We start from the raw sequence: 65107 nt of genomic DNA, 5'->3' as shown, positions 1-65107 counted from the left end.
AGCTAAAGTGCTCTATGAAAATTGAATCTGTTTTTCTGGGTATTTGTGGCAGTTGTTATTTTGATCTTGAGGGGGTCAAACAGAGGCGAAAATAGAATAAAAGAATGATAAGAATGAAAATGGCTTTGCCCCACTGAGAGCTAAACGAGGCCCTGCATAGAGATCCATGAAGGACAGAACACAGCGGGCAGCAAGTAGGCATGATCAGAAGATCCTCCGGATGAACAACTCGTTCATTATCTGCAATAATAATGCACTGAAATAAAGAGTCTAAGTATATAATGCATTGTTACAGTTAATAGACTCTCAAGCTTCTTGTTTCATCAGAAAGACATTCTTTGGTCACAGATGCTGGTTGCCATTTTTGTGCCAGATTGCTGCCCACCTAGCCTGCCACAGAGGTGGAAGTCAAGATGAGATGTTGCACTATCAGACAGTGAGAAGCAGGAGCTGATCACTTGGTCATGACAGGCAGGGCGAGGCAATTGAACAGCAATTGTCATCAGCTAGGAAGGAGCTGCAGGGTGGTAGCTGCAAACACATCTGTTTTGCACCCCTTCCTGCTGTAGTTGTCCGTATCCACTCCACTACTGAGTCTCCTTCCGCTTTGTACTGATGATAATACACACAGTGTCTTCACCGTCTTGTTCTTGCATAGGGCAACATGACCTCCCAGCTGTGCACAAGGATGACGTCACGCTCCCAATTAAATCCAACCAACAACAATAATATGTAAAATAAAAGAAATGTGCTGCATTCCATGGTAACATACATGTCCAGAAACACAAACAAGCACACACACACACGTGCACACTGTACACGCTGAGTGGTGGTATGTCAGACTGCAGTGGCTTGCGGCTCTGTCAGCTTTGCTGATGGATGCTCTCTTACTGCTTCCCCTGGATTATCGGAGGAGTTCACCAGGAGGGGAAGGTAATATATCAGAGGAAAAGAAGAGAGGGAGGGAAAGACTGGGAGGGAGGGAGGGAGGGAGAGAGAGAGGGGGCGAAAGGAGGAGAGGCAGGCTGTGAGAGATGAATAGGTAAGAGGCAAAGAACAGAGAGAGTTAGAGAATAAGGAGTGGGTAAACGCAAAGAGAAAAAAAGACCGGGATGGGGTGAAACTAAGGAAAGCGATAGGAGGAGATATTGAAAAAAAATGACAAAAGCATAAAAGTGAGGTAGAGGGATTCGGAAGGAAGTTAGTAGTGAACAAGACAGATAAAGAGCGAACAGAGATATGGAAGTCTAAATAAAGATGGATAACAAAAAAAAAATCTTTCAGCTTTGCACTCCAACCCTCCAGATGAAATAAAGAGTTTGTGGTGTAGGAGCCTAGCCGAGTGACAGTGTAATCCCAGAACAGAGCAGAATCTTCATCAGATATAACATGGCCCACATCCTGTACTCACTGTACCAGGCACCCAGGGGTCTGCCTTCATTTGGCCTGTTCTGGCATTATCCCATCAGTCCACACAGATGCTCTTACGCACATTTCTGCATTAAAATACTCTTATCTATAAAGACTTTGTACAGGATATGATAACGTAGCAGCAGGAAGAAGTTCTGCTTATCCATATCTTGACTTCAGGAGAAATAAACAGTGAGACCATCATCCCATTACTTTGATAAAACACAGTTCATATAAATTTTTGCATGTTGAGTAGACAGTTGTGCTCAGACAATTAGACATTCCTCTAATAAAATACTCATACATATTCAATTCATTGATGTCATTGTGCTGTTGGTACAAACGTTTTTTTGGCACAAAAGTGGATAGTAAAACGATCCTGATTCAAGCAAGAACTAAGTAGTCTCTCATAGCTCATCTCATTAGACTCATCAGGTAGCAATAAGTGGGACATTTGAAAAAGGTAAGAGTATTGATTCTGTATTTTTATGGATTATTTGTTTGTACATGTCTGAGGTTAGGGATCAGTGCATATTTAGGAGGAGGAAGTTAGATGATGATGACCCTCCAGCTAGCATGCAGCCTCAAACCATCCAAAGTTCAAAGTCTGTGTCTCTTTTTCTAAGCAAAGTAGGGGTTAACTCTGCAGGGCTTTACAGTTACATACTTGCATATAAGAATATAAAGAGGAGCAGAATAAAGATGAAATGTAAGTATATCTATTAAACGAAACACTTGACATGGTTCTAATACATGTAGACATCCATTTTCTATCTATATCAGAATCAAAATCAGAATCAGAATTTGGTTTATTCGCCATGTAGGTTTACACAAACACAGAATTTACTGTGGCAGGAAGGTGCAAACAATAAACATATACAAATCTTAAATTAAAAGTAAAAAGAACAATAGTCTAACTAATTCTAAGAACTAAACAATCTAAAAAGTATATTTATGCCTGTGGTTGTTGTGGTGTACAATGCATCTGTTCAATGATTTTGATTGCAGAGCATCATGCAGTCATGGTTGGACTACTTTGGTGACTGCAACAGACAGCCTCATAGTGAATCATTTGACATAGCCATTACATTCTAGAACTATAAAGTGTCTTGTGATGGGTGGATTCTGAATTTCTATAAAAAAAAATATTCTGCTTGTTCTCAATGTGTCTTGACCCAGAATTTCATGTACGTTTCCATAGGTGAGTTGATTTGTGTCAAAGAGATGGTCGGATTAACCTTCTGGACGTTACAGGGCTCGGTTACATTCACATCCTAACCGTTCATTTTGTGCTTCTTCAGTTAAACTGGAAATGGCTATTTTTCTTGGGGCAGAGAGCTGGTCTGAATACACAGTAGTGTAACTTGTGTAGGCACTGCAAAGACTTTCACACTTAATTAATCTAGTTATGTCAGTTAATAATTTATGAATGCCTTTTGATTTTGTCATCCAATCTAAAACATCCCTCTCTATAAAACAAGACAGCTGATACAGGGCCATGGCTGTTTAGGATTTGGAAATAAAAATAAAAAGTGCTGCTTTACATGCATTAGTGCATGGTCATTAGCACAACCCTCCTTCATCCCTAAATGTCTGCAAGGAGAAGACTGTGAACTAGTACGTAGACCTCAGTAGAGTGTCGACTTTGTTTGCTTGACCACTAGAGGGTACTCCAGTAATTTACTGACATTTGTCCGCCATGTCTTATTAAATAGACACCCCTAGCATATTTATCGGTGCATTTTTTTATTTTTGCAAATATACATGCACACACACACTTTCACACTTGTGAAATACATAGGCTACTCTCTCTCTGTCTCTCTCTCTCTCAATCTCTCTCTAGAATTACAGTTTTGAATAGTACAATTATTAAAATGAATGAAGTGTCTGTTTACAATCGTATTTTTCTTTGTTTATTCTACAACAACAATTTGATTGATAGATGAAAGAAAAATAGCAGATACAGAACTTCATTCTTAGTCTCAATCCCAATTTTTTTTTTCTGGATGATAATTGGATTCTGTTCAGTCCCCATTTCCATGTGGGCACACCCTCCTATTCCTCTCTTTCCCTCTCCCTCCCCTGTTTCCTGTGCGGACTACTCATCACTCTCTGTCATCCATACGCTCCCAGACGTCAACCTTCGACCCAAGACAGGTTCAGCGGCAGGTCAAGCTTTGGGGGAAGCATGTTTGTGTGAATATGTATTAGAGGATTGTAGGCACTCTCCCTTTTGCGGACACAACTGCTTCTCCCATGGCAACCACACCACACTGACTAAATGGGAAGCTGGAGCCCCGGTCTCAAATGTAACACTCATACTCTCTGCAAATCACTCCTTTAACGCATTCTCTTCTGAAGTTGAGGTTTGAGGCATATATGTAGCCCTGTACTGAATCAAACAAACATACACACATTGGAACACTCAATAGCATATTAGAAAAAATCTATTGTAAAACATAAACAGAAAATTTATATACACTACTAGGTCAATTACATCCGTAGATTATTTAGATACAATTATTTACAATAATAACATTTATTAGAAGTTTCCACAGATATTTTTCTTAATTTGTCTATTACGGACAAATTATTCTTTCCATGCAAAAATGTATGCTCAAAGTAGGAAAGCTGTTTTAAAACAAAGAAAATCTTTAAAAATTGCACAAATCACATACATATTGCTTATCAAACGACAATGGGGTAAATATATTTAACCTTTGACTTGCTCAACAACTCAAAGGACAGGAGACAACTCTGATTTATGATAACCAATTACCCATTAAGCACATCAAAGGTTAGTGATGGTGTTAGTCTGTCATTATGAACAGGGTAAAAGCTTCGCTACTGCTAGTTCTGTAGCTTCGAGGTCATACAAAGGACAAGAAGAGTGAAACAGAGACTGAGAAAGGTTGAATGTGGTTCTGCTAGCAAACAGGTCACCAAGATGTTTTTGTGTCTCCTGAGCTTCGTGCCGACTTCAGAGATAGATGGCGCTCTCTACATAAAACAGCCAATGCAGATGTAGACGTCTACAATTCCTACTCCCAGAATGCCTTTCGCTGGCGTATTTGTTGCCGGAAGACGCCCACAAGAATGAACAAGAATGAAATTTCAAGGTAAGTGATTAAACATTAGCTTTTTGTTGAATACACTTGACGAGCTTTGAAATCTGACACGTATTTATCAGTACTATGGTGGAATATAGCTCGGATAAATAACGCTAGTTGGATATGTCACCCAGCACACAATTTGAAAAGCTACAGTAGGTTGCTTTTGGAATACTCAGTAAAGAAAATTAGTTTGCACAACTAGTTAGCCAGCGTTTGTCCAAACCCACCACCGAATGAATCGCTTTGTTATTCTCTTAAGGGTTGGTGAGATGGATGCAGAGGGACAGGGCGTGCATAAAGAGGAAGGCGATGTTCGCTTGCTGTTGCCTCCCACTGTGTCGGACAGTAACATTGCAATAGCCGCATCACGGTTTCTGCAAGTGGAGTTGGAACTAAACGCCCACCTTCGAAGGTTGTCATTCAGTGATCCAGTGCGCTACATCTACAACCCGCTAGAGTATGCCTGGGACACGCATCGCTGTTACGTGGAAAAGTACTGTGGTGGGGGGCAGAGCGTTCTTTTTTTGGGGATGAACCCCGGACCTTTCGGAATGGCTCAAACAGGGGTGAGAATTTGGTTATTGGCCCTCCTTAAAATATAATTTACTTGTGCATTCCAATATGAATGTAAATAATCAGCTATACAGCTAGATGAGCAAAAGCTACACATACATTACTGTCCTCTACTTCGTTTCTGTTCTCAGGTCCCTTTTGGAGAGGTGAACTCTGTGCGTGATTGGCTGAAGATCACAGGAAAGGTGGGGCATCCCCCCGATGAGCATCCAAAGCGACAAATCACAGGCCTGTCCTGTACTCAGAGAGAAGTAAGCGGTGCCCGTTTCTGGGGCTTCTTCAGAAAACTGTGCGGGGAGCCAGCGGTGTTCTTCCGCCACTGCTTTGTACATAACTTGTGCCCTCTGATCTTCATGAGTGCCTCTGGCAAGAACCTGACTCCTCCTGAGCTGTCTGCTGGAGAACGTGACACTCTGCTGGCACTGTGTGACACTGCCCTGTCCCAAGCAGTGGAGGTGCTAGGCATCTCCATGGTGATTGGGGTAGGCCGAGTAGCAGAGCAGAGGGCCCGCAGAGCCCTCGCTGCAGCAGGCATGCAGGTGCGCGTGGAGGGTGTCATGCACCCTTCCCCCAGGAACCCGCTGGCCAATAAAGGCTGGGAGGCAGTAGCCCAGGCTAAGCTGGCTGAACTAGGTGTCCTATCACTGCTGAGTAACACATAACCTCTGGTCAATCAGCCTCCTTGAGAAATGACCCATGTCATTTATCTGCAATGGATGGTGTACTCATCTTACAGCTTGAGACTTGGATGTACTCTATTTGTCTTTTATCTTCAATGACTTTCAATTCTGTTACCATTGCTGGTCAGACAATATGACACCATCACTTCTAAATGGACAGTATTGTTGGCAGACAATGCCAAGCCATTTACTACATCATAATTGAAAGGCTCTTGGGAAATGAAAGCATACTTTACACCGCTTTGTGTGTGTATCCCATTAGGAACTGTAATGTGTAGAGATACTGTATACATTCTTTACACTGGGCAAGCAAATTTAAATTAATTTAACTGTGCTGCTGTGTATGATACCTGAGATTACACTTATTTTGTTGGCATTATTGCAACAGCTCATTGTTTACCAGGCCTCTACCTACTTAATGTATTAATGAGAGAACCTGAAATCATATGGTATAGCTCCAATGTAGTAGTGGATAGTACCTGACCTTGGCATGTAAGTATTTCATGCTTAAGGATGTGTTGTCCCTGACCCATCTGCTGAGGTGTCTTTGTTTCCTCTTTGCAAGACCCACAAATTCTGCTTGGCACCCAACCACTACCACTCAGCAGATTATTTTTGCTACCATAGCACCCTCTTTTAAGCAAGGATACCCGCTGACCACGTCCCCTATGCTTTTCTGTCATTAACCTGAATCCATCTTTCATCTCCGTTTGTGTTTCACTAAGTGGGAAGTATTAACAATATATTTGTTTTTTGTTTATTTCATTTTCCAGTATCATATCACTAATTGTATTGATTGTATTATACAGTACATGTTGTTTCTTTCCGATCAGTACTGAATAAATGTGCATTGGTCTCATTCTAACATTCATAATTATACTGTATGTGTGTCCAAAGTGCACTGAGGTAACAACAGAACAAGGAAACAGATAGTAGTTGTATTTTATTTAGTCACTTTCTAATGACGAACATTGAGTGTTTTTAATTGAGATTTGAACATCTATGCACCCATTCTATGGAAGCAGATCCAGGCATTGAGCAGCGCAGCACTGGCTGTTTGTCTTGTTCCTGGATAGTGAATAAATCCTATACCCGTCTCCCATGGTAGGGTGCAGGTGTGAGAGGAGGCAGAAGATCTTACCTGTGTTTTTTGTTGGAGGAAGACTTGATTGGCAAGGTGCAGAATGACCTTTATTACAAAAACACACATGCACATCAAAAACTGTCATCAAAAACTCGCTCTCTTCCTCACATACATACACATGCACACTCTAATATGCACCACTACAGAGCTGAGAGAATAGCTGCAGCTCCCTAATGATTCCCATCCCTCTCTGTTCGTTGTCGCATTATTAATTAGCACAATAAGCCTTGCCACTGAGACACTGTGGATTAGAGTCCTGAAGTATAATGCATACACACAAACACAAGTCCAAACACAGCAGTCCCTGTGCTGTAGTATCAGCCCTGACAGACGGCCTGGGTGAAGTTTAGCTGCTGGCCTGTCTCTGCCACAAAGCCAAGCTATGCTGCTAAACAATGAGATAAAAACTTGAGGGTTTTGTTCTAGAGATGCAGTGGCACATTATTTCCTGTAGATGTTTTGAATGAGAATATACATAGTATGCATAATCATATGATATTATCTATTCCCTTAAAATGCATAATTTTAAGATGATATTTATTTATGGATTAGGTAATCAGCTTCTGCTCTCAATGTCAGACCTGTCTTTTTTCAACATTCTATTTGTGGCTTGCTTGTTGTTTATCAAATAGGAGGAATTGATTCATTCTGTGAGCATGCCTATATATCCTTCTTTGTGTAAATAATATTCTTAGCTAAAGACAACGGTCTAGGGTCGCTCTTACTTGACAGTGTGACCTCCTGGTGACCCCACAGCCATGTGCAAAAGGACCGAGAGGGAGCTGCCGCGCCACAGCTAGCCTGTCAGAGCCATCGATACTGTGATGAATGGAGGTAGTGGTTATTAAACCAGAATTAGAGCAAGAGAGGGAAGAAGGGGGTGATAAATGAAGGGGTGAGGGGCTCTGTAAGAGAGTATGATAGGGGGTTGCAGTGGTAGAGATGGGAGAGCGTTTCTATGGGTGTATGTTGGGGTGGGGTGGGGGGTATGGCTCAACATCAGCATCATCAGTCTTTATTATTCTCCAGAGCTGCCCATCATACAAGGAGAGCGAGGGCATGAGAGGGCACACCTAACTGATAACCTCTACACAGTCCTCTCAACATGAGAAGGGGTTGCAGAGGGGGAGAAAGGGAGAGGCTGTGAGAGGGCTGAAACCAGATATATGAAAAGCTAATGCCCCTAGTAAAGCTCAAGTTCTGAATCTGTCTAATGGGTCAATATCTACCCAATTTTTCCTTATACCTGTAATGTAATGGTATTTCCACCATGTTCTGAAGACTGGATTAATTTCTTTTTTTCATGCTTTAATCTTTGTGTACATGAAATCATATACCAAATATTATGCGCAAAACTGAATTGGATACTTTCTTGTCAGATTAATGTTCTCATTAGTAATTAATTTAATTAAAATTGTATTGTATAAATGTAATTCTCTGAAGTGTTTTGCTTATCATAAAACATTTTATAAGTCTAGTGTGACTTCTATTTTTCTTCAGTAGTTCTTTTTTCATTGTGGCCACAAAGCTCTATCAATCTTGAAGAGCTCTTCAACCGCAGGACGGTGCACACGCCATCCACAGATCATTCATAGAGACCATGGATATTAGGTGCATCAGCAGAGGAAAGGAACAGAGAAGGTTCACTGTGTGGTTACCACACATGTTCATGCACACAGTTGTATAAGATTTATTTCTTATGCCATTGCTGTTTGTAGTGTGTATCAAATAAATACAAAGCGAGACAGATGAATTGTCACTTCTCTCCACTGCACCGTCCTAATCACTACCCATATCTGCTACCCTCTTCGTGACACTCACTTTTATTAGTGGTTTATTTATTGATGTTGTAGTTAATGTCTTTGCTAATTTATTCCAGAGTTTGTCTTAATTATGCCTCTGTGGTCATTAGATGCAGTGAAAGAGCACTGTGCTGTTTCAAACAGAGACCTCATTCTGCTTCTCACTCACTATCTATGGCCATTTTAGGACTATCAACCCAAACACAAACAATACAGCTTTAGTGAGTGTGGATGTTGTACTTAATGTCACATTGTGAATGTTTGTTCGTGTTCGTACAAGTCTCTGTGTATATATGTGTGTTCAGCCTGTAAAGGTGTAAAAATTCCTTTCAGATAAGTATTTATTTACTCAACTTTAAGCATCATCAGAAAGGAAAGAGACTTGTTTATGGTAATGGATATACTCGAGGCAGCATTGCTGTCTTGACTTCAGACACAATGGTTTCAGTTTTTCATTGGTGTGTACTGCTCTTTGTACCTCAGAGACTGAGTGAAGCCACACTAACAAATGATCTCTCTGAGTTTACTGATGGTATTTCTGAAGTAGTGTTTTCTTTTATTCATTTGCTCTGAGTGATGAGCTGTCTCCCTGATAGAACCCCTATAAATGGCTGCCCTACTATGTTATACTTTTGATTAGATTGACAGATGAGAAATGGTTGAGGTAAGGAGGAGACAGTGAACCAATTTCTTAAATGGCTATTGTTAAATTGTGTTTTATTATAGAACACAGGCAAAAGGTCTGTGGCAATCAGATGTATTTTTTGGCTTTTTCAAATGTCCATTAAAAATAAATGTATGGTGATAAGAAGGGGGAGGATATGGCATTTAAATTGGGTGGATGAATGACAAGATACTTATCCTGATTCTTAAGCAAAAATTCTATAACATGTGCACTACGTTATATCTTATCGTTTGTTCTGCTTGCTGAAGTTGTGCCTATTGCCTGCGTCAAGTGAAGGATGAATTGCCGCAATCAGTTGCGTGGAAAATAGGCTGAAACAAAACCAGAAGCTTTGTTTCGGCAAAATAAATATTGCAATATTGTGAGACAAAAGGCCCAAATTAAGGCCAAGAAAAATCCGCCAGTCATACTCTTTCATTAGTTCATATGAAGACAATATAGCATATGTTGTGATACGCAGAAAAATCCACAGTCCATAAGCCTCTGTGCAAACACATAGGTTAGGTCTACTAGACCTATAAATCATAGGCTTTTAAATGAGGGAAAGTATAGGCTTAAATGTGAAGTACTGTTGCTTCGGGGCACATAAGTCTTAGAAAAAATATAGGGGCTATACAAATTTAGAATTTTGAATGTCAAAGAATGTCAAAATATCACAAAAATACTATGGCTTTAGAAGTGCCCTCCTTATTTTTGAACGATAGGCATACTTTGCAGGAAAAATAGGGTTAGGTTTGCGAAAAAGGGACCCTTATATCATCTGACATCAACAACCGAGCCTTTTGGTCCGTTATTCACGTTTCTGAATTTACCACAATTTCTTCGACGAGAAAAAACAACAGGCAATTTTGGGGGCTATGACATGAGGCTTAATATTTTCATAAGCTCACAATATAAACAAATGACCATGCATGCACGCATACACACATGCACAATGACTTTAACGAAATAGCGGACCAACAGAGGAGATTCAAAGTCTCTTCTCGCAGTTCCGATGCACGGCTTCATTCATTTTCATTTGGCCTGAAAATGAAATATCAAGTCAGTCAACATTGAGGATAAACTGCTCCGGAGCTCTGTTACTGTGGCTTTATTTCAGCAGCCTTATGAAGGTCATAATATTAAAATGACTGATGTAGTTCCATAAGTTGATGTTATAAAGTGCTCCCCTTAAACTATTAATAAAAGGTTTATATTTTGGATCAATGAACTAATGTAACAAGACGGTCATTACTCCTCTACCTCGGCAACATTGATTAGTCTGAACCAAAGCCAGTGTCTCAAATCGTAGGCCTATACTACCTGTTACTAGCCGTTATAGCCTATAAAGCCTATACTAAACATCCAAATTCAAGTCAATCCATAAACTCTGATGTGCCTGCTTTACCTTGAGAATAACCTCGAACAATTTGAGAGACTAGGGATGTAAGCAATATTGTTGCTAAAAGTAGGATATCAAAAACAATAATCATAACATTGTCATTATGATAACCGCAGGAACAATAGGTAGGCTATTGTGATTAGGCTACTGTTAGGCACTATTAGTCTTTTTCTTACACTTTTGTGTTGTGCATGTGTGCATGGGCTTTGTGTGCATGTGTAGGCTAGCTGTTCACACATTTCAGTTCATTTCAGAGTTCAAATGAAGGGCAGGCTGCAATTCACATGTCATGGGATGGCATTCTCATAAGTCATTTAATTTACCGCATTACATAGGTAGGCCTAGACACCAATTAAAGAGAGTTAACAAGTGAATTTGGATAATTTTTATAATTAGTGTTAGCCTACATCTTGATGACCAGGTCAACATTGTCCCATGGGAAGCCGAGGTCAAGAGGTCGAAGTTGAACCAGGGAGCAAGTATGCCTACCATCAGGCTCTTAGGACACACTTAGCCCAGAAGCTGGACGAAAAATGAAACTAAACAATATTTCTGTGGTTGCTATAGGTTCCAAAGACACATTTTTTGAGATGTCAAGACATTCGAAACTTATATGTTTTTTGTAACGTAATTAATTCAACTATGATTTCTGTAAGTCCATCTCTTTTGTGAATCAATTTCTGTTTAGCGAACTAAATGTCCGGTAAAACAAGGGTTTTGTCAGGAAAGACTTCTTTCAAAACAACATGCATCTCTCTCTCATCATCATGAGCCATATGGCCCATGTCACACCGCTTGAAGGTGCAATAACCTAGCCCTAACCCTATCCTTTAACTAATCCGTACAATTAGGCATTTTTGTTTGTTGGAAAGGTCTATAAAAGTAGGTCTATAGACCTACTTTTACAAACATTTTTAGAACACGGTCATTCAAAGCTGAGTAGATTCTCTACACACACAATTAACGTTTAGTAAAATTCTACCATGCTATGGATTTCAAAGTTTTTAAAACGAGCGATATCCTACCTACAAATCAACTGTAAATTGTTGCTTCCAATGATGCTCCCAACGTCTTTGTAGGCCTACCTGAATAATTCCGCTCTGTTTCCTTAGTCCGTCATCCGTGTGTTACAATATTAAGCCGTCTGTAATTTGATCCTTAGTCTTGCACTGACGTCGCTCTTGGAATGGCATTGCAATGGAAAACACTCACCGCAGTTTTAGAGGATAGACGAAGTCAAACGTGTCGTAGAGGTGCATCAGTATCAGCAAGGGAGTCAGGCTATTCTAGTCTTTATTCTTGCAACACCTATTGTCTTAATTTAGTTTAATGTGATGTGTGGAGCATTGATCCAAATTGGACGTTAAGCGAGTGTTGCATGATACCAAAACATTTCGAACGGTAAGAAAAAACCTTGTTAACTTGTTGCACAATGACAATTATTGTTCCATATGTCCTAATAACAGTATTTCCGAGTTTTGAGGGTCATTTTCATTAAAACATGGTTTTGTCTTAAAATCGAACCAATCAGGCTAAATCCTTTTTGGTGGCATAGGCCCATTCTAAGACATGGTCCTCTTCAAATTGGTTTAGTCTAGTTACTATAGCCTGGAAAAAGAAATAACACATTTGATAAAAGTTATAAATGCTACATTTAGTATAGTTCTCAAACAAATTAGAGAAACAGCAATTATAACTCATACAGTTAGTTGCTTGCATTTCATATGGAAATCACACATTTAACACTTTTCCCATTATAGGTTTTTGGCTGATTCAAATGTTTCTTTTTCAGTAATGATTGACCGCTACCTCTGTTATGGGGAACATCTAAGCATAGAGGAGTTGATGAGGCAGTATTTGAAAATAATTCCTATAAAAGTTTTTAATTCAGTACATCTATGGAAATCCGTGTACACAGTTAGAATGACACGCTTTGAATGTTCCCTTGGTTGGATATTTGCCTGCAACAGAATATGTCATTTAGATAATTTCATACTTCAGTAATTCATACCACTGGCTAACACTTGGCATTTTGCCATTTACTATAGTGTTAATGCAGATACCATGCATCTTTCCCAGCTCAGGGATGGCATGTTTTAACTATATACACATAGTATCAGGCCGTAAACAGAGGTGGCATTCTAGTGGCACTTGAGTGTATAGCTCTTTTGTCCTCCCTCTACCCCTTTGTAGATACTGATAGGCTATGCAACACTACAAGTGTTAAAAGATCACAAAATATATATATATTATCACATATTCGTATTCACTTTCAATTCGCTCACATTTCATGTTGTAAGAAACCAATCAGCAATGTGACAGTTGTTCATACCCTGCCTGGAGACCACGGCCTCCAGGCAGTGAAATACATGTATTTGTCTTTGTGTGGGATTATCCTCTTCATGTCTTGAGCAAACAATTCAGAGCCCTCACAAATTGTACATTGTGTACTTGGCTCCAGATTTGTAGGACATTTTTGGACATTGTGAAGTTTCAAAAATGTGTAAGTAATGGATCTATTCAACAGAAATATTTAAATGTGGTTGTGTTTATTTTCTGTATACTTGGTTTCAAATAGCTCATTTGCCTCTTTGTATTGCCAATATGAAAACTGATAATCAATAAATAAGATAAAAATTGACTAATGTGTTTGGATTATTATTGTAGAATATAATTTACCATTACCATTAGTTTCACCATGATCATCCTTATCATGAGACCCATTCCTCTCAATTTTGCCATCATCTGATAAGGTCTGTTTGCATTGCGTTTCAGGAGGCCATTTCAGGGAGATTTGATATACATTTGCAAATGATCAGCAATATGCACTGCATGGGTACAACACTGAGGCACATCTTTGGTCCCAGCTGGGCGGGCTAATGGAATCCTAGAGGCTGCGATCAATAGCTCACTCCTTACATTTGCATGATAAGCAGATCTGTCTCAGTGACAGCTCTTGGGTTCGTTCAGGGTTCACCTGCCTCCCTGCTCCTGTTTCTCCCGCCTGGAGCTCAATAAATAAATCTCGGTAGCTTTTTCAGTTTACCATCTGAATTTTAATTCACTCACAGTCGATCGCGGCACTGCCTCACAGAGGAAATAGTGTTTGTTTGTAATCGTCTGCATCTGGAGCAGCAGGGGGAAAATGTGTCCTTCCTTCCTTGTCCTTTCCATTTGTGTTTAATTAACTGAGTACTGCATCACTTGAAAGCAGAATGGTATCTCACAAAGCCGCACATACGCACACATGACTGCATGCACACACACATACCCATATACAGCTACACCTTCTAAGGTTAGATACATTATATTCTTCAAATATTAGTCAAACCCATTCAGTTCATTTAAATTAATGATACAATGGATTACTATTCAATATGAAATGGGATCATAAATCATTCCAACTGACTGTACAATTGAAAATCGACTGGTGTGTATGCCTGTGTGTATGTGTATTTCCATCTTGTCCCTCAAATGCTGTCTGTAAAAGATGTTCTAAAATCGAATCAGTTTAGAGGTTATCCTTGCCAATGTGGAGTGACATCAGGACAAGCAAGTATTCGACATGCTGAAAAACCTTCAAACTGACCACAAACTATCAGATCCAGTCCTCTGTAAGTTCTTTCAGAGGTTTGAGTTACCATTTGTTTACATAACATTTAAACCTCCAAGACGTTGTCCTATGTTCTGACAAACCTTGACGCATATAGCATTGCAGATCAAATGTTTTCCCTCAGAAACCTACAACCTTCATTTGTTGCGTAACTGCTGAGTTAATGACAAACTAAATAACAATCACCTTGGTGTTTCAAAATGGGATAAGATCATACAAGGAGGTCATGGTCATCATGTCATGAGCATCTCTTGAGGATGCTTCTCTGTGTAGTCCGTTAGCTCCTTATCACCCTGACAAGGCCCCTTGAAGATTATGCAGGACCTCACAGTCTCCTGTTTGACCCCAGAGCAGCACCAGGCGTCATTATTTGTCCATCTCTCGACCCTGGGAACTCTAGGGAGGACGAACAGATGACAGATGACTATTACCACTGGTAGAACGTACACCACTAAAGTTGAGCAAGTGCTTGTTCCGCTTGTGAAGATGATGATTGGTTTAAATCTGAGCCTTCATTACACCGATACATACCCCTTAGTATTCCTTTCAATATGTGCAAGTTTGAGGAGTGGGTTCTTATTTGATTGCCAAGAAGTAGGGAGGTCAAGAGGAAAAAGAGTGGCATTATAATGCCAGTGTTTTAACATGGTGCCAGGCATGGTGCATAGTAAAAAGGGACATAAAAGTTAGGATTCACTTGACACAAAGTGACCCTGAATGCCTCCATCACAAAGGATTTGTAAAAAAACTGAGGAACACAGAGGTTGACCTCTTAGAACAATTAGCAATATAACATCAAATGAATACAGGTGATAAAGATATTATTCGTTTTTATACTGTATATGCACATATTTGACTTTGAATGTCATCATCATGTTTGTTTTCTAAAAATAATTGTTTTTTAAATGTTATTTTTCCAATTATGTTTACTATTGCAGTTATTCTTCTCTTTATTTTTACAAATGTAAACGTATCATTATTTATATATGTTCAATATCATATGGCTTTGACAACAACGCTCACTCATTCATGATAATAACGCATCATTCAATTGAATTGAATTGAGAAACAGAGAAATATCTTTCAAAGCTAATAGGTTGTTGTGATCCCACATTGGAAAATGAGTACAGAAGTGATCTATCCTTATACCTCCACTACTTTAGTTACTGATATTATAATAATACTTGTTTAGATAACTGTCCCTTCAGTGACATCTAGTTGTCCCTTTAGACATGATGTGGCCCATATTTGACGGTTCCTATGCCTGGGGTGCTATTACCTCAACAGTAATTGGCAGAAATCCCCTGCCTAACAGGAGTGCTATTAAATCATTGATTGTGATAACGTGCTCCTTTGATATGACAGTAACAGTTGTAAGCAATACAGGAAGTCTATTTTCCTGGATTTATGGGCCCTATGAGCTGAGTTATTATGACCCATCTACCCCACTAAATCCTCAGTTCACACACCATTGTTATGAAGCAGACAAATAAATAGATGTCATAAAAGTGACAAAGAGACAAAGATATTCAACATTCCCCAGTGAACAGGTATACACTTATGGAGACGGATCAGGGCTACTTAGGGTAAACAGAAAAAAAGTTTGTTTCTGCATGGATAACAGTGAGAGTCAGTTGGGATCCTGGGGCTTGTTGATGAGGACAGCTGCCTGCGCGAAGAAACTATTCTTGTGCCTTGAGGTTTTGGTCCTGATGGACTACAGCCTGCTGCCAGAGGGGAGGGACCAGAGAGGTTATGTCCAGGGAGGGATGGGTTGATCACAATCTTTCCTGCCCGCCTCAGGGCCCTGGAAGGGATAGCAGGTTGCAGCCGATCACCCTCTCCACAGAGCAAATTATATGCTGCAGTTTGCACTTGTCCTTGGCAGTGGCAGCAAAGTCGACTGGGGAGTCACATACGGTGATTGAGGTGGGTGGGGCTGGATAATTGTTGAAGTCCATCAACTCTACTGTCTTGACAGCATTGAGCTCCAAGTTAATTTGAATGCAACAGGACTCCAGATTGTCAATCTCCCACCTGCAGGCAAACTCATCCACACCAGAGATGATCCCAATGGATGGTGGAGGATGGTGTTGTCTACAAACTTCACTGAGCTTGACTGACTGACTGGAAGTTCAGCTGTTTGTACACAGGGAGAAGAGTACGGGGGTGAGGACATCCCTGAAGGGAACCGGTGCAGAGAGATGATTCACCAGCTTCATGTTCTGCTTCCTGTCAAACAGGAAATTGGGTTTCCACCTGCAGGTGGAGCTTGTCCTGCTGCAGAGCTGAGATGATTGTGTTGAAGGCAAAGCTGAAATCCACAAACAGTATCCTGGTGTAGGTTCTTGCAGTCCAGGTGCTAGAGGACACCAGAACACCCATGGATTTCATATGTAAATATATATATACAGAAATCTGCTTGTGGTTGAATAGCATTCAAAACAAACAGCTCTTGCTTGAAAACAGTATTCATGTAATATTCGCAATCCTCTTTAAGGGCTTGATTCATATGTGAGTTTGGGTACTGTAGCAAATAATGATAGCTCTTACTCAAAGAGTCATGCTGTTACCTAACCACACATATCATAATTCCTATAATGATGTAGAATGATATTGTGTTTCTGAAATTACTGTACTGTTAATACAGACATTGTTGTTAATGTAAATTAAGTCCCTTGCGCAATACAATGAAGCTCGACCTGCGATTCGAGTGGAAGCTTTGTCAGACTAACAAGAACAAACAGTCATAAATCAACAAACAGAGGAAACACTTGTTTGTCAAGTGTCATTGGGAGTTTCCTGTAGCATTCCCCTATACATTTTACACTGATTAATAGTATTGGGGGTAAGAACCTTGTGTTACAGAAATGTTCTCCCACTTGTTCCCGCTCCCACATTTACATAACTACAATCTGAATTGGATTAGATTAAATGATAGTTATTTATCTAGGACTTTGTTTGATATTTTGACCTAGCTAAATAATACAGCATTAAACAATTAATTTGTGTCTCCCTGGTTTAACCTTTTAAACATTTAAAAGGTAATATGTTTGATCTCTAATAATATTCATCATCATTTCATTTGAGGTTGTGTAGAGTTTCAAAGCTGTAAATGGCATTCTTACAAAGGCAATACCAGCAACATCAATGTATTGCTACATTCTACTCAGAGTTGAAGATTTTTAATTATCAACAAAGTATATTCTGAAACAATTATAGTTTTTTTTATTTGCAATTCTAACTCATTAAATGTGTGGAAAGGGTTTTTCCTTGTATTTTGTTGTACTTTGTAGATTGAGCATCATTAATTGTCTTTATGTATTTCTTCCTCCACATCGTATTCTCCCATGACTAAGATTAATAGTTAAATGACAGTAATAACAGAATTAGAATGGTAGAGCGTGATGTGCAGAGTGCACAGTTGGCATTTGCTACTGTCACAAACAGGGGCCATCGGCAGGCCAACTCCACCATTAAGCCTGAAGCTCTGACTGTTTAGGTGATGGATGATAATGCAGTGGGGTATGTACAATAACAGCATCCGCATAGAGCCTACCAAGAGAGAGAGAAACCGTGAGAGACAGAGAGAGAGAGAGACACTGAGAGAGAGAGAGAAAGAAAAAAATAATGTGTACAATTTGTTTAAAGAGCACAGTAAAAATACATAATTTGAGAATTACAATGTGTACATAATTGAGGACTGATCATAGATATTCATTTTTAACTCTCATGATTGTTTAAAAGGAAGAAAGGATGGCACACAGAGAGGCTATTAATTATGACATTTATTTAGCCTAACATTTTTACACATGTAAACATCCATTTCTGATATCTTCTTTTGCATTCAAATGCCACATTACATGGTTATAATAAAGTAACAAAGTGAATGTGTTTGTTGGTTGGAGTTGGGTTTGATTTGAGTGTTTTGGTCGATGTCAACAATATTAACAATTAATCAAACTGGACAATTTAAAGATTTTTACCTCTGTAATTCTATGAATTATGTTTTAAACATATGCATAGTGATTACACATGAACTAGCTATGAAATCTGAATGATGTGTTTGTGAATACACTAATTGTAGCCAATCATCTGTCATTTAAAATGTGATTCCCAAAGCCCAAATTGTCAAGAGACAACATGACAATTATGGCTGCATGGCCAGCCTCTAAATTGAGTTTCTTATCAGGTCTGACTGGTTCTCTGCCAAATTTCTCAAGAAGGTCTGGTCAAGAGGAGCCCTCAAGTAAAATTCCTCATACGTTCCCAGTGCACAAGTGATATGGTGGCCGTTCAAAGGGGATGGGAATGGCTTGATCATAGAGGTGCCTCTCAGATAAGCTTTTCTTCACTGATCATTGCAGAGTGTGTGCCTGGAAAAAGAGAAGGAGAAAAAAACAAAGAGAACGGACATTACTTTTCATTGATCTGGAAACAGAAATTTGATGTAGAACGGATGAAGAACCCTGCGTTTCAGTGCTCTCACTCTTTCCATATTGCTTACTTCCCACGAGGAATCGGATCAAACCATTTGAAAGCTTAAATGCCCAAATATTTGATACATAGGCTACAGTGATGAGCAATGTTTTGACTGAAACAGACAACATTTTAGTAGTAATGAAACTAAATGTCAAAAGCCTAGGGCTTAGTATTAGATATGTCACAGGTAGGCCTATATTATTTTCTATATTTGCTGAAGCCCTGTTACGGTTAGCCATATCTGGACCACTTTGTATGGATTTATGGTAGGTTGGGACTACTTAACTAATTTGCCATTTAGCCTACTTGGAAATTTAACCACAAATGAAGTCACTGTTCTAATAATCATGCTTATTTATGCACAAAACAAACGTATTTATTGCATCGATCTTGCATATTATTTTTGCCTTAAAGAGCCAGCAAGCTCTAGTTCTACTTTCCTTCCCTCCCCGTGCACAAGCATACTTTCCTGGTGAACTTTGTGTGAACCACGACGGCGACAATCAATCATCTTTACTGCAGTCTCCCAGCGCCTCGAGTTCCCTCAGCCTGTACCATGTCTCCATACCGTTTCGCGAATATTGTCTTTAAACATAACTAGGCTCTATATGTAGGCTATACTATTTATTTTAGGCTATTTATATAGACCTCAAGTCACATGATCACATTGCCCATTGGAATCAGGCACTCTAGGTAGTGGAGAGGATTTTAAGACGAACAAATGGACAAGTAAGACTGTGGATATAACCATGCATACAAATGGTGCTGTTTCGGAGCAGACGGAGTAAGATTAATGAGTCCATCGCGGTCTATTGCAGTAAACAATGCAGCACAGAAGGAGGAAAAAAGCGTGGAAACAGTCGATTAACAAGCAACAGAAAATACTATCAGATTTTTATAATAGAATCTTTAATCATAAAATAAGTTCAAATAGGCTGTAGAAGGTCAAATACAATAAGTATGTTTCCTTTAAGTGAAATATAGGCACATTCAGGCATGCTATGCTATTAGGCTACCTGATTGACAATTAGGCCTATGATAATGCCCCATATTGAATCCTTTTAATGTAGGCACCACTCCAGGTGATTGTTGAGGTATGAACAATTGATGCAGTTACAAAAAAACAATAGGCCTATAGGCTAAGTCTGTCGCCTATCGTCTATGTTATTAGAAATAACATATGATGAGAAGGTAGCTTGTGTGTTGCTACCATCTTGTCTCAATTGGTACATGTTGGGAACAAGAAAAGTCCATAACAAGCCTATATGGAGAATTCCCAATCAAAATGACAATTTCCATGCAATGTTGAGTTATTGGAATTTTACTGAATTGCTTGATTGCTTCAATTAAATTGGTGTGTCTGTGTCATTTATAGGTCTAAACAATCCTACAATTAAGATAAACAATTCCTAATCCCAATTTCTTTTTCCATTTGTAGGCTAAGCAGCGTCTAGTTTGGGAGTCAGATGGCTGAGCGGTGAGGGAATCGGGCTAGTAATCCGAAGGTTGCCAGTTCGATTCCTGGTCATGCCAACTGACGTTGTGTCCTTGGGCAAGGCACTTCACCCTACTTGTCTCGGGGGAATGTCCCTGTACTTACTGTAAGTCGCTCTGGATAAGAGCGTCTGCTAAATGACTAAATGTAAATGTAGTTTAAAGCAGTTACTGTTACAGCATCTTAGGCCTATTTCATCAACCTGTTCCCATAGACTAAACGTAACAAATGGTAGGCTACGGGCTATTGTGGATCATAAGGCCTACTCTTTTATGCCCCAATAAATTGGCTAAGCCTGAAATGACAGATTTCTACGCCCTTTTCCCACCATAGGCTTAAGCCATCTCATTAACCTATAGGCTCACCCTTTTATTAGCATAATTAGGTTATATCTATCTTAAATCTAGTCTACTAGTTGCATTGAATCAGCACCGGGCCGCTTCCATAGGCATTGAGTGCCATTTGATTTTTAAATTACACTCAAAGTTACAATCATGGCTTTTTATTTTATGCTATATCCTTTACAATATCGATTTTGTCAGTCCTTCGCATTTAAATAGCCTAGAGTATATTAAAGGTATTTACCACAAAACAGTGCTGTTCATGTAGGCTAGTATAATTATTGACATATTAGTCTAAATTGCAAAAACTTCATGAGTGAATTTAGCCTACACAATATTAATTTAGACTATAAATCAGGTTTTCTATAAATTAAATTAAAATGCATTAATCAAATGAATGGTTAAGCCTTCTTGATGCCATTCAATATTTTTTCTTAACTTCCTAAAATGGTGCATTAGGACACCGGGCCCAGATCATTTGATTGAGGCGTGCGCTTTCATCTTGCCAAAGGTGACATTTGGTACATGATAAGATTTTCTATTTTATCGTCGTACATTTTTAAATGACCACACACAGGCTACTCAGACATCCGGGTGAACGACCTTTTATTGGAAAAGGAAACTGTTGCATTGCGGAGTTTGAATAATAACAAGAGATAAGTCAGATTTATAACATCAGAATTGAGAGTCGCTTTTATGACCTCTATTTCAACTCTATATGCTGTCGTCATAATGCAGACGCAATAGCTAGGGTTAGTCTTCACATTGCAAATGTGGGCAGTTAAAAAAAGTAGTTTAAAAAAATCTTCCCATTTGCAAAAGAAATAGCCCAACATCAGACAGCACAATAAACGAGACTCAACAAATCAAGAGGAATATGAGAAGTCTGTACAGTTCCAAAACATTCAATTGTTTTGAAACACTTGTGATAGGCCTATGAGATTCTCTGAATGATAAAACCATTAACAAGTTTCTGAAAAACAAATTTTAGACCACTAGTTTAAAAAAATCCTGTAACCTAGCCTACTTTCTTCTCTTCACTGTCCTGTTAAGTGTAATTGAGTTTCGTAAGTAGGGTCATGACCCCTTTGGTTGCCAGGCACAAATTTACAAGTAAACATGTCATTGGGTCTTTAAATATTTATCCTTACTCGTACACCAAGGCAATTCCAAAACGTCTCCTCATATAGTACCATCCTAGGTTATTTTGCCGGTGTTACACATACGCCATCAAACCAAGGCGAAAACAAACAAAAATAAAGAGGCTGAATGACTCCAGTTTACAGATTTGACCAAACTAAGAAGATACGCACTGAAACAGTGACTGATAAAATATTGGGACATGTTTAACTGACAGTCGTGTGGTCCAATATGGCAAAATCCGAAATAATTTAAAGCAAATATCTGAAAAGTATAAGCTACAGTAACCTTAACCTTAAAGCATCAAGTTGTGAACGCCTGTGCCCCCTTATAGAAGGAATTAATGACATCTATTGAGTCACCCCCCCCCCCCCCCCCCCGACTCCCTCCTCCACACACACACACAAGCTCACACACACGTTCCTAGGATACAAAAGTCACTGTCAGACGTCCCGGTCTGAAACGAAGGTCTTGGCAAACAAACGTGACCCCTTCCTGAACCCGTGCCTTTTAATAACCGCTCTGAAGAATATATCCTACCCTTTTAGTCGCAAGGGAGACTTGGCTTTGTGGAAAGGAGATCCTTGCGAGACTGCGTTTATGCACAAAAGACGCCATACGCATTCATTTCTCAACAGATCATGGATGACAGTTGTGCATAACGGTGGACATCTGGAGAGTTCCCTACATACAAAAGTAATGACCACTCCGGCTTTCACTTAATTTCTCACGTGTACATTGGGATTAACATAAAATGTTTGACATTAGTTTTCTTGGTAATCAGATCATGTTTGGGTTCAAATTCATAATTGTAATCTATCGTTTTGTTTTAGGTCTATACAGTATTGTGCTACACCATTCTTGATAATGTCAGAAAAACTGTCTCACCCGAAATAGTGAGAAATACCAGACCTATCTCGCAGTCTCCTCTGAAAAATCTCTGCCATCTTAAAGCAGGCTGAATTGTGCTATAAGGGAAGTTTTCCATTAATATTTCTGGTGACATTGGCAAAGGTGCTGCTCGACCACTTATCGTTTGTAAAGGGAATATTTATGAATTACTTTTTTTAAACTGTGTACCATAAATACTACTAATATAGAAAAATTGCGACTCGAACGTGTTCTACTATTTTGACACTCACTTTGTATTGAACACTAAAATGATCACAAACACACTTTTGCTGCATTTTACAATGGATACTTTAATAAATAGTAAATAAACCACAAATCTGAAGTCACGAAACACTAACAACATTGGCCTTGGTTTTGGGATGAAAATTACAACTATTTTCATTGAATAAATAAAATGATTGTGCACGGAAGAACATTACATCAACGTATTCTGCCACAGGCGAATACTTTGATTTAGCCTATAAGTAATCATAGCCTAGTCAAACCACTAAACCAAAAAAATCAACACCACAATAAATTAAAACCCTGATAACCGTATAAATATATTTCACAGTAGCCTACCATAGGATATTCCATGCTCACATGCATGTGTAGCCTAACCGTGGACTTAGAACAATAGTTTAGCTTAATGACAGCACGAGGAACAATAAAGAAAAGAAAAGAATGATATACTCTTTAAATAATTAATTGTGTTCCCTCATTTATAGGCTATTATTGTGTGTCTATAACGGTGTAATATCCTGCTCTCGTTCGACAACAGGCACTCGAGTGAGTTCCTCGGAGGATGGCAGGGTATTACCAACACCACGCGGGAGAGTGCTGGCTGATGAAGCTGTGTTGGTACCAGAGGTTGCGCTTGTGTTCGAAGAGGATCTCACTTTAGTGTTGGGAAGCCTATGATCTTTTTTCCACTTCATCCTGCGGTTCTGAAACCAAATTTTTATTTGTCGCTCCGAAAGAACCAGAGTGTGAGCAATCTCAATTCGTCTTCGCCGAGTTAGGTAGCGGTTATAGTGGAACTCCTTCTCCAATTCTAAGACTTGCTGGCGTGTATATGCGGTCCTGGACCGCTTGGCATCAGATCCATTGTAATTGGGATTCGCTGAGAGATTTAAAAAAAATCAAAGGAAAAAGAGAAAAACGAAAGGGAAATTACAGAATAAAGGTGTGAACACGCGTGAATTCTTCAAGAAACTGCAAGGAAGATGTGTGGAGCATTTAATAGTGTACCTGACCTTCTCGGACTCGGTTGCAGGTGCAGGTTAACAGCAGAGACCAATGTTGTAATTAATTCGAACATTAGCCTACTAACATACTAAAATTCCTTAACCCTCCTTCTGTTCTCTGCTTCTTGTTTCACTCTGACACATGCATAACAGAAAAAACCACATGGCAAAACGACTGTCCAGACAGTGCCTCCGCTGTAAAATTTATGGCGGGTGTAATTGCCAATGCTGACTCGTAAATCCGCCTCATATGTGCCGTTTCAAAGTGGCCCCTCTCATAACGTACGAAGCAGGAGTCGACTATGGGCTGACGTTCTAAAATAAGAGTAGGGGTACAAGTGAAATAGAGAGAGGGTAGATCCAGAGAAGAAAATAATAACACAGCTTGCCTACCGGTATTGACGTGGATTTTCTTCATCCATGGGTAAACTACGGGCTGTTTAGTAGAAGCTGTGCTGGTGGGATGCTCCGGGGTATCTTGAATACATGTAGGCGGCGCAGTCGGTGGGGTTGTAGGGGATGTGGGTATCGGTGGCGGGGGTTCGTGGGGAGCTGCTTGCCCTTTCCCTGCAAGTAGATTCCTTGTATGTGTGAGGCCATGCCCGGTCTGGGGCTCAGGCTCGGGTATGCTTACACAGTTATACGGGCGCTCCTGGTAGGTCACTCGCGAAGGGTACAACTCTTGGTGGTGATGCTGGTAGCCAGTACCTCTTGTGCGGCTGTAGTATTCAGGGCTGTTTTCAGGAATGTAGCTATTTTGAGAATATTCCTCACAAGGAGGAAATTTCGGATCGATGTAGTTAGAGTCCATCAAATACGAGCTCATGGTCATTAATTTCTGGAGTGGAAAATAAATTTTCTACCTTTGTCGTTTTTCTGATACATAAAGCCCTCCTACTACAACGCGACCCTGTAAAGTTAGTTCAACCACGTGACACTGAAACCCAATGGCAGCCTGTGATGTAGTTCCCGGATAAGGAACCACATATTTATACCAATCTTTTTGTATCCTTTGTGTGAGAGATGGTGCACACTTTTAAGATCATATTGAAGGGACTAAATAAAGTAGGAGTGTGGTGTTAGGGATTATTGTCGAAATCAGGCAGGCGAAAATCTACTACAAGGCTAACCATAACGCCTATTATATACCTGACTCGAAAAATATCCTACCAAAGAAGGCTAGCAGCCTAATAATATAACCTAAGCATCAATTGAATGATGTGACCGAACAGCTACCAAGATAGGCTATTATCACAAATGGGAAAATAAAGACACAAACGTAGGCTAATTGTTTTGGTAATGTGCAGGACAATTCCACAATGTTAGCCAAAAAAGTATTACAAATTCAATTTAAATGCAATAGGCCTATATATGTTTTTTTAGGGATTGGCACATATCATTACGCCGTCATCCACACTTGTGCGGATTAAACCCTGGCAAAACCTGGTCAATTCACCATGCACATCACAGGCTAGGCCTTCTGCTTAGATCAGACAAAAAAACTTTACACCAGCAGTTTAGGCTACCTGATACTAATCAGTGGTTAAAACGTTATTGACAGACTAGGCTATTTAATGTAAATATGTAGCCTAATGATTATCCATACACGCACGCTGTCTTAGCCTATGTCATGGCCTGTTAATGGTCTGTAGCCTAATCGTGACATTGTGTTATTTCTTCAAAGTGCCACTTCTGAATCCAAAGGTTGTGGTTATAGACTAAATGTAAATGACATGGGGCCTGGCTTGTTACACTGTCCAGTCAGATCAGAAAGACTGATCGTGTGCATGAGCTGCACCATAGGTTAACTGTAATAGGCGTCATTGCTGTCTCGATTCTTATCCGTTGAAAATAAAAACGACACATAAAAGTTAGCTTTTCCAAGCATCCGCGTGACCGCCTATAGGGTTTTGAGGGACTCTTGTTGAACATTAAGTTTTATTACGCCGTTACAACCAGCAAATCATTCGCCCACATGATCACTAGGTTTCTAACTTACGATGGACATAATTTTTCGGCCTGTAGTTTCCCTCTTTATCTTGTTCATGCAGTCCTAACTCAGTTTATCATGCAACATCTTAACTTTTAATGGTTCTGGAAGAGTTTTAGAGAAGCCAAGTTGGAATGGAATTGCCTATATGTAGGTATTCCAATCGAAGCTAATTTGGGTTTGCCAAACACAAAGGTGGTTTTCCAGGGTGCATATAGACGACTACATTCAACAATAACCAGCTGTAAGAAATGTAAGAGATTGTGCACGTTGACACCTCATTGCGTTTTTTTTTTTACGTTAGTTGGCTTGGTCTGCAAACACATGGATCTGGACCGAGATCGCAGAGTCCACTCCCACTAGGCCTATAACATCCATAAACTACAGCTTTTAAAAATAGGCCAACTTAATAGTACAACAAATGTCACATGTTGGCCAGAATTAATTAATAACACGTTGTCTGGAACTTACGCATCTTTATTTTTTCTTGATTCTTTCGAATATGTTTGAATTTAGAAGTCCCATTCGAGCCCTATTAATATACGTTATATACTTATGCATAAATCATGATGAGGGTCAGAAGTGTATACTATCTGATCATTGCCCTGAATTGAACCTTGCGGGTACCCCCCCCCCCCCCACACACACACACACACTAAATATTCAGTCTCGAGAAACAAGAAACAAAGCAGCCACGTGACAGTGCAGATGAAAAATAACGTTCTATTATATCCGAGGGTTTATTGTGTTCGTTATTACCATACTGACCGCAGATTAACCCACAAAAGGTATGTGCTACACTGAACACACTAGCCTCTGTAAGGCATCAAGAAACAACATGTCTACAAATAGCTTCTTCCTTTTATCTCAATTTACGATGCTTAACTAATTACATCCCTTCTCAGAATATGCATTCTTATGAATCATCAGTGCCATGTGGTTGTCAATTGAGTGATAATACATCTTAAAACAGAAAATGTGTATTAGGGTACTGTGAGAAATGTATAGTTTGGCTGGCATGCTGTTCTGACTGTTCAGAGAAAACAGTGGTTACTGCGAATGGCGTACTCCACTCAGGGAAATTACAATTAGAAATTGACTTTGGCAACTTCTAAGAGGTTTTCACACAGCATATCATATGAGATGAAAATGTTGAGCTTTACGTTGGAGGCTTAGAAAGAGTCAAAACCCCTTACATTTTATCATAGCTCATTCTCTGTCTGCTGCCCTCCTTGTTGACCCTGAGGTCATTCGTTGTACCATACCAAGGACTGGTCATACAAACCTCAAATCAAAAATGTTTGTGAAAGTAGATAGGATAGATAGTAGGAATATCATATAATTATCATTCATCTCCATGATTGTTGGACACAATCTAGTGTAACAGAACTGGAACTTGATTCAAATAGTCAATTTCAACATGAAAACTGATTCTCTCACTCTGTCTTTCTCATGCTCATACTGTAAATGAACAACGATAATGAAATTCCAACACAAAATGAATCATTTTTCTTGTTTCTCTGGTGGCCATCAAAGGTCCATAATTATTATTTTACGGTGCATGTGCTTTTATTTAGCTCTTGCTTAATAGAGGAAGGCAGTCATACCAATCGGTACGAAGCATGTGTGTTAAAACTGGAAATGCCCGACACCAGATAGCCTAGGTGTAGGCTACAGACAATGTACACGAAATATCTGCATGTGACGGAAGATTTCATACATTTTCTGCATAACTAAATTAAGATAAGCATGTCATTAGACATTTTGAAGAAACATTATCTTCTGCGGAAGTTGCTAAGTACCCCCCGCCCCCCGCCGCAAAGCCCATACCGGAATAACCTCTCCAACTGTTCCCTTCCTAACCCTACACCACGCTATACAGGCCATATTTAAGTGTAGCCTAATCTGAGATGACGAGAAAAACTGCCACGTTAAGAGTCTAATAGAAAGCATTAGCGCCAGTTCACCAAGGCATTTCTCAGGCTAATATTGCATTACAATATTAATTAAGCTCCCCTGGGTGCAACAAGAGGCAGGTGTCTATTTCATTACATGCAAAGGAAACAAGATTATTAACTTACTGTACCGTCTGGGAACCATTTGCTTGAGTCAAAGAAGAGTGCTGATCGTTGGGGGCAAGATAATCCCCACTAAACGCCTCATACGCCTCCATCCACTTAGATAACGGTTCCCAACAGCTGGGATTCACGACAGTTAAGATTATATATGATGTAAATACATTGAGAGGCAGGTTTGTCAGCTCTCCCAAACCATAAAACTTAGTTTAATGGCATCACGTGTTTCCCGCGAGCCACTCAGGGTCAGAGCTGTAGGCCCTTTTGCAAACACAACCTCGTAAAGTTTTAACCACGAAAAAAGACAGACGGAAACAAAAAGTACCCTATATGCAACTCAAAAGCATTATGCTAACCCTAAAACTCCAGACATCCAAGAGCGATGTCAGTCAGACAGACAAGGAACTAATACCACGATAACAAGAGGGTGAGTAGGCTATTGATAAAATATTCTTGTGTTTGGGGTGAAAAGAAAGTTTCAGAAACTGAAGGTAGAGATATAGGTAATCGCATAGCCTAGTGTGTAATGTATAACACATACAGGATTGGATGATAGGATGTTATTGCAGCACTGTGTCCTACATGCCGATATATGTTATATATATCAAGGGAACATATATATATATATAAATCAGGGTCAGTAACATTCCGGGTTTATCGAAGGGTCCTCTACTTTTTAAGAACATCACCATCTATTTTGTCAAGGAATTTGTAGACCCTGAACACAAAAGCAATATCACCAGGCCTGCAGAGCACAAACGGTGAAGCGGGTGCGGTGACGTGCATGACACAGCCCAAACAGTAAACGAGTTTAATTAAGGTATTTTTAAAACTAATTTGTTACGGTATACATACTTCCAACAAGATTCAATTAAAAGTGTGTGAATGTGGAAACTATTTTGAAAGCTGTCAGTAAACCTTAATTGTAGCCTAACATACGCACTTATGTGAACCGTCTGCACACCGGTAGATTTGATTGATGAGGATGTTTTGGTTTTTGGTGTTTCCAGTAGAATGAATTCATATTTTCAATCGATGTTCCCCAATCGATCAATGAGTTGTGAGGAGTATGACGAATTAATAGGCCAGCAAAGCTTCTTTTGTTAAGCATTGTCTTTCTTGTTACAAGACATGCCTTTTATTTAGCCTCTACAGTACAGTATTGCATAGGTAATCCTATCCTCTCATTCAAATTCGACTTCGGAAGATCTTAACCAAACTTTTTCATTAGCTTCATCATTGATACTTTTGGACCTTAGAAGGGATTGGATATTCAAACAGATATTCTCTGGTCCAACATCTGAACAGTGGCTTGGTGTACAGTATCTGTTTCCTTACACACAGCGATTGTTGTTGTTTGGGAGGTGTTAAGGAAAGCTTTAAAGTTTTATGATGCGTCAGGGCCATTACGTTTTACAGGCCGTCATCTGTATTGTAAATAACTGCGGAGGTTGGTATTAAGAATCAAGCCCCCCCCCCCTCACACACACACACACACACACAAACTAGGTCGTTTATTTTGTTTGCCGTTTAGATGGTGGACCAATCACACACACAGTAACATCTTTTCTAATCCATTTTTTTTATTCTATTATGAAACACATTAAAGTTGCCTATTATTCTCCAGGTAAGCCTATTTCCGTTTTTAATTCTAAAACATTTAATTAAGAACACAGTGAATCCAACTTTGAGATGTGAAATGGCTTCCCATGTCTAACCATTTTATTTTTGATCAAGGACATCTGGCAACATAGTAATGTGCTTAAGACTAGCAACCAGAAAAGAAGGAAAATTAAAGAATGTATTTGTTAATACTGGTTTTGTGCAAATAACTGTTGAGAACCTATAGTGTTCCCCTACATCAGAAATAAGGCACACAGGTAGGATTATTTGAAATGAACATGGCCTTTTTTAAGACCTTTTTTTATATGTGGTCTTTTATTTGCCAAATCTAGGCCTATAGCCTACATTATCAAGAAGCATTTGAACATGAAACTGACTGTTCAATGTGAAACAAAAGATTGGCCCATATGGATGCAACTTAATTATCCACAAACTTCCCCCTTTCATGCTTTTTAATATACTTATTCTTTCATCTTATTTCAAGTTGCTCATAATCATTTTACACAATCAATCACTTGTTGATGACAACTCCCGAGACAGTATGAGATGTCACATGCACGCAATTTAGAATATTTAAATGCTAAAGTAAATAGATCAATGTTTTATCATTATGATAACAATCGCACTATAAATCCACTGATCAAATTGGCACAGTGATTTGCACGTGCACTATTTACTTAGGCTACACGAAGGCTTAAAAATCCCATTTGAAATAAGAAAGCATTGTTTCAGAAACAATATATTATTTATGAGGAATAGTACAACAACAACAAAAAACTATTATATTCTTAGATAGGTAATCTAAAATGGAAAATAAAGACATCCAACTCTCAGAAAGACATACGTTTAAATTAATTACGCAAAATGTCTTTAATTGTCAGAATGAATGGGCTTACATACTGAATGGCATCACAGAAAGTTGAAGAAGTGTATACTGCTACAAGTTACTGAAAGTCATCTTGAAACGTAGTCTAACGATTGAAGAAGGTTTGCTGTTTCACATTGACTCCTTTGTTTTTAGCTTTGAATCTTTCTTCCACTTCATTCGTCGGTTCTGGAACCAAATTTTGATTTGCCTCTCGTTCAAGCAAAGTGTGTGGGCGATTTCGATGCGCCTGCGACGCGTCAGATAGCGGTTGAAGTGGAACTCTTTCTCCAACTCTAGAGTCTGATAGCGTGTATAACTCGTCCTTGATCGTTTTCCATCAGCTTCTGGGATATAATTGAGAGAAAGATATTTTACGACCCTCAGAGTCACTGTTACCTCTGAAATAGATAACACGGAAAACTTGCATACACCAAAAAACAACATGATAAGTCATGCCATCAAATTTTTCTAGTTTAGATGTCTTATCGGTGTTTGAGAACATGTAGCCAAAAAAAGAAATCTACATCTGTCACCCTTTTAGTCCACTCGTCAGCAAGGAGGTTTGTGCTAATATTGCATAGTCTACAATTCAAATAGCTTGTTGCGGTTTTGCAAGAAGTGTCTTCCTTATCCAATTACCCCCTCATAAATTTGGCCGCAGATCGGCTATTCGCTGTAGCAGACAGTTTTACGAGCAATTGATGCCTTTGTCATAAAATTTACGACTGCCAGTTTTAGTATTTCCGAATACGGTATTTATACAGATATGCAGAAAGGGTGAGAGAGGGAAGCTTTACCTTACACAAGTAGCCTAACAGCCTACACAAAAACCTTACCGTGGCCCATGTGTAGTTTAGTCATCCAGGGATAAATTTGTGGTTGCTGTTCACAAGTCTGTGGCCGAGAAGAAGTGTTCGCTTGTCTCGGTGGTTGTACAGATTGCAAAGTTCCCACTTTTATCTCGTCTGTATGAGTCTTGGCTTTGACCATTTGACCAAAATCCGAGTCCATCTCCGATTTGCGACGATAAAGTCCTAAATTTAGAGAGTCTCGACCACTCGAGTGCTCATTCTGTCGTCTCTGTGAACACTCTAATGCGGAGGACTCTGGCCCTGAAGTCGGGTCACCCGGATTGCCATGAAGCCCTCTGTTAATCTCACCCATGCCCAAACTTGAGGACGATTGTGACGCGAATGACCCACGGTGATCGTGCCCTCCATAACAGTAGTCGGATGTATTGAGTTCAGGGTTAGTTCCGTAGCCATTGTTGTGCAGAGCGAAAGCTGCAGTCTGGTGAGTTTGCTTGAACAACGAGTTGGCTACGTAAGAACTCATTTCAAGACAAAACGCAAAGGATATGAAATGGAAGCATTCATAGGCTACGGTCTGAATAATTAGGCTACCTCACATAGGCTACGTTTGTGATGTATGACGATTAGCTTGTAGTCTATGTGTAGGTCGGTTAGACTTGTAACTTTTAAAATGTTATTATTATTGCGTTTGATTTGTGTCTCTTTTGAAGTTCATGAGAGGGTTATCCTAAAATGACCAAGATTTATAGGTGCGGGAATTTTTTATTTTTTCTCCATTGCCCAAATATGGGAAGGCTAAAAAGAATCACGTGTTCGGATCGGCCAGTCATACATTTGGCTATATCACACTTGGAGGTTATTGATGGAAAGAGGAAAAACGCCTGATGTCTGGGCTGAGGGGACTTTGTGCAGCGCTGCCAGTGCTGTACTGGATAGAAGGCCTAGAGCGTCACCTGGTGCCAGCGATGGATAAGAACACAAACCTTATTCAAACAGATATTGTGCAAGTAAAGAACAAGTAAAAAAGATTTCGCAAAAAGATGTCCGCCCAAACCGATTCACTTTTATGCTTGCTTGCAGACGTGTCAACGACAATTGCAGGGAGGCCCGCGTGAGTTTTTCTATACACGCAAAATAAACTAGGCTAACTCTTTCACATGAAGAAGATCTCGGCACATTTTGGCTAAAGCGGTTGTTGTAAATTTGCAATGACTTGGCCTACACATTACCAAATGAAAAAACAAAACACATGAAACAAATCAAATTCAAATCATCAAATCAAATTCAACAAATAGCAGAATAATAGGCTATTAATAGTTAGACTATTAGGTGGCTTTGCATATCAGACCACCTACTAGAGCTTTCTGTCATACTACTTTGTTTCCCATTGGGTCCTGTCGGTATGATAATCATAAACCTTCCACTTTCAGAATAGATTTAACTGAAATAGTCGTTGGCAGTGGCATCAAATTAATTTCGTCGAATTGTAGGCTATAAAAGCCTACCTTTAGAAAAACTTGTTTTTTAGATTACTTTTTAGGCTAAAAGTTGTAGGCCTATGAGTCTACTTCAGGATTTCTTTATGACAATTGTGTGTAACAACATTTTTTACAATAATCCCGGTCCACATATAGCCTATATTTAAACTTTTTTGTTGTTGTAAATTTGTATCTAATACGCATAGTTTTGGAACATGAAATAACCCAGTAACGAAAGGCCTACAGACCCATCTTGAGTGATGTAAGAACTTAAAGTATACTTTTTTGATCCTATAGTTTTTTTTCATATAGCCTACGTTTACAAATTTGCCAAATGCAATTTAATTACTATTTAAGCGTTATTATTGACGAGTTAACCTATTTCTCTGACGTTCAAGATTTCTAATGCAAAAGTTTGGGTAACTTGGGTTATAGGCTAGACATGTTACTGAAGCGTGAGACTCAATGCGGAAATATAGTGAAAGACATGGATGCAAAGGCACAACATTAGTAATCATTTTATTAAATATGACAGGACGTGAACGTTATAGTCTACATCGAGTTTGATCTCTACACTAAACGTTATTATATAATCACGTAGCTACTCAATCTGTCTATTAGAGGTACATGGGTACTCATGGCATGGATAGGCTAAAGTTCTATCAACAGTTTATTGTGGAACGTCAGTCAGCACAGTTTTCTTACCCGTGTGGTATGAACTCAGCATAATCATCATGGTGTATTTTGATGTAGGCTAATACAAAAAGTTAACGTGCTGCTAAACAATTATGGTGAACGTCAGAGCGATCGGCTACACACATTTCGTATATACAACAGGGAATGTCAAGTGATTGCAATGCATTATAGGCTATAGACTTCATGAAAAGTTAATTCATAGCAAAGCCTGTATTTCGTATGTTTGAAAACACAGACGAGAGTCCATACAATTCATAGGTAGGCCTATCCTAATAGGTAGTTAAGTTATCCTCACATTAGGTCGGAAACATTCTTATTGTAAGACATCAAGTAGGCGAAATCACTTTCTTTTCTTATCTTCCTCTGTGTCCTCCTTCACCGCCTCTTCATTCCCCCCTGCCGAACTAATATCAGTGACGGAGGAGGTAAGATTGCTTTCCTTTTTCCATTTCATCCGGCGGTTCTGAAACCAGATTTTTATCTGGCGTTCAGTGAGGCAGAGAGCATTGGCAATTTCAATACGCCTGCGTCTTGTCAAGTAGCGGTTGAAATGGAATTCTTTCTCGAGTTCAAGAGTTTGATACCTGGAGTATATTTGACGACCTCTCCGTCTGTCTGAACCGTATCCAACTCCTGAATAAAAAAAAGACCAATTAATATCGGAAATGAACATAATTGGTAATAATATATAGCCTGACAGTCTACACGTGCACGGACGCACGCACGCACACACACTTATTAATTAAAGAGGGTAAGCAGATAATATATTACATTAATCCATGTCTTTGTGCTATAGATCTAGGCTACATAAATGCATTTGTCAGATCTCATCATCCAAATTATCCGTTGTCTATAGCGTATTTGTTGCCTCCTGGCTTATACGCACACTAGAAGAACGGGTCGATCTTACAAAAGACGAACTCTGATATGGGTATAGCCTATTCGACAACATGGGATTGGCATAGAAAAATACACAGTATTTTCTCCTGGCTAAATACCAGTGGGTGTGAGAAGGAGGCATAGTAGCCAAAAGGGATTTCCCTGGAAGATAAAAGGCCTTTATTGCCTGCGACAGGACGCTGCTGTAGTAATAGTTTATGGGGTGATAAAAAGTAGCTTCCCTGGTCGTAAATGGGCCAGCTCGTTTAATTTATCTCATCGAGTTTGTAATACTCACCGCTGTGAGAGTTCATCCGCTGCATCCACGGGTAGATCTGAACGCTCTCCTTCTGCTCTTGCGATCCGTTCCTACCCTGTTCTGACGGATAATCCTGTGCGAGAGAGCTTTGTGCACCTAGTCCCAAACTGGTCTGCCTGCAGTTTGGCAGGACGTCCTTGTCCTGGTAAAACACGTTGGATCCATACTCGTACGGTCTACTGGAGCCGAAAACGACGTTGTCTTGGGGTGAATAGAAAGGCGATGAATATATCCGGTTTTGGGCTACGGCAGCTCCGTAAGAGGAGAAGTGTCGAACGGGGTCATAGGTGTTTGAGTTCAGGGCTACATTGGGTAAAACCTCTTGACCACCAGCTATATGGCATGAGAGCGACGGGTTAGCGAAATACGAATTCATACTCTCTTTGTATTGCTTCCTGTCTTTCTCTATCCCACCCCTCCTTTCAATCAGATCTCTCTCTCCCCTCTCTCTCTCAATTCTCTCTCCGTCACTTACTCTTTTTTCCTTGTCAGTCTATCTTTAATACAGGCACGCTGTATGATTTAGATATAATTTATTTCTGGGCGCCAATAAAGACACGGGGCACACAGCGAATGTTGTTGCTAAAGCTCCAGTCCAGGATGGACAAGATGACATTGTCAGCTGACCACATTTCCTCCAATAAAAAGCAGGGAAAAGAGGGGCAGAAGACAGGAAAAAAACTTTTTTTAATCCTCTGAACCACTCTCTCTTACGCACGCGTGCGCACAGACGCTCGTGATAAATTCATAGGCGCACATGTATGTGCGCATTCATACAATCCAGATTGGATGCATGCAGGCACGCACGTACCCAGATAAATACAGTCAGAAAACTACACACGCCTACACACAGTCCTACACAAAACGCACCCGCACACACCTCTATCTCACTCTCTCTTTCTATCTTCCCTCTCTCTAACACATTACACACTTTTTATGTTTGTTGACATCCTGGATGACATGACTGCCGGTAGCCTATTTACAAATTAAAATGCATTGTGAGGAAGCTCAAACTCTTAAATGGGTTTATATTAATAAATGAATTGTGTTTATAATTGAATTCGTACAGAGAGATTACGTCCATTCGGTATTTCAATATTTTGATTAGAAGTCAATGCGATTTTTAAAGAATGCTCCTAATGCAAGTGACGTGTATTTTCATTCTATTAGCGGTGCAGATTATAACATTAAGCCCCCATAACTGCAATACAGTGATCTCATTATTTACTATACAGTATAATTAGTCACTTGAATCGATTATTTAATTTTTCTTTGGACATTTTAGATCCTATTTAAGTGATTTTTCAGGCTAGAAATATTTTGTTTTTAAAGTAAACCGGCTGGGCTGTAATTCGTCAATTAATTGTATGATATTCATTTATTGGAAAAAGTTGGCCCATAGATCATATTGTGGTTGGCCTATAGATTTAGAATCATTGTAGGCAAAGGCGGGCTTTTCAGGCGCAAACACACATAGACTAGGCATACACAAACTATCCACACAATATTGACTTGTAAGCATTAGTGTATAGGCCAAACAGTAGGCTATCATATTGCGGTGGCAGGCGAGCATTTAGCTGTTCCTGCTGATAATTTCAGAGACACAGATCCACATCGCGAATTGCGTTATTAAAGGGTGAGGTTAGCAAGGGATCAAGAAGGCTTTCGTTGATAATGGAAATTATTATTGCCAATAGAAAACGTTAATAGCACGTTTACTACAAAATAATGTTTAAATGCCTGTGTTAGCCGCAGAAGTAATAAAACCAGACAAATGACAGCTTCAAGTCTACCACCAGGCCTGCTTGCACAATGTGTATTCGTGTATAGGAACAAAATAAAATAGCATAAACCATCTTGGAATGAAAATAGATTTTTGGGAGAGTGTACACTTGGCAGGCCATTGGCATGTGGGGAGAAACAAGACCCTGCTATAAAGTGTTGTAATTCCGAACTATAAAAATCTACACCACCTCAGCCCATAAAGGTTCATGAAACGCCTGGGCTGTATCATTTAACAGTCTAAGAGTGACCATCAACTGCAAAAGATGATATTACATATTCAAGCAGCTTGTTGTTTATTTAATTATTTACTTATTTTTTACAGTTGCCTAGTTTTCCCCAAAGCCCCCAAGTTTGGGGTTTCCACATTCTTGTTTAAATTAGTCTGTGTTTATGACGTGCACAGAGTCATATACATCGTGGGTAAGTAAAGGGCAAATGCCCTGATGTTATTTATGACCTATTTGAATAATTCGGCTAATAGGCCTATCCTCAGCCTATAGTAGGCCTATTTTCACATATGAAGTACCGCAATATGCAATCACCCTAACGAACACTGGCAGAGAACGGAGACAAACGTAGATCTTTGAGATGGAAGATAAAGCTGTAATGAGTCACATGACGCGCGCTGGAGTTTAAATGCAGTTGAATATCATCGTATTGGCATTGTCCGAGAAAGCCAGTGTAGCCTAGGTTATATTTGACCGTCCATGTTTTGGTGTTGATAAGGATATATAAACTATAAACTGTCTATTCTGAAATATCCGTTACAAAGATCTAGTCGGCATTGTTGACCTCCTAAAACAAGTATCCAAAAATACTGTCGCTTCTGTTAATTGGGATTCGGGTAAGGAAGGGAATGTATATGGAAGTGAAAGTGCAGCCTATGGGAAAGTGTTTTATTGCATTCTTTGAGGAAAGTCTGGCATGGAATTACCTTTAAGCAAAGGGCCATAAAGACATTAGGCTATGGCCTCAAGGCCTAGGCTATAGAATGCTTGGCTTGACAAGAAGAAGAAAAAAAGAAAAGTATGCTTTATGCCAATTTGCACTGCCAACTTTAAACAATTTTACAGACGGTCACAAAATTGGCAGGTTCTTAGCTGTAGAAAATATTATTCACTTATGCCCACTGACAGATTACAACTAACCATCAGTAAGTCTACGTCGTGAACAATTTAACCCGAAAGAAAAAAAGCAGGGTTTTAAAAATGTGTGTGTCTACCTACTAAATCTCTATTTATATGCTTTTTCGAAAGAATGCCAAACACGGCCAGAACACAACCTTAACAAAAGACAATAACAACAATGAAATGATGAAAAGAAGACAATCGGTTAAGCCTATCTATGATCTAAGAATACAAATAAGAATGGTAGTGGTGTGTTGATTCTGCTGGTGAGTTTGAATCTAAATCTATAATGTGAGTGAACTCTTATTACATAACTAGCCATATTTCCTTTAGGTGGTATTTAGCTGAAGGTGTCTGCTGGAGTAAGCTTGAAGGCACAATCTTCAAAATATATTCATGGAGGAAGTTGAACCACCTTATTGTAGTCGGATCCTTTAGAGAAGGGTTAATCTTTCCCATGCAAGCAAACTCCGAGTTGCTATCACAAAAATGAGACACTTCACTTCCTCTGATTAAATTAAATAATTGGCTACCAAAATGTTTGAGGGAGAGCGACTTCTGATGGGAGTATTAAGAGTGGGTAACATGTTCTAGTAGTCACATTTTGACTACTGAACCGTCTTTGTTCCGCCCAGAAATGTAATTGTATGTTTTACTTAACTTCCCCTTGATTTAATATAGGCCTAGCCGATTTAGATTAAAACATTAGCCGATTTAAAAATAAACACATGGAATTCTCCCACAATTGAGTTTAAGTGAATTGATGTTTGCGGTACAAAAGCAACATGTTACGTTGGACTAACGACTGGTCCGGCTAAGTAAAGCTTTTGGGATACGCATTTTAAGATAATGTGGCAATAAAGATCATCGTTTGACGCACGTAGTGCTTCCGGGCCCTTCTTTAACTGAATACAAAGGACATCCGCATGGTTTGACGAGCCCTTTATGGCTGATAATCCTGTAATTCCAAAGTGATTCAACTTGGCCTATTTACTCATGTGTAGCCTACAAACCTTTTGCCTAGCCAATGTAAAAAGATAGTTGTAGGAACATGTTCAAATTGAAACAGAGGGAGGACAGGGGAAAAAAGAAAAGTTAGCCAAAATGCCAGTGTGAAGTCTGTATCTGGTACCAGCCCAGGATTACAAAATTACTAGGCGCCAAGTATACTTGGCGGCTAGTAATTATTATTATTATAGCCTAACTAAAATATGTCAGGCTATAAGCTATGACTTTGGACGTTCGAAACCTATCCCCTTTGTCTCAGGGATTTTATCGCACATTTGTTTTATTGAGTTTGTCTTCCTATATTGTTTTGTGAATTGTGTTTTTTATAGCCTACGTGTCAGCCTACACTTATAGAATAAACTGTTATAAACCAATTAAACCTGTCAAACGTGTTTGGAAGATAAGATTTGCCAAAACACTTCACTGTAGTTTAGGCCATAAAATGTAATAAACTCACGCTTTTTGCCTTCCTGTCTCCACAGCTTTAGCGGAAGCCCAAAGTGGCAAGTGTCCTTGGACAAACCCCAGGAGGCAAGAACAGCAGCAATAAAGAGGAGCAGTTACAATACTCACTTCAAATAAAACCACGTCTGTGTGCATTCCTCATATAGATATATAGCTTCCAATGCAAACATTTCGAAAAGTCAACCCTAGCCTACCTCAACTACAACCCCCTCCTCAAATAGCCTATATTGGATGTAGTGATATGAATAAAATGAATCCCAAGAGTTATTGAGTCTACAGTAATTGAAACACAAATCCCAGACAGAAGTTAGTCTATCGACATGTCACAAATGACTGAATCCTGAGTTGCAACCATTGAACCAGTAAACAAAACCCAATAGTACACATTTCGGTTACCACAAAGCAGTCTGAAAATTGGGCAACTAACATTGGGGAGATGTGTAGCCTAATCAGTCTGGTAAATAGAAACACTAAGATTTAAAGAATCGTTGAAACAATGCCAGGATTTTTAAATAATAAATACTGCCAATACGACTTGCTACGTATGGCGAGGAATGTGAAATAATTTTCATTATTTTCATCAAACACTAGATGGCAATGTTGCCTTTAAGCAAATCATAGGCTAATAAAACTTTGGGCTTGAACAAGACGTATTGGTATTTATTAATTTAAACAAGAGATTGTTCACGTCAGTTGCTTCCCAATAAACTGATGCATATTCGATTTGTTGATTTACTGTATGGCCTATAATTGCGATTTCCATGTTTAGCCTTGAATCTGGCATAGGACTATATCAGAAATAATCAGAACAACTAGGGAATTATGTTGAGCTGTTTATTTATGCTTATTCCAAGGGATAATATGAAGGCGATGTTGTCAATGCAGTTAAGCAATTACTGTTATTGATACTCAGACAGACTATATTTTATTAATTTATTTATTCAAATAGAGCTATGATGTAGTTGACATATAGGCTCAGTGTTCCATTAACCACATGGGGATATACATTAAGGTCTGCATTTCCATACTGAGAAACCACCATCCTATCTACATCTTTAACACACGAGCCAGTATGCCTCACTTTATCATAATTTCCTCACTCTGTTATGTGGCACTACACTGACACTCTCACCCATCACGGTTGCCTTCCTTTAATATTATCATCACGTGGGAAACAGCCATCAGGATGTGTTTCCTTTTGATCAACTACAGATTACACAAATCCCTTTTTTTCCAAGCATGTTGGTTGCTCGAAAGATAAACTGACTCCGGACCGGGGGTGGAGACTCAATGCGCGGCGAACTGTGCAAAGCAAATTATGTTAGTGGAGATGGACTTTTAGTCTATATGAAACCTCCACAAATAACAGCCTACATCGACTTGTGGTAACTTCACATTTGTGCTCAGAATAGGAAAATAAAAAAATATCATTACATGACATAATGTTAATTCTGAACCAATAATAACTACAGAAACCCACTGAAACTCACCCACGTTTTCCTTGTCGAGTGACGCAAGCCCACTGGTCCCGCAGCTGCGAGGGCTGGAGGGAAACGAGGAGATATTAGGAACCAACTGGTACCTACATATCCAATTATCGTATTCAAACAGAATACCACTCCACAATAAAGAACCAAGCTTCCCAAGCTCAATTACACAATGTAGTATTGTGAGCGACCGATCGGACAAAAGAAAAGTGATACTGACAGAGCGCTATGAATAGGGAAAAGATGGAGGGGATAAGAACAGCAGATGTAAAGGCTGAACAGGTAGCCAACGCTCGGTGGAAAAATAAAACCCATGCCTGTAAAAACGTCGGTCGTGAAGCTTACCGATAGAGAAAGCTGGTTATCAGAGGAGACAACAGTAATAAGTTCATGTTCATGGAGTGGTAGTCACATGACAGGCTACAGCCAATCCAAGTTCCGATACAGTCGTAAACTTTTATTACTTGGCTGTAAATTTCCAACCAAACAGTCAGGAATGCGTTTCTCCCCCTCACTCTAGTGGACCACTACGAAATATTTGTTATAAAACACAGTCCACTTCAGTAATGCACTTGCTCAGGATGTATATCCTAATATCCGAACTATGTATTTTATTCATAACTTCCATAGCTCCCTTAGGACATCCACTTTCCCAAACTTCTAAAATAGGATTTGTTTAAAGCCATAATCTTCCATCGAAACATTAGTTAACATACAGTTTTTAGGACTATTATAGCAACTACCAAGTCATTATTAAAAAGGGCAAAATGTATACAAGGAATCAAGCAGACTCAGAGGCCTCTCCGCATGCGCACACATGCGCTCAAACAACCCCCGGCCCCACACGCACAGGCTGCAGACTCACTAAGCATTGGGTGAATTCGGGTAATCTGGGCTGCTTTTCCAAAAGCATTGTAAGCCTCGAATCCATCGTACGATGGATCTTAGTTTTACGGGATGTTTCCCAAAGCCATCAAAGAGGCTCTTGAAAATGCTCGTAGATTAACGGGAGCTCCAGAGCAGTCGTAGATTGCTAAATGCATTAAGAAAAGAGACTCAGTGGAGACACCAGTAGGCCACATGGATGCGTAAAGATGATTCGAGATGAAAAAAAGATAGGCTGCTTTTTTATATAGGCTACATATTATTTATTTTTTTACTGATAAATTAAACTGAAACTGGGATATTTTTCAGTGATACTCATGTTACACATGTCTTTAATCAAATGGTGTGCGAATTACGTAGGCATTTCATAAATGCATCAAAACAATCTGCAACGCTAATTGTAAAGTCATGACACCTGCTAGGCTATATGCACATGCCGACATCATGTGAACTATTTTTAACCACATAACCTACGATATAAATACAAAACAATAATAATATCACGTTTTTCTGTATCGACTGTAAATAATATATTTTGTGTAGCCTACCTGATTATTTAACGAAAGTCTTGAAGTGTCAATCACATTTCCGCATCCGGGAAGCGTTTTAAGTAGGCCAGTTCTTACTTCTACTACTTAGGAGACAGGTAGGCCTACAAACGTGAGTGAGATCGAAAATCAATCGTTATCGGGATACGCAGCCCAGGACAATTGTCAATCAGGAAGCTCCCATGAGAAAATACATGCAAAAAATGTCCAAGATTAACTACCCGAATTCACCCTATATGCTGCTTCATTTTGTGCTATGGGATGTAAATAAATGCAGTAGGTTATTTGTAAAACAGGGAAATAGCCTACACTTACACAACAACAATCCGAACACATTATTTGTTTTAGTGTATTGAAGAAAAGGGTATTTAATGCTAACATTAGCTATGGGTGGGAAAAACGAATGAATACAGAAACACTTCACATATTCTGTGTTGTCAGCCACTTTCCTTAACCTTGATGGCGGTGGCCACCATAAATAGCTATTATGCAACATAACAAAAAAAGCTTTCCCTGCAGCCTCATAAAATGTATTTTGTGTGATGGTAGAAAGAGCTAAAGAGAGGGGATTCAGAACAATTTACAATTAATAAAATGTACGCTTAGTTTTTTAGAGTGATTTCCACTCCAAACATGGAGTGGAAATCACACAACTATGTGTGACCTCTCACTGGGTTTGAAAACAAAGATCAATACAACAGTCCTAGTGTTAGCAAGGACTTACAATGAAATCCCGTAGCCTAGAACGCAGGTTTTATATGCCACCCATAAAATGTACAGGTGTTTATGGCCTCATTGCGGATGTGGTCTACCCTTAAAGCACTAAGGGAAACGAGTCCTAGACAATGCCAAAAGATAATTGGTGCTCTCAGGCAACTTCAGAGTGCCGTCTGTAAACATGTAGAAAGCGGATAAGGCTGGACTTGTTCGGCCAGGAGACTTGCTATTCGCTCGGAGAACAACAGTTTATAGGAAGAAGTCTTCAGTACTTCAAAGTGGAGTGTTGATTCCACTGGTGAGTTTAAATCTACAGTGTTTTTAAACAGTAAAGAGAGTAGGCCTTAGCCTAATTGTGTTTAATTAGACCTATCGGTGCATGTAGGCTATTTCCGACCAGGGCGTCGCCTAAAATTCGGATCAATTGGGATGGCAAATGTCTAAAACTTTTACATGTAGATGATATAGGCCTATTGCGTAGGCTATATAGTCCGAATTCTATAATATTTTTAGTAGATACAGAAAACGGAAGATATTAAACGAAGCCCCGTTTCAGACAACGTTTTTATATTCACCATCCAGTAATGCAGACATTTTCAAAAGGGCTTTGTTTTAAGCAATGGTTAGAAAGTCTTAATTCAAGTTGCATAAAATAGCCTACAATATTTTAAGTATTTGAATATTGTGGTCTACGCCAAAACTGAAACACTCCACAACTTCCACGTCCACTAAAATATAGTACACGATTATAGTCCTACTACACAACTTTACGGTGAGATTGAATTTTTTGTAAATTCAAGAACCAAAAATTCAGTTTGAGTATTTATTTTGCACAATTTCAAGATAATTTTCAAGATTCTGCTTAACTGCATCACAACTTGGTTTGACTAGGCCTACATGCATCAGAGGGCATGACAACACAAGTTTTCTATACTAAAAGAAAGTATTGGCTCGGTCTACTGTACACAACTATGAGTTCATTTAAAAAAATCTATGTGAAGTGCTATAAATATATGATTCAGTACTAAAAAAACAAATACAACTTAGTCGAGCCTATGGGTGTGTCCTCAAATGGGCATGTGGTTTATACCAGACTATCTTTCCAACAATGAGAGGAAACAGGAGTTTTCATTCAATTTATTTGAACATCTCAATGTCAAGAGTGTGCACATCACTTATGTTGAAAATGTTTAGAAATCAAGCTTATTCATACGAAAATACGAACATTGATGTTTCAGTGCAATACAAAAACTTTGATGATATTTCATCACCGTAATAATAAAATTATCATAAAGTAGCTGATGAATTATACAAGTAGGTCTAACTACACGTATTCGATGAAATTATACAATATTGGTGATATAAATGTGCGTTCCTTTAGGAAGTATAAGTTGTTGGTACACAAATTATCCAAAAATTGCGTGCATGGCGCGGACAGATTTTTTCTCCAATCTGTACACACATCAGGGACTGTACTCATAGAAACAAGTGCACAATGGTAGTGTCCTGATTATGTCAAGTCATTAATTTGCCAATCAGTGTAGCCTTGGTCAGAACTTATGTTTGAGCAGTAGCAGTAGTAGTAGGTAGTTTGGTTTCGCTATTCCAACAATCAAGTTGTCAGCTGGAAAACAAGATCCCAAATAGGTAGTCTGCTGCATTATACTGCTCAGAGGAAAAAATGCATGTTTTATAGATATTGAAGAAAGACAAATATGCATGGGCCTAATGCAAACAGATGGCAATACAATATTTACCTGGATATAGGCCTATTTTACATGATCGTCAATTCTCTATTGAATATTCCAAATATAGGTAGCATTAATTGTCCACATTCGGATTTGGAAACTTTGGAAACTTATTGGAAAATAAGAAAGTTCATATTTTCCCATAAACTAAGATAAACAGTCAAATGTTTTTCAGATAAGATCACACAGTTAGTGTAGCCTAAATATTGTATTTCAAATCATATAATAGCCTATTATTGATCCATATCTCCAAGTTGTGCATTAGTGATTAGAACATGAACCAAGTGCTTTACACAATGGGGATCAGAGCTTTTTTTCTCCAAATAATTTAATAAAAACGATTTACTTATTCACTTATTGTCTTAATAAAAGGATGGTCAAAAATGTTATTTTCATCTTTACAACCCACCCCCACCACCATACACACGCGCACCCTTTTCTTTCTCCCCTCTTCCTCATGTTAGGACCAAGCATATCACTTATACATTTAGAATAAGATTATTCTTTTGTATCTTCTTCGTCTCCAGTTTCCTTTTTATCAATCTGGGCTGCTACGGCGTCATCGTTGCACTCTTCTTCTCTGTCTCCGTCGATCTCACCCTCTGCTTTGCCCTCGGTCTCTAACTGTCCTTTTTGGCCTGGAAATTTGTCTTTGTTGTTCTCCTTTTTCCACTTCATTCGTCGGTTTTGGAACCAAATCTTCACCTGTCGTTCTGTTAATCCCAAAACGTGAGATACCTCGATCCGACGTTTACGGGTGAGGTATGGATTAAACAGAAATTCCTTCTCCAGCTCCAGAGTTTGGTATCGGCTGTAGGTCTGACGACCACTGCGTCTTCCTGGAGCTATGGTATGGAAAGAGCTCACATTTAGAAGGCATGATTGAAAGGTATACATTTACATGAATGAATAGCATATTTGTGAGAAAAAAATTATACTAAGAACTCAAACACACACACTTGTTGGTTAGTGGCCTACATCTAATAATGTTGACGCGGGTGCGTGTGCGCGTTATTGTGGCAGAGGTATAGCTTTTGAAGAGCTTGTTTGTTATATCCTCGCCTTGACCCTAGCTGTCTTTTCATCTAAGGGTTAAAAACACTCACTGTTTACTGTTTTCGGTTAACTTTAAGTTAATTATTTAGAATGGGCTTGAATGCATGGTTTACGGTGTTGTTTTGTATACTTTGTATCTGCCTTTTATCCAACAATTTACAGATATCATGTCCAATCATGACGACACACCACTGCAGACTGTGCAGTTTACTTTACATTTTAATTTACAGGTCAGTTTATTTTATGGAATAGGATATAGGAATGTGAGTTTATACTAACCATGCGGTCTCATCCACGGAAACAGTAGACTTGGAGGATTTGTTAAGTGGCCTTGTTCTTCTCCGATGTTGGTGCCATTTGCCGATTTACAGTCTGGGTATTGTGCCCCGCTAGCCTCTTGTTGGGTACCATAAAGCTGTTGTCTGGGCAGAGCTTCGTATCCATAAAATTTTGAGGCATCTCCACGGCAAGCCAGTGCGCATGGGTTCTGTTGGTAACCCGGTGTTGATATTCCCGGCGTCCCATGGTGGAAGAAATCTTGGACGTGATGAGGCGGATGCTGAAAGCCTGATGCTGCCGCTCCTGCTCCATACACCAGCGCATGGCTTCGTGTGACGCTTTGAGGGAACCTGCAATCGTAGTAAGTTGTTTCCAAGGTCTCGCCACCTTTATATTTTGAAAAGAGAGGGTTGACGAAATAGGAACTCATGTTTTTCCTAAATAATGTCACAGCTGAAGTACAGGCTGATGACAATAGCAATTATTACCGAAGTCCTTTTCCAAACCCCATACATAAAAAGCACGACACCACAAAACCATAAAGAAATGTACAATGACGGAAACAAATTGCGCCGGCTCCCTTACAACCTTTCTAGATGTTAGACTACTCAGATTTTTGTATACAACTAGCCTACTTATTTCGCCTTAACTTTTCTTTCTTTTGCAGCCTCAAGTCCGCCTTATGTCGTGAATGGTTAATGTGAGCTATAGCTAAAGCTGGCTAGCTCATCCAACACATTCACAAGCACCCCCTCCCTCCTTACACGACATAAACCACCTTCCTTCTCTCTCCCTATACCAACCTTCAACCTCCTCCCACTTGCACGGTTTACTCAGACGTCTACGGACCTGCAGAAACTGAATGTTGATTTAGAACTGGAAATTTAGCCTAGATGTCACGGTGCAATAGGCCAATATGTCCGTCTTCTGGTCCTGTCTACAAAACAGTTTGACGCTCATTTGTGTGTGAATTTCTTTTATTTTAACGAATATAGAAGTGTATTTTTTTGGTATATCAGATATAGTCCTTTGTTTTCTGACATTTACTTTGTACATTATGCTCCCTTTCTCTCTCTGACACACAGACACACTGTTTTGTCATAGTCGAGTGGTCACAAAACGTATATATGCATACAACATCTGCTCTCATTTTTGCTTATATTCTGCATGCTTCGAGGAGACATGTACGACATTTTTGGTTTTAAGTGAAGTGTTATAGGTATAGCCTAATATTTATTATAATTCCGTCTAATTCCGTATTAGTATACTTGTATGATGCAATTTTAAAACAGGCTTAATTTATCTGAACTTGATTTTATGAATGACTAAAAATAAACGTTTTGCCATCTGCCTTTGAGTTGTTGTAAATTGTGATTTATTCCATTCGACCTTCACCTTAGAAAATGAATTGTTTCACGATGAACAACAATAACAAAGGGTTATTCTAACGCAAACTCTACAGGTTACATCTGTGAAAATATATCAACATCAATTTAAAACGGCAAAGAATAGGCTCAAGACGCACTCGTTCGGGGAGTACAACGGCACTTAGGAATGATCTCTTGTTGAGTCTTGTTGCTCTTGTTGGTTAGTTGTAACTGACTTAAAACTACTGTACTTGCTGTGTAATATATTTTTGTTGCTTGCTTTTTCCCCACAGGTACACCCTTGCACTTTTGAGGTTCATGTTGTTAAATTGTTTAATTGTAACTTGTTCAACTACATGCTTTCATGGTTCTTCCCTTTGTGACTTATTTAGTTTTCACAATGAGGCTTCATGTTTTGGCTACCCACAATGTTTGGGGCTATCTCGTTGTTATTCACTTTTGTAAAACTCTCTTTTGGAAGTCGCTTTGGATAAAAGCGTCTTCTAAATGCATAAATGTAAATGTAAAACGGTCAAGCAGTAGTATAGTCTACTCAAAGCCTTTTCTATTTGCCCATGAATTATTTATCCTATGAATTGTAGTTTCATATTACCCGCGTATTGCCTACATTTGGGATAAGATTAGCCAAAGAGGTTGAAGACGTTGCACTTGTTTTAATGCCAAAGCCTCTGGCATAAAAACACGTTCTCAAACGTTAAATGCCTAGTCCACAGTGACATCTTGTGGCTAAACATACGTAGGTTAAATATAATCCATCACTGTCCTGTGCATTAAAATGGCAATATAATCCTTCTAAACATTCTGTCCAAGCCATGTAGCCTATCCCTCTATGAAATTAAGACAACCTTTAAGTATTACTTATTTAAAGATAGACCATTAAAGATAGGCTATAGGATATTATACTATAACATATCAAAATGAAGTGAATTAGCCAAGAAAACGGCCATCACTTGATGAACAATTTCAGAGCTCACGTCGTCTCTTGTAGGCTACATCTAATGCGTTACATCTCAACATTGTTCACAGTTATTATTGTAGCTAAAACTAGTAGTAAAACTTCTTATTGAAAATGGGAAAAGGATCAAAATAACGGTTTAAGTGGCTGGGAGGGATGGGTACATTATTTGTTCTAGTTATTCTTGTTACTCTTTAAGCAACTGAGATATTGTACTATCATTTTTTGTTCACCGTGCCTTGTAGCAGAGATACTTTGCGATGTTGCTTGTGAAAAATGACAGTTCATCTACTCTGACTACCGAAAAACTGTAGAACTGCTTCCAATCCTTGATCTGATTCTGCTGTAGACCTACTTTCTTTGGCCTATAGATGAACAAGGTTATTTGTACGTCGCTTCTGATATAAGCGTCTGCTTAATGAATGACATGTAAACATTGTATAGGCCTATTAAGTCATGACATAAAGACTAATATATTGGCCTCGTAAAAAACTACAACAATAGACTTTCTTAAACAGTACACTACAAATAATTGGTATAGCCTACTTTATACTCTTAACTTAGACATAAGTTAAGAGTATAACTTACAACATGGTATCTTGTTTTGTATTTTTTGTAATATTTGTATTTTTGTATTTTATATTGTAATTTACGGCAACTTATATTTTATTGTATATTAATTCTATTCTAATCCCACTTAGTACTGCTAGTTTATGTACCCTTAGTATAGTTAGTCCACATATTTAAATTTTAGGTATATGTTTATTGTATGCACCTTCCTGCCAAAGCAAATTCCTTGTCTGTGCAAACTTTCATGGCGAATAAATCCCTTTCTGATTCTGATTTCTGATTCTGATATCAATAATAAAAGTTAACCACCAATATAATATGCCCTAAATATAAATATTCTTTAAACATCTCCAATATGGATGCTGTTTAAAGGCTATTGGATGATATCATCATTAGTGAACTCATTTTGTATTGGCTTACATATGTCTATGAGCATAGCCTACTTGGATTGTTGGAATAGGCCTATGCCAATTTCGCATGGCATCATGTCAGTGTTTTGTAAGGAAACAGGCTGTATAAATTTCGTATCGTTGAAGAACAAAGTAGGCAGTAGTGAAGTTTGCCCCCTCCTTTTCCCTCCTACCACTTTCAGAGTCGAAAAACTATTGATAAAGGGCCACAGAGACGCATTTGAAGCAGACAAAACAAGTGTAATAAGGTTATTTTGAAAGAGGCACACCATAAGAACAATAAAGTAATTTAGCCCAGACGTCTAGCCAGTTCTGCCAGATTTTCTTTGTTCGATTGGATGCAAGACCAACAGCAATGCCTCAAGAAGTGTCGTAAACACCTACATTTCTCTGTGCTCCAAGGCGGAAATGTCCCACTATATTGGGCACTAAAATCTCAGCATCCTGTCAGGATTTTTTGTGGCACATCGAGAAGAGGGCCAATTCAGTCTAGTAACCAAGAATAAAGAAAATAAATTCTGAGAGACAGTTTTTCTTTACACTTCAAATCCCATTCAATTCTAACACAACAACACATGAGATAAACAACGAAGTCCAAAAACAGCATAGCTATACGAGGGGAAACAAATGCTTGTCATTTTGTTGCTGATAATAATGGCATATGTTCACAACATAAAGCTACATTACATAAAGCTAAAGAAATACTTCTGGTGCAGATTGAATATTTCACCACATAAACTCGAGGCATACAGAGGAAAAAGTAACAAAACCTCCCAAACGCATCATAAGACGAAGTTGGTCGTAGAATCCATCCAACGGCTGATCTTAGTTTTAGGGGCCATTTCCCAAAGCCATCGTAGCTAAAGAGACTCTTGGAAATGCTCGTAGATTAACGAGAGCTCCTGAGCAATCATAGATCGCTAAGTGCGTCTTAAGCAAAGAGACTCAGTGGAGACACCAGTAGGCCAACCCTAAAAACGAGGCTACATGGATGCGTAAATATAGTTCGAGATGAAAAAAACAAAATTCTTTGTGTTTTTTCTTTTATTTGTTGTACAGAAGTTAAACTGAAACTGTAATATTTTCTATGAACTAGGCTACCACATGTCTTTAATCAGATGATGTGCGAATTAGGCTAGGCCTACATGTTCATTTCATAAATGCATCCCGCTGATTGAAAAGTTATTACACCTGCTATATGCATACATGCCTACATCATGTGAACTAGTTTTAGCTACATACGATGGCCTATATATATAAAAATGATAACAGGGCCTACAAATTATGATATAGCCGTAAATGTAAAGCGTTTTCTGTACCGACAGTAAGTAAGAATTTTTGTGTACCGTGATTACTTAATTATTTTAGTTAATTTATTTAACACAAGTCCTGAAGTTGCGAAAGAACAATCACATTTCCACACAAGCGTCTTAAGTAGGCTAGTTCTTGAGACAGGGTTCTTGTTAAGAGCATGTTTGGGAAACGCACGTAAAATATAGGCTAACGACCGTTCGTTATTTTTCTCGTAGAAAACACTCTTAACAACTAAGATAAATTGCTATTGGGAAACAGCCCTGTAAGGCCTACTGTCATGAGAAAATATACAATAAAAACACGAGTCTAGGCTACATCTGCATGCCCTTTAATGTGAAAATAAAAATTCGAATATGATGTAGCCAAGTGTGTGCAGCATCTAAATACACAGGTTTTGTCACACACACACTCCCAGAAATAAAGAACATTAAAGATAGTGTCCCAGATCAGTGTCTCTCTAAACATCAAGCGAAAACTCTCAACAAGCTGCATACGGATACTGGGATACAATCGTATTGAGGCTTTGCAGTCCTGCGCTATATACCTGAATTCATCGGGCGTATTTGGAAATAGGAACTTTTTCATTTGGAGATATCAGGTGCCCTTGAACAGTGATATTTTGTATAGCTTACATTTTAAAGGCATATGTGTCAACGAGGTGCGTTATTGCTCATTGGTCTCCGTCTTCTCTTTATTCATCTTCTTCATTTTCATTCGACGATTCTGAAACCATATCTTGACTTGTCTTTCGGTCAGATTCAAAACCCGTGCCACCTCGTATCGTTGATCCCTAGTAAGATACATATTAAACAAAAACTCTTTTTCCAGTTCAAGCGTCTGATATTTTGTATAAGGACACCTCTTCTTCCTTGTTGACCTTGCATGTATCCAATTAATGACCGGATTGTCTATAAAATGGGAAAAAGAACACCATTAAAGTAGCCTATACGTTTAGGACAATAAATAGGTACACATTTAGCCTAACACATTCACAGGCATTCTGACAAAAATAGAAATCATTAGCCTACCATGATTTCCAATCAGGTGAAACTATCGTTCATTATAACTAGATAATAGACCTAAATCTATAGGAATACACTGATTGGCCTACAATCTGTATATAATCGTAAAATTCTCAGATCATCTTTAGAATCATCAACTGTGGCTAGCAAGGCACAGCGTCGTAAACTGGTGAGTGTGCCATTTGTTTTATTGGCTCATAAAATATTTTAAAAGCCTTTGGCTTCGTGTCTGTGCAGGTCTGCGACCGACGCAGCTAGATGCTTCGCTCTGACATTGCTATGTGTTGGCATGTCTGATTGTTCCTAATTAGAAGCAATGTAGTCCATGATTCAAATGATTGTTGTCTTGTATCTGATTGGGGTTAACCTATATTGATAGTCAACAATAAAAGCATGTCTATAGGCTACTGTTTAACATATTAATTAGGACCATAATAATTTAACAATAATTGGACGGTAAAAAAATTGCCGAATGCCTAATTTCACACTGTGTTACATTTAACATGAGTTTAACATTGTTATACGTTTTCAAATAGAACTCTGGGTTTGTTTGCCTATTCCTCGTGGCACTAGACAGTAAAAATAGCCGCACCTCAGGTTTAGCCTACACTAAACCACAGCTTATTCAAATATTAAAGGTAATAAACTTGAACAAATATGAAGATAACCCGGTGTGGAGTCTTAGAAATCTGTATTAGTCATTGACTATGCGATGTGAAACTTGTTTACAGAAATGTCTTCATTTTATAGTTCTTTTACAGCTTCTATTGGCGTTTGTGTTGACTAACACTGAACACTCAAAAAGACCCTAAATACACTTGTTAAAAATAAGAGAACGTAGATAATTTTGTTGTCACTGGGGGATGACAGAAAGAGGAGGAAAAAAGTCCATAAGGATGGACATCACACGCGAAACGATATAAAGTAATAAACTGACTTGGATGCCACTTACTCGGGTCTAGTTCTGGTTTGTCGTCTTTGTGCTTCGTGGGTGCCGAAACGTCCAGCTCCGGAGAAGGGATGTTCTGCTGTGTCTTATCTCGGATAACAACAGGCGAGTTGTAGAAATAGTCCGTATATCCTCGTGTACTGGAAGCAAAGCAATCACCGACCCTGCAATCCGTGAGATTATCGGTTTTCAGCCCAAAGTGTCTGGTGTTTACCGGGTAGCTTGGAAAGGATACTGTCCCCGATATTGGCTCCAACCATGAGCGAACATACCTCGAGTCCGTCCCAATCTGCGGCTGATGGGTATATGGGTGATAGACCACCGAAGATTGAGAGTGAACTGGGCGCCAGGACGAGGTAAAGACAGTCGGTTTTGGAGCAAAACTACAGGATGAAAAGTCTGAGCACTCTGGCACTAGTGTCGTCGGACGAGAACCACTGGGAAGAAGCTCGGGAACGGATAACCGCGACGCCAGCTGCACATCCTCGACTTCGTGACTGATGAGAGAATCCACATAATAATTGCTTATGGGACCCGTGGTTGACATGACGATTACCCTTAACTCTTTTCTGTTTTACATGCATCAGATTATTACATCGAGTGTATAGTTTTTTTTTTACCTTACCCCTAGAACAATCAAGTCAGGTAATTATTTCTCCCTGGTTTACTTTATTTTCATTGGCCAAAGCAGGACACGTGGTGGGACCTCTAACTGCAAAGTCGATTAATGCGCAAGCAAGCTACTGTCTGGACAGTTTTACTTGCACACCAGAACTGGTGTGAATATAGCAATGGTGCAAATAACTTACAAATTTGACTCAGTAGATCAAGAATTATGTTTATTCTCTCGTCATAGACCTACTCACATGTATATTTAAGACTATCGACTAGTTCATGGAGTAGAGGTATAGGCTAGTTGCCGACAGAACATGAGGTACTATTTTCCCATGCAGTTTGTATAGCTCATCACAATTTAAACATTTGGATGAACACAAGGGATCATTTCAAAGCAACATTTGGTCAAATTAGACTTTTGACCCATTCTTTCAGATTTTGTTGCATCAATACCTACAAAACAGATTACAAAGCCTATTAAATTGCTGACTTGTGTTATGATTCATGTAAGACTTTGTCTATCACATACACTTGAAGAACAATAAGTCTAAACATGGAGAGACCGTTCACGTTCATCTACCCTAAAGTGGTATGGGGAGCATTTGATTGGTAATAAATCTGTAATCAAAAACAACAACCACCTTTTTCATTTCGCATAAATTTAAAACCAATATGTTAAAATGCACCAAAATGTACCATCGTTACTATGATGAACTATCTATAAACTAATAAATTCGGGAAACCAGTGCTTTGTTTCTTCCTGAAGTAACCTAGATGTGGACAGCAAGTCTGTTACTCACAATTGAAATGTAATTGGTATTTTATAACCTTGTGCAGTCAATATCAAAATATAATTTTAAATAATTTCCTCTGTCCACAGAAGGGCATATGGATTTTGATTTATGGAGTGTGGGCTACCTTGATTGTCAAAATCTGTTTAAAACATGCTTCTCTAACCACAAACTTGTTTCGGCTGCCAAAACTCTCTTAGTCTCAGCACCAAGCCTAAACACACTAAGTAGGCTATGTCAATGCCAAGTTATCTCACAAAGACAATGCATGGCGACTTTGCCGTCTCTTGAGTTACAATGTTTAGTATCTTAGCTTTGGAGTCATACAAATTATGATACGAATAGGATATGCCTAAAGCCTTGGCTACATGAACTTCTTGTCGTTTTAGCCTTCTACGCATTGCGGTGCAGTGCATAATGAGTATCATGATCATAGTTCTGATGAGTTCTGTAGAACTATAAACCTGAGCAATCTAACAGAAAAAAGCGATAACAATATTTCAATTTCAGTGGAAACATGCATAATTACGAGTGATAAAACATAATCTGTGTCGTTGGACAAAATATTAATTGACTGCCAGTATCAATATTTCTTACTGTATTGCTTGAAAACGAGATGGTCTTGAGAGATAGAACACTGGACATGAATAAGAGAGACATAATTTCATATAATTCTGACACTGACCGGCCAAGAGGAGAGAAATATGTCACTGAGTTAGAGACAAGTCTGTGCATGGCATAAGCAATTATAGAATGCTTAACAGCATGTTGTACAAATACACACACCCTCTATATTTATATCTCTGGTGAAGGATTACGTTCAAGCCATCGGGGTCGCAAGAATGCTGTTTATTACGTACGTTAATTTGGTGGAGTTGGAGTAACATTCCATACTCGTAAACACATTTAAAGGCGCCTCCTTAATGTCTAACTATCAGGAAACGTTTTCATAGGAGGCCTGGTAGTAGCCTATAAGCACTGCATAAAGTTATGATCGTGGGTGAAGAGTCAAGGCCTAAGAAAATCTTCCATAGGTCCTTGTGGTATTTCCACACAAAATACATGTGTTGGTCATCTGAAATATGGAGCAATTATGGGTAAAATAAAAAGGATATTCTGTAATATTGTAGGAACACTCGCAATGATAACAAGACAACTCACTGAAAGGTCAGGGTGGGTATATATAATTTTCATAGGCTACATTCTACCTTTTACAATGATGATGGATATTATAAGAACTGGCTTTGCAAGTCGTGTTGTTGTCTCAAAATTACGCATATAAAAAATGTACATATGGGACAATTATACAAAGTAGCATATAAAGCAACCACAACCTGAAGCCTATGTACTATGTAATAATTCGAAATTGTAGGCTATATGATAAAGTAGGCTAGCCTATCATGATGAAGTCCAATCACGGAGACAAACACTGCTAAATGTTTCCAGAGATTGCAGCAGCTCTGGCGCTTTTACGGATGTCTGATAGGCTACAGGTACACCTGAAATGCTTTGGAATGCAGAGGACCCCTCTCTAAAACACCTCCGGTCAAATAATATCGTCTGCAAGCCCATCTCCAAAGTAGGCCTAGGCTATCGGCTACAACACAAAGCTATAAAGGTCTCATGATGTTTACAGCCCGAATTCACTCTCCTGAAACCCATAGACGCTTTAGTACCCACCATGCACCCAAAGAGCAAAGAAAAACGTATCCTTGTGGATAGCCATGGCTTGGTTCATTTACGCCATTTGCGGCCACTTTGTGCAATCTGGCGGAAATTGACGCCCTTGATGAAGGCGAACTGACGTAATCAAGGCAGTTTCTTGTTGCCGAGCCAGGAAGTCAATCCCAACAACATGAAACTACCTAAACCACGCATCAGCTGAACGTTAGGGGACAACTGCGTAACCAGTGTATGCAATTTCTGATGGGCTTCCGGAATCGAAATTAATTTAATGGAAGAATTAAAAGATAGTATAGGCTTGATATATGTTTTGTAGCCAGTTCATCTCAATTTTTAATCCCACGATGCTTCCGTAGCCCACTGCATTGGTGACATGCCACACCAATACTAGCCTAATAACAAGTACATGCCAACAGACTACTTTATTAACCTTGCACAGTTTAGCCGTTTACCTTTACAGTCCCTATAAGATTATGCACATGGCGATACATTTCACGTCTTCAATGTGTGCAGTCCAGTAATGACGAGGCGATCATAGTTTTTAATTTGTGAAATTAATCTATAATAAACCAATCACTGACTATGTATGAAGGTGACCAACGATAATATATTTTGGCTAAATGATATTGCGCATGAAGAAGAGATGTAAACAATGTCACAAATAATCCGGAGTCACCGCTCGTGTGAACATCGCCAATGCTATAGGCCTAATGCCGTACAAATCTAAAACACAGTTCTATAAATAAATAGAAAATCCAGTAGAAATAACTTTTTATTATGATTCCAGTTAAAACATTTCTAAATAAACCAGCACGAGACATCATCTTGTTCAAAGCAAAGAAAATAAAGGGGTAAGTCCTACCTCGTCTCGCAACTACGGGGACCTTCTTATTGATATTGCTCCATTATACATGTGATTTCCTTTCCTTGCAATCTTTTTTCTATATATGATCCGAAATATTGGTTTTCTTTCCAGGAAAACAGCGTTCGCACACTACAGCTGAAGCCGACCCATGCCCGCGGCAACATCGGTGTAGACCTCCTCCTCGTCACCTTTTACGCTTCTAACTGCGGCAACGCATATTATATTTGAAGATCATAAAACCCACCTCAGGCGCTACACTGCATCCATCCTGACATTACAATTTTATGACTTTGACTTATTGTGGTCACCTGGCTAATATTTAAATCACCGTTATGGTTGGTCTTTCCATTTACATTGAAACTAGTACCCTACACGCCCAATCACCCCATGTAGCAAGTCATAGCCTAAAGGACACGAAGGGAGAGGACACGAGGAAAAAGGATGCCTCAGTATCCGTTTAATGTCTTGATGAACTTGTGTCTTTAGTTTTCCTTAAGGTAGATTTTTGAGATGTTTTACAGAACACCAAGTCCAAATGCAACATATTAGCTACATAATTGTATTGGAACATATCTCACCATCAAATAATTGCATTCGGAACAGTGGAATAAGTGACAGTAACGACACAATTCTACAACAAAAGGCTTGATTATCACACATTGCAGCTATCTGTTATACAAACTGTCACGTTTTGGAAACATTTAAGGCTGTAAGGTAGTCTATATTTTGTGACCTGCCAATATGTTTTAAATGACTAGCATGTGTGATCTATCATGTTAGCCCTATGGATTATGCCACTTTTCCTTTATGCAATATTCCTCACAGCAAAGTGAGTGGTTGGATAAATAGACATAGGCCTACGCCCTCGGACAAAACCCTGTTAAATATCTTCAGCTTTGTACGTCTATTCTGGAACCTGGTTCTGTCATGTGTGTCAGATACATTTACACCATATCTTATCTCCAGGCGGCGCTCTCGAGTCAAATACGATAGAATTCCACAAGAATAGCTCCATTGCCTGTTTTGTATTGGGACCGTCGACTTCTCGCCGCGAGCCCATTTTCACCGGCCTTCTCCAACTAGTTGTACAGTAGGCCTACTGCACGTCCCCTGAAAAGTTAACAAATTCGTGGAATTATCAAAACAGCAAATGGGTTATAAAATTGATAAATCATGTAAAGTATTTTGAAAATATTTCTCCATATATTAATAATATAGGTTAAATAACCATTGGCTTCAAACAACAGTAGCCTATATATTGAAATTAACTACCTGGATAGTCGATTAACCAAATTGTCCTTATTTACATTTCGATCAAAACGAAATAGCTGAATCCTATATGAATACAACGTTGCAGAGTTAGTTCCTCCGTGGGTAATTTTGTGTATACTAGGCCAATGTAAACTATGTCTATATATTCCATACAAGCTATAGAGAACACACTTGTGTCCGTTTAATAGTAGGGTGTATGAGCTTCTTTAGCTAAATTATGGCAAAGTAAGCCTGTAAAACACTAATTTCACATTTTTAGAAAACAATTCGGAAATAGGTCTCTTGCAACAGACGAACTATTAGCTGCTTGTGGCAAAATTATTGTAGTTTCGTCTTAGGTTGTTTCATGCTTGTTTGCAGACAACCGGACCATTATCAATGACAAAATAGCCAGAGAGAGAGAGAGCCCGCATACAACTCGGGCCCTTGTGTCCAGTACAGCTAGTATCACCTACTAGTTGATTTTTAATTAGAGGACAATTATTTACCTTGAAAACTGTTATTTAGGCTAAACAATCTCATTTTGAATTATGGGTTATGTTTGACTATTAAAAGGCAAATTAGGCGTTCATTGTGCTTTACCTTGATCAATTATCCTTCTTGTTTACAACTTATGCAAGATGCATTAGCTTGCAAATCATGTGCTGGATCATTATGAGGCATGTTATAATAGCCCATTTTTTATCAAGTTTGCGTCCATTAGAATGAATATGCTATTATTTGCTAAATGTGTTACCACATGATGATGTATTCAACACCCTACGCAATTTGAAGCCACTCTAAAGACAGCTGCCGCATAGGCCTAGTTCAATGATGTGTGCAGACATTATTTCAATCTGACGCAAACACAATTTACTGATATTTCTATATACTACTAAAGCACTTTTAGGCTTCTATTATTTTGGAATAGACCTACAATAATGACTTGAAAACAAATACAAGAAAATGGCTGGGATTGCACAATAGACAATATAAGGAATGCAAAAGTACCATAACAGCTTGTACTTTCTCCACAACAATTTTAGACTAAAACTGACAAAGACATTCATCAAGGAGCTTACAAAAAAGGACATAATCTCATAATAATAAGAATTGAACGTTACTGGAAATATTAAGCCTATCCAAACAAACCATAAGATCTATATAATGATAAAGGATATGATGATAAACTCATAATTAATTTGCATTTGATGAATATCGTACTTGTGCATGCATGTGTGAATGTGTGTTGTTACCTTTAACCTCCCTGTTGGAATTATGTCAGTTTTAGGAAGATATTACTTTACTGTTTCTGCAAGAAAAGGAGTCCTTATCGGTATACATCCAAGTTATAACGACTCAGGATTTTGTGTGCATGTTTAAAAATCTAACTGACATCCACGTCCGTTCTCCTTCACATGCTATCTCTGACGCTCCGTCGGGCAATCCAGTCGAAGATACTGTTTAGAACGACATGTATTCGACATTGTCCTGTCTCAGTCCTCTTTTTATCTTCAGGACGTGGAACTAACGGATTGTCCACTCTATCGACATGATGGAAAAACAGACGAACGGACATCGGCATCTGCGAAATGGGATAGGCTACATACGTGTATATAAAAATACTTGAATAAATAAGCTGAGTTAGCTGGTGATTTTGTCGCTTTTGTCTGAGTCTATGCTTCCATTTTGAAAGAGTGAAGACGCAATTCCATCATTCTTATGCATCAAACATTCTACTCTGTCTCAAATTTCGGAGTAAACTAAAATCTTTGTGCACACGAATAATCCTCCTTGCAATTGGTTGACATGAAAGGTACAAGCAATGTATTTTAGCATTCATTTAATTGAGATATACACTTTACTGAGTCCTTTACGAATATTATTATCTTATGATATTTGAGATGGGGGAGTGGAGCACCACAAAACACCAACTCAAGAACCATACCACGTGACTTTCAGACCAATCGGAGATTGAATGTGGCCTTGGCGCACCACACTAAGTGACGACATTGAGGTCAAGTTTTGGTAATATCACGGTGAGGGACGCCATCTAGCAGGAATCACATCGCAACAACAGCCGTTTTGTGAAAACCATGTGTGAATACACCAAAAATGCAAAAAGGACCGCAGACAATGGTTTGCCTATTGATTGTCGTATTTTCTTTGATAGTCACTATATTTTTTGTTGTGACTATCTAACAGAACACGTCAATCGTTTTCCATGGACTAAAAGTAGGCCTATACTTTGTCTGACTGCCTAAACCGTTTGCCCAGTCAAATGTTTACAATGCAAACCTACTTAGCCTATAGGCTAAAGTTAACATGATTACATGATAATAGACGGCTAGTACAAAATGTAATAATCTTGTCCTATATTGTACAATTAAAATGAGGACGCATATCATAGGCTACTGAAGCCATTAGACTCAGAAAGGTATTAAGAGATATAGATTATTTTAAATATTTAATATTTAGGATTTAATTATTTTTTAATTGACTTCGTTGACCAGCAGCCATATTTTCCATTTGAATCCTAACTATTACCCTATACACAGCCTATAATGAAATAATGAAATTGTATATTTCAATGTCTTGCTAGAGTAGAATCCACTGCCAATTCGTACTGATAATAGACATATGTAGTTTCACTAAAACCTATTGTTATTTCATTAAAACTGGGTGTAATGTGCCTCATACGATTTAAATGACAAAATATGCCTTGTACGATTTAAATGACAAAATAACAGACGATAGTCTACATGTTTTGGTAATATTATCACCATTTGGGACATGTCATTGACTAGCCCTCATATATAAATATAAACAATAATATTAATATAAACATTAAGCTTTTTAGACGTGGGCCGATTGAGAGGAATATAGCCTACTGTCATTGTATAGCCTCATTTTGTTTTCGTTCCACGCTCTATAGGCTACTTCTATCCTCACTCTATTTGCGGACATACCCCAAATGTCCGCTTATAGGCTACCTAGCCTATATTTTAAACGACGTCCCTTATAGGCTACATGCTTGAGTACTGATTGATAGGAAATGACTATACTGTAACCGTATGATGTATTTTCAGTTAGGCTAATAGCCTCTTATCTATCAACGAAGTCAGATAAATTTTATTGGACACATTGCAGTGTTAAACCTAATAATAATACTGCCCGGTGGGATATAAGATATTCAAAGGTATTCAACTTACTGTCTTAAAAACATTAAACACATTCTCTACATCAGAGACTGGACTGTGGTTTAAACACTTGTCGTGCAATGTCCATAACACTGGCACTCACAGAAACACATAGGCCTATACGTGCTAGAAGACCATACAGGGCCTATATATGTTTCACTGTACCAAATCAACTTAATTTATGGCAAAACATGTTAGACTTACAGACTGACATTATAGGCCTCTAAAACGTGCTCTCCACATGTTCAATATGTAACAATATGCCTAGCCCACTTGCAAGACTATAGGCTACTTGAAATTTAGATCCTTCCGTATTAGTTTCGATCGAATACGTAATTTGGAATCCACATCAATGGATTATTATTCAGTTTAGACTACTGTCTGATGCGGAAGCGTCTGGAGTCCCTTTCGTAACTCCAGACTATTAGAAAGCGCAGAATGATTTTGTGAGCCCCAATATAATCATAAATGTATATTGTAGGCTATCATCTACGAATCCTACCTGATCACATCAGTTTCCTTTGTATGTCTCGATTACCTACGCCAATATTGTCCAGTACACACATTTGAATGACGTTGGACACCACCAGACAAAGCACCATCTCCTGCACCAGATACCTTTGGTCCAGACCCAACGCCAAATGCGGAAAATGAGGGAGCAAGAGGTGCACGATATCTGATGCCGTGAGAGGGGCCCAGAGTTGTGGAACAGCCTGCAGTCCAGGTCCAAGGTCTCCCGGCGGGGAGTGGTAGTGTGAGAGTCTTGATCTCAACACTGATCCAAGCCCAACATTAACTTCTCTTCTCAAGATGTCATCACTAATATAGAAGTTAAATGAAAGGAATAATATTAACCTACTATGTCAATAGCCGACTTCTTATTTAAATGTATGAAAAAGGAGTGTAGCGAAATCTATTGACATTTAAGGCGTGTTTCTAACGTTTCACACCCAATTTTGTTATTTTTGTTATTTGAACGCATTCAAGGATCACCTATGATTCAGCGTAGGCCTACATGTGTAACATGGTATAATAGAAGGCTGAAAGACGTATTGTTGCAATCCATGCAGTTTTGTCTGAAAATTGATACAATTGTAATGTGAAAAACAAAATAAGATAGAGATAGAAGTAGCATATAGTGAAAACCGAATTTTCACATTTATGTCAATTTAAAAAAAAAACATTGCTACTCGCAGGTTATTGTGTTTTGTCAAGACTGCAAAAAAAAGTTCTAATCTTTTGAAATCTAGACGACAATCGTTCTGCAAAACGACCACCATTAACCAATATATATAAATACTGCATGACTTTTAAATGAGAAAGGTAAATGCTGTATTTTCCAAACATGCCATAACATCACTAGCTAGGTCCACTCATTTACCAGTTGGTAGGCCAAGCCACATTTCCGGGGGGCAACACATTTCTGATTAAACTTTATTGCGTAAGGTTAAAGGTGATGGCCTTGACTTCAGAGAAGTTCAAAGACAAAACCTTTTTTTCCAGTCTTGCAAATTAAATATTTAACTTTTGCATCATCGCATGGTGTCCAGACTGTGTGCCCATTCAGCCAAATCAACACATCAACCAAAGACTGGAACGTAGACCTATTTTGGTTTATAAAATGGGGAACTGTATGCTATGTCAATTTTAGATGGAAGTGTATTCACATGAGAATTGTGTATCTACGTAATGTGTTTAAATTGCGGTAGCCTGTCCGGTTTTGCGTCCATAGACATCTTTAGCAATCTTAAACATTTAGAGCGGAAGGAGTCTCACTTAACTGGGCAGACGGAGCAATAAAGGGGTGTTTAGTGCCTCAGTCTTGATGGCAGTGTCTAGACTGGACTACTTGTGGATATGTTCAGCTTTTAGCCTATCTCAATATCTCATGACAAATTCCTTTTGTATAGGCAGCGTTAAAAATAGCTCTGCGCATTCTCGTTCTATAGCCACTCATTTTCATTTAGACTACATTTAGCCATTCATACTCGGACGAAAACCAATGTAAAATGTTTTCACTTAAAAAATGTGCACACATTTCATGACAAATTGTGCCCCAGCCTACTTGTAACAATCTTGCAAGAATTATAATATCAAATGTTACGATTGACAGTAGGCTATAAGCCTGCGCCTATCTTTATTTTATTGATTTGTGGACACAGATTATCTCACCGAGCTCAGTCCCGTATGCTTCACTCATGGTATATGTGAACTCTTAAAGAGCATGTAAGATATTTCATTATTATTATGTGGTGTATTATTGATAAAAGGCTGTGCCGGCAACGACCTCCTTTGGCATAACTGTTTGGAGATGTAACCCCACAAATAAGAGTTTGTTGGTATGAATGTAAAACAAGATGCTCCGTGCATAATGATGAAATTATGGGCTTGAATATAGAACGAAAACTCTCAAAACTCTCTCTTTATTTTAGAATCCATATTCGTTTATTTTCATGTTACATTCTTTTTACTCGATGCATAGGCTATATTTGACGTAATCTCATAACGTGAACGGCAAGCAATGAATTTAAAATCCCATCATAATAAACCATGAGGTTCTAAGATTTTAACTTAATTTTAGGAGTTTGCTAAAATAGACAAGGGATGAAATGGACAAGGAAATTAAATGCATCGCTTTTATACAATCAATACAGACTATTCAATCTTAAAATGTCTTCTGGGTAGGATAATACATCTGTGTAGCCTATAGGCTATATGATGAGTCTATAGTCTATAGACTCGTCATACTATAGGCTAGTTGTCCTCAAGTCGGTTCATTTGGTAGACAAACCTATCTGCAAAGTCAGTTGGCCTAGGCCTATAATAGTGAAATAGCTAGAGAGAGAATTTCAATTGAATTGCACGTTATTGTAAATTATGAATAAATGAACGAGTAGGCTAAAGAACAACGTCAGCGAACACTCTTGCCAAAATATGGCAACTGGTGTTGCCATATTTGTAGGCTACAAATCTTTGAAGGAATACATTGCCTGTAGCCTACAGACAAGAAATAAACTATGTTACCTCAAATGTCTCAGCATATCATTCTCTGGTGTCTTGTATTTTGTTGGCTTAATTGTTCAAAGAAATGATTACCAAAATAACCTTATTCATGTTTGATTATCATCCCAGTGTCCAGCGTTTCTGCCTAAAACCCTCTTTCAGAAGTCGATCTTCTTTTGCTTTGTCCTCCAAAGCAATCAATGTATTGTGTGTGGCAGTTGAGATGATTATTAAGTCCATAACTCACAGTAAAGGATTGCCAGAAAAGTATTGCAGGCGATCTCGGCTTAGCTTCTTTTCTTTCATTCGGCGATTCTGGAACCATATCTTGACCTGACGATCAGTTAGGTTTAGCATTCTGGAGAGCTGAAGCCGTTTCTCCTTGTTGATATACACATTAAAGAAGAACTCTCTTTCCAATTCTCGAATCTGGAACTTCGTGTATGGACATCTCTTCTTTCTTGTACGTGGAGTACCTTAGGGTGATAGCGGAAAAACAAGAGAATTACGATTGAATTGAGACTGAATTATGTTCAAATTGTATTTCACAAGCAAACCCTAAAGGAACGTAATAGGCTACTGGGCCAACGTGATCAACGTGTAAGAATTCAAAATTCATCAAATGATTGGGGAAGGTGTTGTCTACAACATGTTTTTAACACGCAGTACCACCTGCACATTACGTTTTTTGTCTACACACCTGGTCGTCGTAATATAAATAGCATCTTACTGCACATTTTTTTTCACTTTCATGTAGTTATCTCTAGGAGATATTGACTGATACAGCCCCATCTAGAAATACATTAACATAAGAATTACGATTATATAATGTAATTTGATGTTACAGGATTCATCTAATGATATGACTGCAGCAAACTAACCCGTGAAAGATTTGATATTGATTAGGTGACACAAATATGAATCAACAAACACCTTTAAAAGCGCCTGGGCCTGCTTAGTTTCTGTAGGCTATCAGTGTTCAGTAAGCTGCGTTGAATTACTGCAGGCTATATAGTATACATTTCACTTAGGCTATCTAAAGAAGAATAGCCTCATTTTTTATAATTGTTGCTTAGAAGTAGCCAAAAGCCTAACTTTTTATTTCATATTCATCACATTTCTAATACAATCTTTGAATTGCAAACCTCCAAAACAGTGCACCTTTACATGTGCAATTTGAGCAGGATACCGTTAGGTAACTTTAAAATATTGTAAACTTTTTATAACAATGATCTGATCGTCCAAATCA

At 38.7% G+C, this 65107-nt stretch overlaps 7 protein-coding genes and 1 long non-coding RNA gene across 13 annotated transcripts in view; 1 reads left to right on the top strand and 7 right to left on the bottom strand.

The window, feature by feature from the left end:
- Positions 1-4492: 4492 nt before the first annotated feature.
- smug1 (single-strand-selective monofunctional uracil-DNA glycosylase 1) lies at positions 4493-6737 on the top strand. Its single transcript, XM_067241996.1, has 3 exons — positions 4493-4529; positions 4783-5089; positions 5228-6737. The coding sequence occupies exons 1-3, from the start codon at positions 4507-4509 to the stop codon at positions 5756-5758; spliced, it is 861 nt and encodes a 286-aa protein (XP_067098097.1). The 5' UTR covers positions 4493-4506; the 3' UTR covers positions 5759-6737.
- An 11443-nt stretch (positions 6738-18180) lies between these two features.
- On the bottom strand, positions 18181-54529 carry LOC136951594 (homeobox protein Hox-C6a-like). 4 transcript variants are annotated; one of them, XM_067246095.1, is made up of 4 exons: positions 54454-54529; positions 40613-40665; positions 34717-34938; positions 33344-34172 (listed from the first exon to the last, which is right to left on the bottom strand). In XM_067246095.1, the coding sequence occupies exons 1-4, from the start codon at positions 54522-54524 to the stop codon at positions 33880-33882; spliced, it is 639 nt and encodes a 212-aa protein (XP_067102196.1). In that variant the 5' UTR covers positions 54525-54529; the 3' UTR covers positions 33344-33879. The 4 variants fall into 4 exon arrangements, 3 of the variants coding, with proteins under 3 accessions (XP_067102196.1, XP_067102205.1, XP_067102214.1); XM_067246104.1 differs by lacking the exon at positions 54454-54529 and adding an exon at positions 40955-41104; XM_067246113.1 differs by lacking the exon at positions 54454-54529 and adding an exon at positions 40830-40930 and having other exon boundaries at positions 34717-35070.
- LOC136951567 (homeobox protein Hox-C4a-like) lies at positions 23088-24829 on the bottom strand. Its single transcript, XM_067246048.1, has 2 exons — positions 24391-24829; positions 23088-23873 (listed from the first exon to the last, which is right to left on the bottom strand). The coding sequence occupies exons 1-2, from the start codon at positions 24827-24829 to the stop codon at positions 23494-23496; spliced, it is 819 nt and encodes a 272-aa protein (XP_067102149.1). The 3' UTR covers positions 23088-23493.
- Positions 30380-32043, bottom strand: LOC136951585 (homeobox protein Hox-C5-like). 2 transcript variants are annotated; one of them, XM_067246083.1, is made up of 2 exons: positions 31390-32043; positions 30380-30894 (listed from the first exon to the last, which is right to left on the bottom strand). In XM_067246083.1, exons 1-2 carry the CDS (start codon positions 31886-31888, stop codon positions 30683-30685), a joined length of 711 nt encoding a protein of 236 aa, XP_067102184.1. In that variant the 5' UTR covers positions 31889-32043; the 3' UTR covers positions 30380-30682. The 2 variants fall into 2 exon arrangements, with proteins under 2 accessions (XP_067102184.1, XP_067102174.1); XM_067246073.1 differs by having other exon boundaries at positions 30390-30897.
- LOC136951576 (homeobox protein Hox-C8a-like) lies at positions 43882-46539 on the bottom strand. Its single transcript, XM_067246060.1, has 2 exons — positions 45843-46539; positions 43882-45352 (listed from the first exon to the last, which is right to left on the bottom strand). The coding sequence occupies exons 1-2, from the start codon at positions 46270-46272 to the stop codon at positions 45006-45008; spliced, it is 777 nt and encodes a 258-aa protein (XP_067102161.1). The 5' UTR covers positions 46273-46539; the 3' UTR covers positions 43882-45005.
- LOC136941927 (homeobox protein Hox-C9a-like) lies at positions 50115-53022 on the bottom strand. 2 transcript variants are annotated; one of them, XM_067234600.1, is made up of 3 exons: positions 52686-53022; positions 52454-52529; positions 50115-51387 (listed from the first exon to the last, which is right to left on the bottom strand). In XM_067234600.1, the coding sequence occupies exons 1-3, from the start codon at positions 52995-52997 to the stop codon at positions 51143-51145; spliced, it is 633 nt and encodes a 210-aa protein (XP_067090701.1). In that variant the 5' UTR covers positions 52998-53022; the 3' UTR covers positions 50115-51142. The 2 variants fall into 2 exon arrangements, with proteins under 2 accessions (XP_067090701.1, XP_067090692.1); XM_067234591.1 differs by having other exon boundaries at positions 52454-53022.
- A 1805-nt stretch (positions 54530-56334) lies between the features above and the next one.
- Positions 56335-59386, bottom strand: LOC136950110 (uncharacterized). The gene is made up of 3 exons (XR_010877471.1): positions 59052-59386; positions 58912-58967; positions 56335-57514 (listed from the first exon to the last, which is right to left on the bottom strand). It is a non-coding gene; the product is annotated as an uncharacterized lncRNA (long non-coding RNA).
- Positions 59387-63278: 3892 nt separating this feature from the next.
- Positions 63279-65107, bottom strand: part of LOC136945013 (homeobox protein Hox-C11a-like) — a 2918-nt gene continuing 1089 nt past the window's right edge. The window contains exon 2 of the mRNA XM_067238964.1: positions 63279-64334. Within this exon, the coding sequence (XP_067095065.1) occupies positions 64102-64334 (233 nt within the window). The 3' untranslated portion in view covers positions 63279-64101. The remainder of the gene's footprint in view (positions 64335-65107) is intronic.

The sequence above is a fragment of the Osmerus mordax genome, chromosome 1 (assembly GCF_038355195.1).
Source record: "Osmerus mordax isolate fOsmMor3 chromosome 1, fOsmMor3.pri, whole genome shotgun sequence".
NCBI lineage: Eukaryota > Metazoa > Chordata > Actinopteri > Osmeriformes > Osmeridae > Osmerus > Osmerus mordax.
This window is presented reverse-complemented; position numbering and strand designations above follow the sequence as displayed.

Excerpts from the sequence above, each read along its gene's own strand:
- LOC136951576 (XM_067246060.1), bottom strand. The coding sequence starts at position 46,272 with ATGAGTTCCTATTTCGTCAACCCTCTCTTTTCAAAATATAAAGGTGGC. Across the intron at positions 45,353-45,842 it reads TCCGTGGATGAGACCGCATG|CTCCAGGAAGACGCAGTGGT; the intron begins GTTAGTATAAAC and ends TCCATACCATAG.
- LOC136951567 (XM_067246048.1), bottom strand. The coding sequence starts at position 24,829 with ATGACCATGAGCTCGTATTTGATGGACTCTAACTACATCGATCCGAAA. Across the intron at positions 23,874-24,390 it reads GAAAATCCACGTCAATACCG|CGAATCCCAATTACAATGGA; the intron begins GTAGGCAAGCTG and ends TAAATCTCTCAG.
- LOC136951585 (XM_067246073.1), bottom strand. The coding sequence starts at position 31,888 with ATGAGTTCTTACGTAGCCAACTCGTTGTTCAAGCAAACTCACCAGACT. Across the intron at positions 30,898-31,389 it reads TAAACTACACATGGGCCACG|AAGCTGATGGAAAACGATCA; the intron begins GTAAGGTTTTTG and ends ATTATATCCCAG.
- LOC136941927 (XM_067234591.1), bottom strand. The coding sequence starts at position 52,997 with ATGTCAACCACGGGTCCCATAAGCAATTATTATGTGGATTCTCTCATC. Across the intron at positions 51,388-52,453 it reads CAAACCAGAACTAGACCCGA|ACAATCCGGTCATTAATTGG; the intron begins GTAAGTGGCATC and ends CCCATTTTATAG.
- LOC136951594 (XM_067246113.1), bottom strand. The coding sequence starts at position 40,924 with ATGGGTTTTATTTTTCCACCGAGCGTTGGCTACCTGTTCAGCCTTTAC. Across the intron at positions 40,666-40,829 it reads TTCCCTATTCATAGCGCTCT|CCCTCGCAGCTGCGGGACCA; the intron begins GTCAGTATCACT and ends GTTTCCCTCCAG. Across the intron at positions 35,071-40,612 it reads ACTCGACAAGGAAAACGTGG|CTGGTGGTCAAGAGGTTTTA; the intron begins GTGAGTTTCAGT and ends CATGCCATATAG.
- smug1 (XM_067241996.1), top strand. The coding sequence starts at position 4,507 with ATGAACAAGAATGAAATTTCAAG. Across the intron at positions 4,530-4,782 it reads AACAAGAATGAAATTTCAAG|GGTTGGTGAGATGGATGCAG; the intron begins GTAAGTGATTAA and ends TATTCTCTTAAG. Across the intron at positions 5,090-5,227 it reads TCGGAATGGCTCAAACAGGG|GTCCCTTTTGGAGAGGTGAA; the intron begins GTGAGAATTTGG and ends TTCTGTTCTCAG.